Consider the following 63,647-nt stretch of genomic DNA (forward strand, 5'->3'; position numbering starts at 1 on the left):
AATTAGTGGAATTCCCATCAAACTTCACATTCCAACTGTTTATAAGATTCACTACTTTACTGCTGTTTGTCAATGTGACAGAAGAAACAGAACTTGATTTCTATTCTGACTGTGTCCATCATTATCAGCGGTATTGGAATTAGGAAAATCATAAAGTCGTTCATTGTTCCGTGGATTGGGATTTTCAGGATTTTCAGAGGTACGATTAGTTATTGGAGGAAATAATTCTCTTGGAAATTGTGGTTCAGAATTTATGTTCATCTCAAGTCTTTCTAATTTCTGAGATAAACTTTCAATAATTTTATATAAGTTTGTCAATTCATTTTGATTTAAGTTTTCTACAACTGTACGATTTTCTGAAACTTGTTCTTGACTAGAAACATCTGCATTTTCGTTAACATGAGCAGTTCTATTTGAGGATCGAGTACTTCGAGTAATTCTTTTAGGTATAGCACATTGAGGAGTAGAAGAACCTGAAGGTAATGTAAATTTAATAAGCGAAGAATTGTTAACCGAATTTTACATGTGGGACAAAATGGTGTACTTTCAATATATTTGGTCATACAATTCTGATGAAAAGTATGATGACATTTAGTGGAAACTAATGGTTCAGAAGTATTCATAGGATTTGAACATATCATACACTTAACTTGTTCCATTTTCAGTAATAATAGTTTTCATATAAGTTTAAAGTAGTAAAAGAGAAGCCAAACATAAGTAGTGATACAATTTAAAGGTGCAATTTGAATAAAATTTTTAAAGTTCTTAAATGGAAAATATCATTATTCTTCTTTCGTTTTAAATTTCGATTACTGGATTACTAATCTGTCAAAGAAGGGACAACGAAAAGTAATAATTCCAAGTGATCTGCAATTCTAAACAAAAAAAAAAAAAAAAATCGTAATATTAACCAGGTAGCTATTAATCCTGTACAAACTAGTGTGATGTTGAAATGGACTTTAAAAATAAGAATCATTTACGGTCAAGTGTAATATGCTTATTTATCGCAATAGAACTTGCATCTCCAGTAAACTAATCTTAAATTAATATCCTTTCCAATAAAAAATATATATTTTTTTTTGCAGAGCAGAACAAGATGATATTATAAAAGTTACTTCAGATTTTCAGACAGCCTCTTGCCCCACGTTGGGCGCCATCTGTAATGGTATCTTTAGGTAGATTTGTGTATAATGTTGAAGGTGGAATATTCAAGGAACAAAGTGACTACACGTTCTTTTAGTTGGGCTATAACTCGACGGATGGGGTGGGGTTTCTTTGTCACTATTATGTCCCATTCATACCAAAACAAAGTCGAACGTGTATTACGATTCAATAGTAAAAAAAACAGGTATAATTAGAAGTACCTTTAGTTTTCGGACGGACCACGGACCTCTATTTACCGGTCTTTAGTGATAAATATATTACCAAATTGCACGCTACATATGATCTCAGATGTATTCGATCATTGCCCTCACCAACCATAGTTCTCAATAAAGTCCATATTATTTGTTTGAGAACCCCTATACCTTACCTTCACTACATTAGTTTGGCTCTCTTTACTTTAAACAAATTAGTTAGAATTCATATTAAGGTTTATTAACAAACAAAAGAAATATAACAAAATATATATTTTAATTAAGAAGAACTTTAAACTATTTATAGGATATAATATTTAATTGTAATACATGAGTTAATGTGCATATTGTTCTTTAATCTTAGATTTGTTTTGTTACTCACTGTAGTTCCATTAAACGTTGCTCAGGCCTGTGCTGTTGTTGTAGATGAAACATCAGATGTTGTTGTATTTTTTTTTTTAAATTTTGATAATTATAAATACAAAATACTAATATACAATTTTAATATAATTTTAATAGAATCGCAGTTGTAATGAAGTTTAATAATGATCTTATTTAGAATATAAATTACAACAAAAATAAGTTTAACCAGTGATCACTAGAAGAGTGATACAATTTAAGAAAGAAACGATTATCATTAGGGGTATTAACTAATTACTATTTATATAAACTTAACAATAATAATTACAAAGAACAAATATTTATGCAAATTTAGAAATTTTAACAAGAATTAAAATTAATAATTTGAAAATTTACAAAATGACAAATATAACAAACAACGACAAATTTTAAAATGTGTAACAACAGTATATAACAATGTGAATATTTATAACAGTTTTAATTTTACATATATGATTGGGCGCTTAAATTAAATATATGTATTATATTTAATTATAATTCAAATCAGCTATTATTTTAATTTAATTATTTAGAATTTAATTTCACAAATTTGATTTATTAGTTTGCTAAGATAGTTTTTAAATTATATAATGATTAGTTTCCATATATTAAAATTCAGCCACGTTGTCCACAGCACGCGGTTTCGAATCGTCTCCAACAAATTTGTCTCCCAAATTATCCAAATTAGCAAATCTATTCTTTTTCCAATATAAATCTTTCCACTTTTTGTATAACTAAGCTTTTGTTCAATATTCCTTTTATTTTAATTATTTTTTTTTTTCTCTTCAATGTAATACTACTTATAATTTAAAATTTTATAATTAAATTAAAGCTTATTAATCATCGACTTAAACTTATCACGATCCATCTTCAATTGATTTTTGCGACATCATTTTTAGTTTCATTAAGTCAAGAACAATTTAAAGAGAATCGGTATAAATCTACCTTTCCCGTTTTCCCCTTCATAAATTGGGACTACCAACTTCCATTCAGGGAATCAAATCTCAATTATAATCCCAAAAGAAACAAAAAAATGTAACGGGATATTTTAAATTTATTGATAAGCTTAACTCAATTACAAATGCAATAAAGTGGAATTGAAACAATATGCAAATATGTAATAAACGAAAAGGAAAAAAAAAACAGTGATGGTAAAATGGGGATAAAAATTAAACAATAAGTACTTAATCAATATGTATGCACATTCTCAACAATTATTAAACCGTCACAACATGTACATGTTCTGTGTGAATTTAATACACTTGTGTGAGATAATTTATTTTAAGAAATTGATGTCTGATTAACTGATGAATGTACTGCTCAATATAACAATATATCATGAATTCCAGGAAAGAACACAGAAAAACTGACAATTTTTGACCTCATGTCTTCCAATATCCTTCATATTATCAATATATGTTCTTGAAGTAGAAAATAAAACAACTCCGTTGTTTATTTTTCAAAAAATCAAAAAGGTGTAAAACTTTGAACCTTTATATCTTTTAAAGTTTATATCGGATTTTTTTGATTTAGAACCCAATCTATTATTAATTTTTATATTAAAAAGTTTAAGATAGTGCATTATTTATGGAAATGCACTTTTTGAATGCATTTTTGAAATCGTTCTCCCTGTTTAAAATTTTTTAAAAGTGCATAAGTCGATTATTTGTAGAAATCTGAAGACCATCGGTCAATTCTTATTTGATTTCTCATGGAATTCATGATATAGTCTAATTTTTGTATAAATAAAATTTGTTGAATCGAAATTTATAAACTGCCTATTCTTTTATACCATGTACCGCTTCCAACGAAATTCAAAAGGCTTATTTTATGGACGGATAACATCGTTACTTCATGTAGGTGTTACTAACTTCAATACATATGCAAAATACCGTTCACTTTAATGTGGTGTAGGGTGTATTTAGATTACTTTGGGCTGCATTGAAATTAACAATAATCGTTTATATTAAGCGTTAATTTAAGTTTTAGTACAATTCTTTTGGCTCAATAGCCGCTGCTGCAGCAATAACCATTCGTTGGTTACCACAAAATTATTAAAAGCATTTTCAGGAAAAAATGAAATTTTCAATTGTTTTAATTTTTTTAATATTATTTTCAGTCTTTGTTTACCATAGAAAAATAAATAGAACTGTAACTGAGCGTAAGACTGAAGGGGCTGTAAAACAAAATTTGCTATTCTCTTCACACAGACGAGTTCTGAGAGAATAAAACACACTTGAGAGAACTAAACTCACTCACAAAACTTCAAATTTTCTTCGCGAAATGGCGAGGATATTAGCACTTAAGCGATTTTCTTATCACTTAAACTTAATATTTATTATTTTTTGCCACACTTTTAATGTATTTAAAACCCCGAAAATAATTTATATTTTACAAACGAAAAAAAAATATTTTTTATTTATTGACATTTCATTTTAATTAAAACTGAAAAAAGAAAAGTTGTAAGTTTTCGTATTGAAAATGAAAAAAGTGTTTCACATACATACTTTTTTCTTTTTCCATTGGTGCAGAAAAAAATAACAAAAAGACGTGTTTATAATATGTTTTAAAATGAAATATCTTCTGAAAAAAATTAATTAACTTATATTTTCATTCACTTGTATATGAAATCCCAGTAATAAGATACAAAAAATAACGTATCAAAAATACATTTATTATTTAGTACCTCTTGAACAACTATGTTTATTTTTGTGCTTCTACTAATATATTCTCATCAGTTAGGTTTTTGACAGGCGACTTAAGTCTTTGATAATCCCTTTCACCTATATGCTACTATATGCATATTACTCTCTCACATATACATGTTCTGTGTGAATTTAATACACTTGTGTGAGATAATTTATTTTTGTTTACATAAATTAACAACAATATGAAAATACAAAATGTATCCGAATATATCATACCCTACAACGTTGCGAGTAAACTGCAATAAGTTGTATAATAGTTTTTAATGTAGAAGTTATTTTTAAGAAATTGATGTCTGATTAACTGATGAATGTACTGCTCAATATAACAATATATCATGAATTCCAGGAAAGAACACAGAAAAACTGACAATTTTTGATCTCATGTCTTCCAATTTCCTTCATATTATCAATATATGTTCTTGAAGTAGAAAATAAAACAACTCCGTTGTTTATTTTTCAAAAAATCAAAAAGGTGTAAAACTTTGAACCTTTATATCTTTTAAAGTTTATATCGGATTTTTTTGATTTAGAACCCAATCTATTATTAATTTTTATATTAAAAAGTTTAAGATAGTGCATTATTTATGGAAATGCACTTTTTGAATGTATTTTTGAAATCGTTCTCCCTGTTTAAAATTTTTTAAAAGTGCATAAGTCGATTATTTGTAGAAATCTGAAGACCATCGGTCAATTCTTATTTGATTTCTCATGGAATTCATGATATAGTCTAATTTTTGTATAAATAAAATTTGTTGAATCGAAATTTATAAACTGCCTATTCTTTTATACCATGTACCGCTTCCAACGAAATTCAAAAGGCTTATTTTATGGACGGATAACATCGTTACTTCATGTAGGTGTTACTAACTTCAATACATATGCAAAATACCGTTCACTTTAATGTGGTGTAGGGTGTATTTAGATTACTTTGGGCTGCATTGAAATTAACAATAATCGTTTATATTAAGCGTTAATTTAAGTTTTAGTACAATTCTTTTGGCTCAATAGCCGCTGCTGCAGCAATAACCATTCGTTGGTTACCACAAAATTATTAAAAGCATTTTCAGGAAAAAATGAAATTTTCAATTGTTTTAATTTTTTTAATATTATTTTCAAGTGTCAATATTGGTCCAATCCAGCAAACACAAAGAGTTAATTTAAAATTGAGAATCATTTTCAATGAATTCTTATATTGGTCAACTGAAATTGAATAAAAATGGCTAATTAAAACGATTATTTTGGTCAACTGAAATTGAATAAAAATGGCTAATTAAAACGATTATTTTTGAAAATATCAAAATATAATATCAAACCAAAATATTAAAAGTTTTTAAACGATAGGGTTTGTGTTTGTTGGGTTATATATTTTTCAACTACTTAGGTTTTGTCATGCTCAGTTTCAGTTCTATGTTTAGAACCAAAGAAAAATAAATAGAACTGTTACTGAGAGTAAGAAATATTAGTACAGGTTCTGTGTGAATTTAATACTGTAATCGAAACGTCCGCTTTGAGGGTTTAAAAAATACTGATTTTATTTATTCTCTTTTTTCTTAAAGCTACCGTTCTTACTTAAATATAATAGAGTGTAATGGGTATACCTTATACACCGTGTGAATTACCTTGATCAGCATTTTTTAACGTGAGAACACAAAAATGCTGACCAAGCAGGGTAGGTAAAAATATCGCTCGCGATCGCTATTTTATTTATATCGCTCGTTTTAAAATTCAAAATCGCGAGTTTTATTTTTCAACACGCGAGCACAATTTTAATTAGAGTTTTATGTGTTTTGCATTCGCTTCGTAAGCGATATTTACATGTTTTTGTTTTTTCAACTCGCTTACGAGCGAGTGGAAAACGAGTTGAATTCGAGTTAAATTCGAGCCGAAAATCAGCAAAATGTGTGTGCAAGAAACAGGTTCTGTTGTGGTAGTAAAAAAGAACCAATAATATGGGAAATAATTATGTATGTGTGATTGTGTAGCCGTAGGTTTTATGACGGTCTGACAAAGCAAAAGTGGGAAAGTATAAGAAATATATTGTCTACCTTTTTATTTAAATGTGTATGTTTTTTATCTGTAGTTATGTATGTACATATGTATATTGATGGACATGCAAGTGATCTTTAAAAATTTGTTTTATTTATTACTGCCGGTTTATCTAAATGCGAAAGAACATTTTCTTTCTTACAAATATATTGAATACAACAAATTTAAAATTTTGTTTTTGTTTTCAATATATTTATAAGAAAGAAAATGTTGTTTCGATATTGTGAAACAGGCAGTTAGATTATTGATTGTGAATCATGTATGTATGTATGTATGTATGTATGTATGTATGTATGTATGTACGAAGTGTCTACTACTTTGCAGCAAATAATGTATATATGTATTTGCGTACATAATTTTAATGGGAAACTTATTTGGTTATGTCATATTTATATATAAATTGATTATGCCTTATAAATTTAAATTTATTCCATTTACAAAATTATAAAACTCGCGATTAACTCGTTTTGACTCGAATCGCGAGCGAGTTCTATTTTAAATCGCTCGAATTAAACTCGCTCGCGAGCGAATTGAATTCGATCGCTATCTGTACCCTGGTAATTTTTAAAAAGTAATATGGAATGTACAATAAAAACAAATTTTGTGTTGTTTGTGGTTTATTTGTACCTTTTAATAAAGGAAACAAGTAAGAAAGTATAGTCGGGCGTGACCGACCATATGATACCCTACACCAGTTATGAATATTACATGTGATTTATTTTTCATAATAAAGCATTTATCTTCTATTGCAATGTTCCGATACATTTAAGCAATTTATGGATGAAAAACTAATTTTCTGAAAGAGGCTTTATATGGGGACTAGGGTCAAATATGGACTAAGCCTGATAAAATTTTGTGAATATATTTATATTTACAAAATATTTTATTGTGCTTAATTTCATCGCTATATTTGTGTTTATAAGTTAATTTTGGACATTCAAGTAATTTTCTGAAGGGGACTTTGTATGGGAGCTAGAGTCAAATGAGGCCCGATCACTATGAAATTTGGCAAGGTCATCAAGGCATGTATAAAACTTAGTTGTGCCGCTTTTTATCAATATACAGGTATATTTAACATAATTATGAGCTCAGAGGCCCTTTTCGGGGGTTCTGTTGTATGGGGGCTAGGTGAAATAATGGACCGATTTTAACCATTTTCAATAGGCTTCGTCCCTGGGCTGAAAAAGGAGTGTGTTCCAAATTTCATCCAATTATCTTGAAAGTTGCGACCTGTACCTTGCGCACAAGGTTTACATGGACAGCCAGCCAGCCAGACGGACCAAAATATTAAAAGTTTTTAAACGATAGGGTTTGTGTTTGTTGGGTTATATATTTTTCAACTACTTAGGTTTTGTCATGCTCAGTTTCAGTTCTATGTTTAGAACCAAAGAAAAATAAATAGAACTGTTACTGAGAGTAAGAAATATTAGTACAGGTTCTGTGTGAATTTAATACTGTAATCGAAACGTCCGCTTTGAGGGTTTAAAAAATACTGATTTTATTTATTCTCTTTTTTCTTAAAGCTACCGTTCTTACTTAAATATAATAGAGTGTAATGGGTATACCTTATACACCGTGTGAATTACCTTGATCAGCATTTTTTAACGTGAGAACACAAAAATGCTGACCAAGCAGGGTAGGTAAAAATATCGCTCGCGATCGCTATTTTATTTATATCGCTCGTTTTAAAATTCAAAATCGCGAGTTTTATTTTTCAACACGCGAGCACAATTTTAATTAGAGTTTTATGTGTTTTGCATTCGCTTCGTAAGCGATATTTACATGTTTTTGTTTTTTCAACTCGCTTACGAGCGAGTGGAAAACGAGTTGAATTCGAGTTAAATTCGAGCCGAAAATCAGCAAAATGTGTGTGCAAGAAACAGGTTCTGTTGTGGTAGTAAAAAAGAACCAATAATATGGGAAATAATTATGTATGTGTGATTGTGTAGCCGTAGGTTTTATGACGGTCTGACAAAGCAAAAGTGGGAAAGTATAAGAAATATATTGTCTACCTTTTTATTTAAATGTGTATGTTTTTTATCTGTAGTTATGTATGTACATATGTATATTGATGGACATGCAAGTGATCTTTAAAAATTTGTTTTATTTATTACTGCCGGTTTATCTAAATGCGAAAGAACATTTTCTTTCTTACAAATATATTGAATACAACAAATTTAAAATTTTGTTTTTGTTTTCAATATATTTATAAGAAAGAAAATGTTGTTTCGATATTGTGAAACAGGCAGTTAGATTATTGATTGTGAATCATGTATGTATGTATGTATGTATGTATGTATGTATGTATGTACGAAGTGTCTACTACTTTGCAGCAAATAATGTATATATGTATTTGCGTACATAATTTTAATGGGAAACTTATTTGGTTATGTCATATTTATATATAAATTGATTATGCCTTATAAATTTAAATTTATTCCATTTACAAAATTATAAAACTCGCGATTAACTCGTTTTGACTCGAATCGCGAGCGAGTTCTATTTTAAATCGCTCGAATTAAACTCGCTCGCGAGCGAATTGAATTCGATCGCTATCTGTACCCTGGTAATTTTTAAAAAGTAATATGGAATGTACAATAAAAACAAATTTTGTGTTGTTTGTGGTTTATTTGTACCTTTTAATAAAGGAAACAAGTAAGAAAGTATAGTCGGGCGTGACCGACCATATGATACCCTACACCAGTTATGAATATTACATGTGATTTATTTTTCATAATAAAGCATTTATCTTCTATTGCAATGTTCCGATACATTTAAGCAATTTATGGATGAAAAACTAATTTTCTGAAAGAGGCTTTATATGGGGACTAGGGTCAAATATGGACTAAGCCTGATAAAATTTTGTGAATATATTTATATTTACAAAATATTTTATTGTGCTTAATTTCATCGCTATATTTGTGTTTATAAGTTAATTTTGGACATTCAAGTAATTTTCTGAAGGGGACTTTGTATGGGAGCTAGAGTCAAATGAGGCCCGATCACTATGAAATTTGGCAAGGTCATCAAGGCATGTATAAAACTTAGTTGTGCCGCTTTTTATCAATATACAGGTATATTTAACATAATTATGAGCTCAGAGGCCCTTTTCGGGGGTTCTGTTGTATGGGGGCTAGGTGAAATAATGGACCGATTTTAACCATTTTCAATAGGCTTCGTCCCTGGGCTGAAAAAGGAGTGTGTTCCAAATTTCATCCAATTATCTTGAAAGTTGCGACCTGTACCTTGCGCACAAGGTTTACATGGACAGCCAGCCAGCCAGACGGACGGACGGACAGACGGACATAGCTTAATCGACTCAGAAAACGATACTAAGCCGATTGGTATACTTTAAGGTGGGTATAGGACGAATATTTTTGTATGTTACAAACATTTGTGCTGATACCTAATATACCCTCCCCACTAAAGTGGTGTAGGGTATAAAAATGTAACAAAGGCTTTTGTGGATAAGTATGAACAATATTTTTTAATAAACATGGTTCCGAAGGCATGGTATATACCATAAGTTGTGTGTAATTATTGTTACAAGGGGTTACTACGATCTAAGCAGTTCCCAATAAAATATGTGTACCCGGTAATTTGGTTGAAGCGGAGTGAGCATTCGCGCGATTTGTATTACTTTTACCGAAATCAGCCGAATACCATCAGGCTGAAGAATCAAGATAGGGAGAAAATCGTTTACCATAAATGTGATTCAGTGCAGCCCGCGGTACTACGTTCAACATCAAATCCAAAGGCTCCATCGGAAGACGTTCGCACAATTCCATGTGATGATTTAGAATTACTGAGTATCGGCCCTAGATCAGAACATTATTCGGAATCTTTACCAATAGGAAAAATGCTAGCCGATCCATCGCCGCATTATATAACCCAAGCGGATTTTGATGATCTCGTGCGTGACTCAAATATCTCGCAAAGAAGTGCTGAAGTATTAGGTTCCCGATTACAACAGTAGAAATTGGTTTCTGAAGATTTTCGGGTAACATCAGTCCGAAAGCGTTCAAACGAGCAATCATTTGACGCATGTTTCAAAGTGGATGACCAAACTGGCATCACTTACGCAGATGATGTTGAAAAACTTTTCGAAACTATTGGCCATTCCTATGACCCAAATGTATGGCGCCTCTTTATAGATGGATCAACGAAGAACCTCAAAGGTGTGTTGCTTCACGTAGGTAATGTGTATCCATCAGTGCCAATTATTTATGGTACAGATGTTAAAGAAAAGTATGAAAATATAAGCGCTATTCTAAAATTAATAAATTGTGACCGACATTGTTGGATGATTTGTTCTGACCTGAAAATAGTTGCCATTTTAATGGGTTTAAAAAAGGGTTTGCCAAACACCAATGTTTTTTGTGTCTTTGGGAAGTTCGGCGCAATGATCTTCATTACACCGACCACAAATGGCAGCCTCGTATTATGCATCAGCTTGGACAGGATAGCTTTGAGAATATTCCGCTCGTGCCGTCATCAAAAATAATACTTCCACCGCTACACATTAAATTGGGACTTATAAGAAATTTTGTTCGTGCACTCGACGTGGACAGTGCAGCTATGGTGCACTTGAAAAAAAATTTCCCAAATTAAGCGAAGCAAAGATTGACGCCGGTAGGTTCGATTGCTAAATACTTATATTATTGTATTACCCTAAGTAATCTTTTATACTTTAAGGTGTTTTTAATGGACCCCAACAAAAAATATTGTTAAATTGTAAGGAATTTCCAAACCTTCTATCACCTATTGAGAAAAATAGTTGGAGGAGTTTAGATGCCATAATATAAAATTGCTTAGGTAATAGAAAATTTTAAAACTACGAAGAAATCGTCCGCAATCTCGTTCGCAACTTCGGTGAAATGGTTGTGAATATGTCACTGAAAATACACTTCTTAGATAGGCACCTAGATTTTTTCCCCGATAATTTGGGTCATTTTAGTGACGAACATGGGGAACGATTCCACCAGGACCTACCAATTATTGAAAATCGCTTTAGAGGAAGCAGCACTTGTCGCACGCTCGCTAAATACTGTTGGTCGATATGTCGAGATTCACATACTCCATACAAGCGGCAGAGTAAAAATTTTTTTTATAATAATTGTTCCTGCTGGTACTAATTGGGAATTTGTTAGAATTATACTAAAATATGAAAGAATAATATTTAAGCAACTCTTTTGTTTCATTTCCAATGATTGTCTTTTTTATTTGATACACATATTGGCACACATTTATAAAAATATTTATTTAATTTTTTATAAATTTGTACATCCTTGAAACTTTGAAGTCTTTTAAAAAGAAGAAAGGATCAGAAAATTAAAAACTGAGAACGCAGATTTACTAAATACGATCTCCAGTTTCATGTGTATGTGGACTTGTTCAAGTCCAAAAAGTACTATCTAATATTTTTGTAATCTTAATTACTGTATCGATAATAGTTTTTTTTAATGAACTTAATAATACGCTTTTTTCTGTTTAGGCTTAACTTATAAAGCTATAAGCTTAACTTATAAAGCTATAAGCTTAACTTATAAAGCTATAAGAAGAAATTTAAGCATGTGTTAAAGTATATGCATGGTTTCAACATATATATTTTTTAGAAAAATATATTGGAAATTCTCTAGGATATAAAAGGATACAAAGTAAAAATAAAAACAAGTAAGAATGGTATATTCGGCTGTGCCGAATCTTATATACCCTTCACCACAGTGTATTTAAAAACAAGTAAGAAATTATAGTCGGGCGAGGCCGACCATATGATACCCTACACCAATTGCGAATATTAAATGTGATTAATTTCAATAATGAAGCATGTGAATAGTATGTGAACCATTTTAACAAATCATATTCAAAATTGCGATCTGTTGCGTGCACACAAGGTTTACTCGGTCACAAAGACGGACATAGCTTAATAAGGACAAATATTTTTGAGTGTTACAAACATCATCACATTGTGCCGACTTTTGGATAGATAGTAGTATATTAGACGTAGTTAAAAGATAAACGGCCGAAATCGGAAGGTCCGGATATATGGAGGCTAAGGCAGAAATTGAGCCGATCCTTATAAAATGTATTATTGGGAATTATCTATATACATATATAAAAATGAATGTGTGTTTGTTTGTATGTTTATATGTTTGTATGTTTGTGTGTTTACATGTTTGTATGCACAGTGGGGCAGAATGGAAATTTTTTGGAAATAAATCTGGCATTTCTAAACGGCTGATCCGATCGGGATAAAATTTGGCGTGAGCGTAGCCAAGGAGTATTCGAGTTTAAGTTTTGAAGATGAACCCTGCAGATGCCCCAGGGACGGCGCTGTGGCGGCTCAAAGTAGGGTACCTACGACATGTAAAATTTTTAAACTCGTGCCATTTTTTTGTTTTTCACCCAAATACAAAGATTTTTATATTTTGTGAAAGCGCTCGACGAGATCTTGAAAAAACATGCTTGGACATACTACTTATCTCTTATAATATCCGAGTTATAGGCATTTAAAAATTTAGTGATACAAAATTTACCATATCTTGGTCCGCCTTTTTTTGAATACCGGGCGTAATTTTGGACCAAATGGACTCAATTTTTTCTTGTTAGTTAGACAACAAAATTTCCAATAATATACAAAAAATTTCAGATCAATATCGTTTACAGATCCAAAAATATACGTTTTTTAATTTAAAAATTCAAAAAATTTTAGATTTTTGGCGTTTTTTTGCCAAAAATGTGTCTTAACTCTTTTATTAATAAAATAAAATTTTTATTAAGAACATATAACAATTTTATAGTTTTCTAAAAGGTATCTTTACGCAGAACGCTTTGGCGTAAAAAACTTGTCCTATTTTTTGAAAATGTTGCCACTGCGTCCTTCCGAATATGACCTATTTTTTATCAAAACTTCAACTTTGGGCGACATGTTCTAAAATCCCAAAGCTGGGATCAGAAAACTGAAAGCAGTTTTGGAAACCTCAATATGTTTTCTATTTACTCCAAAAGTATTTTTCCAGCCCTGAAAGAAATGTGGACCCTATGGGCAAAAAAGTAAAAAATCCCATTTTTGGGATTTTCATTCCTATTTTTGGGAATTGCGGGATGCCCTTTGACCTTTTCAATTTTTTTTTGCATATTCTTATTTGAAATGACTAATTTAACAAGCGTTGAAAATTTCATTGAGTTTTGTTCATAAATAAAGATTTTGTCATATATTACATATTTGTTTAATTTCTAAAACTATGATTTATATCAAAATTTTAATAGGATCGCAGATAGCTACAACAATTTAGTTCATATTTATCCCTTAATATCATTTTTTAGTTAGATATGGAAATTCTCGACCCTTTACAAAAAATTTCAAGCCAATATCTCAATTACATTCAAAAATATGTTCATTTAAACCTGTGTCCTTTAATTTCATCTTTTTCATATTTTAGTATTAAGGATGACAGCACATATTTAAATCTTATATTTACCTATTTTCTATTTGTTTGCTTATCCTTATAATTGAAAGGTCCTATTATGCTTAAATTTTCAAAAATTTATAACTATTTTTTACCTACATTTTTTCGACAGATCATTTCGTTCTGTTTCGTTTATGATCATGTAGGTAAAAATGTACAGGTTGAACAAGACTGCTCTATTATATTGGTGCGTTCGGGGAGCTGGTGCTATTAGGATCTAATAGGGGATAGATGGTTGTTATAGTGGACTGTATATCGAATGGATGTAACACGCTACTCCGTTTTAATAGATGGATCTTGCTTAAAGGCTTTATAATTCCTCTCAAAAAAAGGAAATATAAAGGAATTAGACGTTTGGGTAGAAAATAAAAAGGGTTAGAGTTTGGCTTTTTATAGGTTCAATATATTTTCGGCTCACCGTTAACAATTTAGCTTATCTTAAGTAAGTGCTTAAGAGTAAATTTGAAGTTTATACAAAACTGTTTAAGCGAAAAGTTAACTACTGAACTTAGAGACAACTTGTTAAGTTGGTAGCAGACTAAAAAGTAAAGATTACAATATTCATTTTCCTATAATAAGACTTCAGTAAGACACAAAAGATTTGCAAGTCTCGATTTTAGGCATTATTTTATAATTTATAATTCACAATAGTTTTCTGTTAACGTTAGTTTATAAATAGTCGCTATATCAGCTTATAATGTCATGACATTGGATATAGATACAATTCATGGTAAAAGATTTAAGTAAAGATAGAATTCAATATAAAGAAATACGTAGTTATATTATTACATAAATAATATAAATGTTTGGTTTAAAATAATTGATTTTAAACATGCCGGCCATCTCGGAGTTGTGCACTCTTGGTGCCGGGTTGTACGCAAAGAACTTGCGCCAGGGATCGGATGGCCTCAGAAATTATTTGATGATTTGGAGTCAACGATGAATTTGAAACTCCGGCTGGCTGAATGTTGTTGGTTATGGTTTGTCTGTTGGTTTTACGTTCACTTTTTCTATACTCATGGCTGATTCGGACACGCAGGTCATTTTGTCTACCACCAAAAGGATGAAGAAGCGTGTGGTGGAGATGGTCACATTTGCGACAAGTAGCTAAAGATGTGCATGATCTGAGTTGATGGCTTCTAGCAAGACAATTTTTACAGTACCGGTATCGGTGTACCACTCTATTCCTCTCCGTGATACTCATTTTTAAGAATCGGCGACAAAACCTGAGAGCGTGGAACTGTCTGCACACCTTGCATTGGTGAATTTCGGGGTTCCGCCTGGATGGATTTGACCTAAAGACAATAAAATGAGAGAGAAAGAGAAAAACAAAAGGAAAAAAGTGTATGATTAGTTGATGATAATCATGAGAGTGAGCAAATGAAGTTGTTAATTGGTGACAAACGATAAATGATAAGTAGGAATTAGTTTGTAAGGGCATCATTTTCTTTGAGAAATGGCAAATAACATAGCTTTACAATGGGACGAGTTATAACTCCATTGACGATTTTTACATCAGCTACTCTAACGTTGTCATCAGAACCTTTGTAAGTATTTAATATACGCCCTAATCTCCATTCGGATGGAGGGAGTAAATCGTCGATGACTACAACTAGGTCGCCGGGTTTGAGATTAGATGAAGGATTCTTCCATTTGTACCTTTTGTGTAGAGCCTTCAAGTAGTCTTCCTTCCATCTTAGGAAAAATTGATGGTGAAGAGCTTTTAGTTGTTCCCATCTTTTAACTAGGGCTATTTGTTCGGTCATAGGTTCTGGGAACGCCATTATGGGTTTTCCAGTTAGAAAATGTCCTGGAGTCAGGGCTGTCAGATCTGATGGATCTTCTGACATTGCTGAGATTGGACGAGAGTTAAGTATTCCTTCTATACGTGCGAGAAGGGTGGAAAATTCTTCGAAATTAAATTTGTGGGCTCCTGCTGTGCGTTTGAAGTGAAATTTGAAACTTTTTACTGCGGCCTCCCAAAGGCCCCCCATATGAGGCGCATGTGGTGGGATAAAACTCCATTCGAAGCCTTGAGTAATATATTTTTGAGAAATATCCTCAGCTGCTGAGTTTATAAACGATGCAAATTCTCTGCTTAGTTCCCTACTAGCACCGAGAAAATTGCGACCGTTATCGGACACTATCCTGCGAGGGAGCCCCCGCCTCCCAATAAAGCGAGCGAATGCCGCGCGAAAAGCTGGAGTTGACAAGTCTGAGCACGCCTCGAGGTGTATGGCTTTTGTGCTAAAGCAAACAAAGACGGAGACATATCCTTTTATGCAGGAAGCATTTCGTAATTTCGATGTTTTGAGATCGAAAGGCCCAGCGAAATCAATCCCGGTAGTTTGGAATGGTACTGAGAGATTGCATCTATCAGGGGGTAGTGGAGCCATTATTTGTTTACAATTTTTTTGTCTGAATATTATGCAAATCTTACAGTGACGAATAATTTTCTTTATTCTCAGTTTGAGACGGGAAATATAGAATTCTGTCTGAACCATTCTGCACATGTGGTTGCATTCTGCGTGCGCTAATGTCGTATGTAAATGGTTTAAATATAATTGGCAGAGTCGGGAGTTGCCTGGTAATATTACAGGAAAGCGTTCGTTATAAGGTAATGATGATTGCGATAAACGACCATTTACTCGGAGAATTTTATTTGAGTCGAGAAATGGATTTAAAGTTTTGAGAGAACTTTTTTCGTGGATTGGTTGTGAATTAGATAATAATGTATATTCCGATTCATAAAAAGATTTTTGAGCTAGGATAATGAGTTTATTTTTAACCGCTGTAACTTCGGAGTGGGTTAGATTGAGAGAATCGAGATTTTGATGTGGTCTATTTATAGATAGACATTTATTAATGAATCGAAAAGCGTAGCATAAAACTCGTAAAGCTCGGTGATAAGAAGAAAAATTTTCCAATATATCAATAATTTGAACTGGGATAATGGATGTAGCTAACGAGTGCTGTGACGTTGGGATATCTACTCTAGATGGCCATGAAGACTTAGGGTTAACCAGCCAAGAAGGTCCATGCCACCATAACGGGTTAATTACTAAATCTTGCGGCCTACAACCACGTGTACCCAAATCGGCAGGGTTGTCATGAGTGGGAACATGACGCCATATAGCTTTTGGTACTAATTGGTGGATCTGAGATATACGGTTGGCAACATATGTTTCCCATGTCGTTGGGGGTTTAGATAGCCAACTTAACACTATAGTTGAGTCAGTCCACAATATGAGTTCGGATTCATTTAAGTTGAGAAATTTTAGCACATGATTGACTAATTTGGCTAACAAAAGAGCTCCGTTAAGTTCAAGCCGAGGTAAACAAACAGTTTGTAGAGGAGCTACTTTACTTTTCGCTACTAATAAATTAGAGTATGAGACATTACTTTTAGTTTGACATCTTATATAAACAGCGGCACAATATGCTTGTTTTGAGGCATCTGAGAACCCATGTATATGTATGATGTCAAGGGGTGCGAATTGTATCCACCGTGGGATAACAATGTTTTCAATATAGGGCAGATCGGAGATAAGATTGTTCCATAATTCGAGCGATTCGGAACTGACGTTTTGGTCCCAATCTAGACCTTCTAGCCACAGTTGCTGCATAAGCATTTTGGCTCTGATAACTATCGGGTTTATCCACCCAGCAGGGTCGAACAATTTGGCTACTGCAGAGAGTATAGCGCGTTTTGTAACGTTGGATGATTGGGGAATTGGGAAAAATGAGTAGGAGAATGAATCAGTGAGGGCATTCCACTTGATTCCTAATGTTTTTGTTGTGCTTGTTTCTTGAAAGCGAAGGAATTCTGAATCATAGAGATCTTCAGAAGCAATATTAGTGAGCAATTCGGAAGTATTAGCGGTAATTTTCTTTAATGGAAATCCCGCTGATTGTAGAGTGAGAATTAATTCAGTTTGAGCGTTTAATGCTTCTTCAATTGTGTGACCTCCCGACAATATGTCATCAACATACGTCTCATTTCGTAAAATGGAAGCCGCTCTGGGAAACTTTGCTTCTGAATCTGTAGCTAATTGAAGAAGTGTACGGATTGCTAAAAATGGAGCGCAATTTACTCCAAATGTAACAGTTTTGAGCTGATAGTCTTTAAAAGGGGCAGAGTGCTCTTCTTGAAACAGAATTCTTTGGAAAGATCTATCTTCTGGGTGTACCAATATCTGGCGATACATTTTTTGAATGTCGCCACTGAAAACGTAACGATATGTACGCCAATTAAGAATTACATTCATGAGATCTTGCTGCAGGGTTGGACCAGTATAAAGAACGTCATTCAAAGAATATCCTGATTTTGTTTTTCGTGACGCATTAAAAACTACTCTAACCTTGGTTGTTTTGTGCTCAGGACGAACTACTGCATGGTGTGGCAAGTAGAAGGAAAAATATTTGTCATCGATACACACTTCACGAAATGTGGTTTTTTCCATGTGTTGAAGAGATAAATATTCGTTCAAAACAGCGTTGTATTGGGTTTGGAGTTCAGGGTCTTTCGATAACGATATTTTCATACGGGAATATTGACCAAGAGCTAGTATTCGAGACGTGCTGAGAAATAAAGAACATGGGAATTCTTTTTTGAAAGGTAAACGAACGACATATCTACCGTCCTGTTGCCGCGTTGTCGTGTTCTTGTAAAATGTTTCGCAATACTGGTCCTCTTCGGATATAAGTTTAGGGGATAGCAATTCCTCCTGTTCCCAGAACTTTCGCAGGAGATCATTTAGAATAGAGGTTTCAGAGGGAACTATAGACGTTGTGAAAGACTGAATTGGCCGTCCTTTAATTGGTCCACTGAGAACCCATCCAAATATTGTGTTATAAGCAGATACGTGACCACATATATTTTTCTTGATTCCATCAATATTTATGAAACGCTCTGAATCATTCCCGAGAATGAGGTCAATCTGAGAAGATTGATTGAATGTTGGGTCAGCTAAATCGAGATTTTCCGTTTTAAACTTGGGAAATTCAAATGATACTGAGGGAATGTGGTTTGTGACTTTTGGTAATATGATAGCACTGATTGAGACTTTAATGTTTGACTTTTGGGCAAAAAGAACAAGATCGCATTCTTTAGTCGCAGTTTGCACTTGACCTCCAATACCAATTACATCAACATGGGATTTTCGGGTTGGGAGCAGAAGTCTATTTCTGACTTTTTCTGATAAAAATGTTCTTTGAGATCCTGAATCAATCAGGGCTCTCACTTTGAAAAGCTCTCCCATATGTAGAATATGAACTAGTGCTGTTCTGAGCAATATGAACTCACTATTAACTGAAATATTAGCTTGAACTTGAGTTCTTGAATTCTGTGCTTGTTCCGATGTGGAAGGGGAATCGTTTTGCGAAATAGCTATCTGTTTGACATTTGTTGAGGTGCCTTGGTTACGACTATCAGATACATATCTTGGAGGATTAGAGGAAATAGGCTGAATCTCAGAATTGTTGGGTTTTGCTAGATGAAGAGAGGTGTGATGATTTGATTTACATATGAAGCACGTATTCTTGCTAGGACATTTTGCTTTTAAGTGATTTGGAGAAAGACAATTTGTGCAAATTTTGTTGGCTGAAACGAAATCTATTCTTTGCTGTATAGTGAATCTTTTGAATTTTTTACATGTTCTTAGATTATGGACTTCGTTACAAAGTTTACATGTAGTGTTAAGTTTCTCTTGTGAAGAGTAAGATTGGATTGTAGATTGAGAAAAATCTGGTAAACTTAGACGCTCTTTAGTAATTTTCATATTAGAAATTCTTTCGACTGCTTCGTATCTGTCGATTAGGAATTCCTCTAATTGCGACCATTTTAATAATTCACGATGGGACTTAAGCGATTGTTCCCATAGAGCGAGAGTCTTATTAGGAAGTTTGGAGCAAACTAGATGAACTATGAAAAAATCACAATTTTCTGTGTTTACATTTAGAGTATGAAGGGTTTGAAGAACGTCAGCGACAGTTGAATGGATTTTCTGAAGTGTCTTACTATCTTCAGAGGTGGCTATGGGGATGTTAAAAAGGATTTGGAGTTGATGATCTACTAAAACTCTTTTGTTTTCATAACGAGCTTTGAGTGCATTCCAAGCGAGATCAAAGCTGTCATCGCAAAGTGGGTAGCGTTTTACAATTGCGCCTGCCTCATTTCTGGTTTTATTTCGCAAATGAAACAATTTAACCACAGGTGGACAATTTGTGCCGTTTATATAGATCGCTGTGAACATGTCACGAAACGATGGCCAATTTTCATAACTTCCTGCAAAAACTTCAGTGTCGCAAGGCGGAAGTTTGATATTTACACTTGAGTTTTGAGGTGGGTAAGCTTGAAGTGGTAAGCTCATTCGAGACGTAATGTTATGAGAAGTGGGAGTTATTCTATTGATCTTTAGCATGTCCATTATATTAGATCGACATGTGTGAAAAGTTTCAGAGCATGCATTAAAATTGACTTTAGCACTATCTTTTAAATCTTTGCTTGCAATGGATATTGGTGCGAGCATGAGTCTCTCATACGAGATTTCCAATTTTTTCCATCTATTTTCCAAGTCTTCTAGTTTTGTTTCAAGCATAGAATCTGTTTGATCTTGAATTTCACTATTACTGAAGTTGGAGCAAAATGACAGAAGGTGATCACTGTCAAACATAAATTTATCTTGGATTAAAGATTGGGTGTGGTCTACAGTGTCTAAATTTGGATTGGACATGGTTTCAACTTACGAGATTTTAGAAGGGAAGTATATATGTATTTTAGATATGAGTTTTGAGTTAAAATTTTAATCTTAAATATTTCCTATTCTCCTGTTCAAATTTTAATTTGATTTGGGTATTCTGATTCCCTAAGAGTATCAGTGCGAAATTATTCAATAATTTTATCACGAAATTAATAGCGGACTTATTTATTGAGAAAATGCAATAAAGAAACTGCAGTTTTAATTTCCTTTATTAGAACCTTAGTAGTTCCTATCTTTAGAATGTTCTTTTTCTCCTTTTTTTCGGAAATTGGAGTATTCAGAAATTCTATTAAAATATTACAGTTTTCTTTTGTAGAAAATATTAGAATTTTCAGTGTAGAAAATGTTAGAATTTTCAATGTAGAAAATTTTGGATTTTAAAAATGTTATAAAAACATTAGCATTTTCTGTTGTAGAAAATGCTAGAATTTTCAGTGTAGAAAATGTTAGAATTTTCAGTGTAGAAAATGTTAGAATTTTCAGTGTAGAAAATGTTAGAATTTTCAGTGTAGAAAATGTTAGAATTTTCAATGTAGAAAATTTTGGATTTTAAAAATGTTATAAAAACATTAGCATTTTCTGTTGAAAATTTTAGACTTTAGGAATGTTATAAAACCATTAACATTTTCTGTTGTACTTTGAAAATGTTCGAATTTTCAAATGTAGAAAATGTTAGACTAGAAACCGAGATTTTATGGAAATTTATTCAGGAATTAAGAATTTCGTTACGACAATACATATACCGAATTAAATAAAAATTAAATTTGAGAAAAAGGGGGATTTATCCTTTGGGTTATGTTTTAAATTTCGATACTAATTTTTATTAATTATTGTACTGAATGATGTTTGATCAGACTGTTATCTTCATCATTTGTAATATAGTGCAAATGCAAAGAACTATTTTTCACAACTAGGATCTTTCTTTCAAAATTAGTAAATTTTTGCCATTTAAATGTGTTTGATTAGGTTAAGAAATGTAGATTGTGTTACCATATACGAAACTTAATGAACTTATGGTCGAAATTGTATCGATTTTCCTTTCTTTTGACATGAGATTTAAATTTAATATTTGTGCGAATATGACAATACAATGACCATGTTTATTTTCTTTTTGTTTTTTGTGTTTTTCAAATGTTTGTATATTTTTTACAAAATTAAAAAATAAATTTTAAAAACTTTATGAATTTTTTAGGATTAAATTTAAACTTTTTGTTTGTTCGCTTGTTTTTTTTCCTAAATGCACTTAAAATTTTTAGTTCGAATTAATTTCTGATAATTCCGAAATTTGAGAATTTTGAATTAATTGTTTGTATAATATTTTAAAAACAAATAAATTTAGAGCAAATGCAATAAACTTGTATGCATTTGTTTTAAACCGCTTTACACTTTATTAAACGCTGCAACTTTTCACTGAATTTGAAAAACACAAACTATTATTTACTTTAAATTCGATTTTAACATAAGAAGGATTTGTTCACCAATTAACATGAGAAAATAATAATATTTGGCATAATATATTTATGTAACAAATTTTATGTACTACCTTAACCTTATGTTCCACTTTTGTTCAAACAGATCAACTTGTTCGATGTTTGATCGAGCGCAAAGTTACGGACTGAGCTTAAAGATTCTCTCGTACGCGTTTGACCGCGAGCTTTAAGAGTGAAAGGTTGTAGTTGAAAGTTGGGTTTCTTTATTTCTTTTAAATCGAACTTTCTGTTGACAAACTTAACAATGAGCTTTTTCGTTGGTTATCTTTTCTTATTAATTTTAACACTGACTGAGAAATAGAGAGATATATAAAGAATTTCACCACGATTTTTTTATGTATACCACTTTTTTGTTTGCTCCTTTTTTTTTCTCTTCGTATGATTTTCACAAATGCAGAAATTAAGGAAAGACAAATGAAACCAAGAAATGATAATAAAAAATTACAAAAGTTGATGAACTTGAAAAAAAAAATGTTTTTACAAAGTATTAACGGACACTATAACGGACTTTTCTAACTGTTTTTTATGATTCTTTTTTTTTAATTTTTGGTGTACAGATTTTTTTAATTTTTAGATTTTTTTTTTTCGTAAATTTGACAATGATAATATTCCGACGTGGTTGTTGTAATTCAAGCTATTTTCTCAATTTTCTTGTTTTACCGAGAAATTTTTTTTTTAGCAAACCACCGTTTTTTCGCTTTTTGTATTATTTTTTTGTTTTTTTTAAGATTTTTCCATAAATTTGACACAGTTTTATCACGATTTTTAGAATTTTTTTTTAAGAGTTTTTTTTTTTTCGACTTTATGGATTCTACGTAGTTTTTTTCCTTATACTTTGTTGGTAGTTTTTTTTCTTTAAATTTCCTTACTTCGATTTCATACGTACGCTTTGATCGCCCGAAAGAAACTGAATACATTAAAATATATAAATGTACTTTACCTCATTCTGTTATGGTAGGAGTGCTATTTCCAGCGATGTTAGAACTTCAAAGTTTTAATTATGTTAGAATGGAAAAATTTATGTAGACTTCTTGACTCTCTGGTTGTTTGTTTTTTGGACTCTCAGCGGTTCGATTGAACAATAAGATTCCAATGAACAGGGAGATATTTACTTCTGATACTCGACGGTTCGAGTGGACCATGAACAAGACTGCTCTATTATATTGGTGCGTTCGGGGAGCTGGTGCTATTAGGATCTAATAGGGGATAGATGGTTGTTATAGTGGACTGTATATCGAATGGATGTAACACGCTACTCCGTTTTAATAGATGGATCTTGCTTAAAGGCTTTATAATTCCTCTCAAAAAAAGGAAATATAAAGGAATTAGACGTTTGGGTAGAAAATAAAAAGGGTTAGAGTTTGGCTTTTTATAGGTTCAATATATTTTCGGCTCACCGTTAACAATTTAGCTTATCTTAAGTAAGTGCTTAAGAGTAAATTTGAAGTTTATACAAAACTGTTTAAGCGAAAAGTTAACTACTGAACTTAGAGACAACTTGTTAAGTTGGTAGCAGACTAAAAAGTAAAGATTACAATATTCATTTTCCTATAATAAGACTTCAGTAAGACACAAAAGATTTGCAAGTCTCGATTTTAGGCATTATTTTATAATTTATAATTCACAATAGTTTTCTGTTAACGTTAGTTTATAAATAGTCGCTATATCAGCTTATAATGTCATGACATTGGATATAGATACAATTCATGGTAAAAGATTTAAGTAAAGATAGAATTCAATATAAAGAAATACGTAGTTATATTATTACATAAATAATATAAATGTTTGGTTTAAAATAATTGATTTTAAACACAGGTAAAGATAATTTCGATTCATTCACTAATAAGAAATATCAATGACTGAATTACAGGTTATAGTAATATAGTCCTAAATGTTAATAGGTAGACAATTCGTAATTTTTTACTTTGGAATACCTGTATCGGAAATGACAAGAATTGGTATATAAGTAAACTTCTCAGATTTTAAGTACCATATTTAATAAATCTACAATGAAGATTACATTAAAGTACGAAGAGTTGTGTTCCGTTTTATGGGGTATATCTTCAAAAGGGCCAGAAAGAATTGAAGACATTTCAAATTATATAAAAACTACATATAGTAGAAAAGTAGACAAAACAGGCATATCAACAATTGAAAACTTTTTGATGTAAAAAGTAAGTCTGTGGATGGAAATCAAAAGAAATTTCGATTAAAATTTTGTAGTTGGATGGAAACTACTACGGAAATCTCAACTTACAACACATCAATAGGAGCGCCTTGCAAGTCATACGAAGACTTATGTTCAAGGTAAAAAAAAGAGGGTCACACAAAAACTTTTTTCAATCTCAAATGAGGAAATTGCTGATACATTTAACAAAATGTTGAAAAAGGAAAACCAACATATGGATGTCGTACATATTGCAACTATTCTTCCTAATGCATCACCAAAACGACTTAAGCGAAATGTGTAAAGTATACCAACTCCAACATCATAATCAAATTTTACTGAAGAGGAAGCAATAGCGCTTATGTTGGAACTGGGTCTCAGTCGAAATAAGTACCAAATATTAAGGAAAGCTCTGCATGAAAAAGGACACAATATATTACCATCATACAAGGCGATCCAGAAAAAAAAACAAACTATCCTACTAAATCAACAAAAAATAATGAAGAATTGAAAGAACTGAGAGCTGCGGAAAAAAGCAGAATCCAAGAAGAATTTAAAGTTCAGATGGGATTAAACATCGACAAACCACTTTCAAGTTGAGGTAGTACAAATGACGGTAATACGTCGAGAAGGTTTTTTCGTGATTTTGAAATTACTTCAAAAATAACTGGAAGCGACAAGGAGTTGCTTCGAAGAGTTAAAACTATTTTAATGGCACTGAATAGTAAACATAAAATTAATGAAAATCGATTTGGGGAATACACATCTGAAATTTCTAAATTACTTGTATCTCTGTATCCATGGAGGGAACTAACACCAACAGTACACAAAGTATTGTGTCATGGTCAAATAATAATTGAATCGAATATTCTTCCACTTGGAGAGTTAACAGAAGAAGCCCAGGAAGCGAGGAATCGAGATTTTAAGCATGTTCAACTATTCAGCTCAAGAAAATGCTACAGGCAATCACAGAATGAAGATATTTTTAATAGTTTACTTCTATCTTCTGATCCTGTTCTTTCAACTATGCGAAAAAGATGGATTTGTTATGAAACTCTATCATCTCAAAACAAGAAAGATTTAAAGGACTTATATTACCTTCTGGATATGTATACCGATATGACAGATTATTTTATAGAAAATAAGTAGTGTTAGGAATTAACTATATAAGTAGGTTGTAAGAATTAATTGTATTATGTTTAAGATAAACAGTTCAAATAAAAAAAGCTATTATACTAACTAATGATATTGTATTAAATTGTGTTTTATATTTCGGTGGGCGGGAAAGGTAATTTGTGTGGGGTGATTTAGGTGTTGTTGTGCGTGGCTCATAATAAAATTATAATTTTTTTTATTTTATATACAATATTATAATAAAATAATTAACTAAATAATTTTTAAAAATTGTCCAAATATTTTATTCAACACCAAATGTATGTTCTGTCATACTTAATACTAAAATATGAAAAAGATGAAATTAAAGGACACAGGTTTAAATGAACATATTTTTGAATGTAATTGAGATATTGGCTTGAAATTTTTTGTAAAGGGTCGAGAACTTCCATATCTAACTAAAAAATGATATTAAGGGATAAATATGGACTAAATTGTTGTAGCTATCTGCGATCCTATTAAAATTTTGATATAAATCATAGTTTTAGAAATTAAACAAATATGTAATATATGACAAAATCTTTATTTATGAACAAAACTCAATGAAATTTTCAACGCTTGTTAAATTTGTCATTTCAAATAAGAATATGCAAAAAAAAAATTGAAAAGGTCAAAGGGCATCCCGCAATTCCCAAAAATAGGAATGAAAATCCCAAAAATGGGATTTTTTACTTTTTTGCCCATAGGGTCCACATTTCTTTCAGGGCTGGGAAAATACTTTTGGAGTAAATAGAAAACATATTGAGGTTTCCAAAACTGCTTTCAGTTTTCTGATCCCAGCTTTGGGATTTTAGAACATGTCGCCCAAAGATGAAGTTTTGATAAAAAATAGGTCATATTCGGAAGGACGCAGTGGCAACATTTTCAAAAAATAGGACAAGTTTTTTACGCCAAAGCGTTCTGCGTAAAGATACCTTTTAGAAAACTATAAAATTGTTATATGTTCTTAATAAAAATTTTATTTTATTAATAAAAGAGTTAAGACACATTTTTGGCAAAAAAACGCCAAAAATCTAAAATTTTTGGAATTTTTAAATTAAAAAACGTATATTTTTGGATCTGTAAACGATATTGATCTGAAATTTTTTTATATTATTGGAAATTTTGTTGTCTAACTAACAAGAAAAAATTGAGTCCATTTGGTGCAAAATTACGCCCGGTATTCAAAAAAAGGCGGACCAAGGTATGGTAAATTTTGTATCACTAAATTTTTAAATGCCTATAACTCGGATATTATAAGAGATAAGTAGTATGTCCAAGCATGTTTTTTCAAGATCTCGTCGAGCGCTTTCACAATATATAAAAATCTTTGTATTTGGGTGAAAAACAAAAAAATGGCACGAGTTTAAAAATTTTACATATCGTAGGTACCCTACTTTGAGCCGCCACAGCGCCGTCCCTGGGGCATCTGCATGGTTCATCTTTAAAACTTAAACTCAAATACTCCTTGGCTACGCTCACGCCAAATTTTATCCCGATCGGATCAGCCGTTTAGAAATGCCAGATTTATTTCCAAAAAATTTCCATTCTGCCCCACTGTGGTATGTTTGAACGTTATAGACTACTAAACGGCTAAACCGATTTTCTTTAAATTTTCACAGCACATTCCTGTATGTCTGGCAATAGGCTACTTTTTATTTCCGATCATGGCGAAAAATGACAGTGTTATTTATAATTATATCAAACTTAGTTGTGCCAATTTTTAGGAAGATAGTAGCATATATATCGTCGTTATGAGCTAAAAGGCCCAAATCGGTAGGTCCGGTTGTATGGGGGCTAGGGTAAAAATTGGTCCGATCCTTATAAAATTTAATGTCGACATTTATGTTTATATAAAATCTATTTGTGGCAAATTTCATCGTGATATTAGTGTTTAAGTGAATTGTGGACATTCAAGTCATTTTCTGAAGGGGATTTTGTATGGGGGATAGGGTCAAATAATGCCCGATCATTATAAAAATCGACAGTGTTATTTATAATTATATCAAACTTAGTTGTGCCGATTTTTGGAGAGATAGTAGTATATTTGACAAAGTTATGAGCTAAAAGGCCCAAATCGGAAGGTCCGCTTATATGGGGGCTAGGGTAAAACTTGGTCCGATCATTATAAAATTTATTGTTGGGAATTATATTTATATAAAACTCATTTGTGCCAAATTTCATCGTGATACTAGTGTTTATAAGTGAATTGGGGACATTCAAGTAATTTTCTGAGGGGGACTTTGTATGGGTCTAGGGTCAAATAATGCCCGATCTTTACGAAAATCACTAGCATTATTAAGATATATATAAAACTAAATTTTTCAAATTTTTGTAGAGATAGTAGATCATTTAACATAATTATGAGGTCAAAAGCCCTATTCGGGGGGTCCGGTTGTATGGGGGATAGGTGAAATAATGGACCGATTTCAACCATTTTCAATAGCGTTCGTCCTTGGACCAATAGAAGTGTATGTTCCAAATTTCATCAAATTATCTCCAAATTTCAAAATTATCCTGTAGAGTGCGCACAAGGTTTACATGGACACACAGACAGACAGACGGACAAGCTCAATCGACTCAGGAAGCGATTCTGAGCCGATTGGTATACTTTAAGGTGGGTGTAGGACCAATATTTTTGGGTGTTACAAACATCAGCACAAACGCATAATACCCTCCCCACTATAGTGGTGTAGGGTATAAATATCAATTCTTTAAAATTTTAATTTATTTCATTTTCCCGTTTATATCATTATTATAGCAATAGCAAAACGAACAACAACGCTAAACGACATAAACACACAAAAAAACAAATACTTACACATGGCAGTAAAACCAACAGACATCCAAACATACGAAACTGAATACACCAAAAAAAACAAAAACAATATACAGAAGGCAATGAAACATATGAAACGAAATACTCAAAAAAAAGCAAAAACAAAATACATGAAACCAACAGACATCCAAACATACGAAACTGAATACACCAAGAAACAAAAACAATATACACAAGGCAATGAAACACACAGCCATCCAAACATATGAAACGAAATACTCAATGAATAAGCAGTGTTGTTGTTGTTGCTTATATCAAAGCATGAAAAAAATTGTCTTTTTTATGAAATTTTCAGAGGTTGTCTCGGATTTTTGCTCATATCTCCGGTATTTATGGACCGATTTTGCTGATTTTAAATAGCGATCTTCCCGAAAGCATGTCTAACAGAATTATTGAAGATTCGGATCTCGCCGATATCTGGGGTCCTCTAAAAACTGATTTCAACAAACATAGACAGACAGACGCACATGGCTTAATCGACTCCGCTATCTATAAGGATCCAGAATATATATACTTTATAGGGTAGAAAAATTATATTATAGAAATTACAAACGGAATGACAAACTTATATATACCCTTCTCACGAAGGTGAAGGGTATAAAAATTATCTACTTCTATAAATTGATATCCATATAAAGAAAAACTAATGAGCAGAACTATTTAAATAAATTTTAAGAAATTTCTATATCCTTACAACTTTGAAGTCCTTTAAAAAGGAGAAAAGATTACAAAATGAAAAACTAAAAACGCAGTTCTACTATATATGACATAAGGTTTTATATGTATATGGTCCCGTTCAAGTCCAATAATTGCTGTCGCACGGTGTTATAAGCACTCCACAAGCGGCCTTGTACATCATTCTATACCCATTCCCCGACGAAGTATGTCTACTTGATCAGGGTAATTACCTCATGGAATTACGGATTACGACTCTGGACTTCGGGGAAACACCTGATAGAATTTCCAACTAGGCTTGTATCCGATAGACTTTGGTGGGTGTGCAGTTTTCACTGATGGGTCCAAGATGTATAACGGCACGGGTGCCATTACCATGCAATATTGCGGATGAACTGGATAGATTAGGTTCGAACCTTGATATAGATGACAAAGAAGAACCACCCATTTGTCACTATTATAGGTTGATATTCAAAAGAGTCCGTGACATCATAAACCAGTCCTGAAATAGCAGATTGGATGGCAAACTATCAAAGGCCCTATGGCCAAAACTTGATATGGGGACTACCAAAATACTTAGACTGGGTAAACGCAGTCTAAGGATTCTGATAGGGATGATAACGGGACATTGCTCAGTTAGGGCCTTTGTCAGTAAGTTTGACAGAATTATACCGGAGTATTGCAGGTTATGCGAAGATGAGGAGGAAATAGAGTCGATGGGGGATATTGCGGGTAGGGTTTTGTCAAGGGAATTAGTCACTTCTTTGACTGGGCTTTATAGGGGGAAAAATATTTTCTCTCTCATCTCTTTACTCATTAGGGTTCTGACTTGTGTTTTTGTTTCTCTATTTTTAAATCTTCACTCTTTGAAGGGAATCACAATGGACCTTATGGTCTCCGAGTGGATATGCAGCTTTTTAAACCTAAACCTATTGATGAGAGCTACATAATATCAAAAAACCCACACATTATGCTCAAACATATGTATATGTTCGGCCGCAACGTAAGTACCTTGCATTAAACAGTGCATATAAATATCAAATAAAAAACACATATATAATTTGTTGTAAAATCACCTTGCGCTACATTTCCCGAGAATACAAGCTGTTGAAATTTGCTATAGAATTGTTACGCTGGAAATATAGCACAGTGGGAATATTACCATTTATTTTTTACATATTTAAGTCGATAAAAAACTCTTAAGTTCATTATAATTAATCAACATATTAAGTCTTACTTTGTTTTGATTTCTAAACAATTCTTGTTTTTTAGAATATAATTTGTACCCAACAGTATTTGTGTAAAACGGGGGCATATTTGTCTTGTTTAAAACTATTTTATTTCCCAAAACATACTGTGTAAAATTCGTTACTTCATCTTTGGTTATACTGTCTTGTTTTCTGCAAATATCTGGACTAGCTACAATATGTGGTATTTCTTCTTGCTCTTTTCTGAATTCGACCAAATGCATTTTTTTTTCATCAGCTATTTGTTTGTGGGATTTTTGTTTTAAAATTCCTATAAAAAATGCTTTTACTATATGTTGCAAATTAGTAGAACCTTCTATTTTTGCATGTATATCACGTATACCAATAACTTTACAAATTGTTTGAATTGCTCGATGACAAACCAATCCATACCCCTCTGGTTTCTTTGAGACGAATATTTTCGTTTTTCCGAAAGCACAATAGAAATCATGAAATACCGTTCGGTTATCACATAGTTCTATTCTCATTAATTTTTGGCCAGCTCTATTTTTTGATTTCCTTAGTGCGGTACGAGCTTCGGATGCTTTTGCAGTGGCAAATCCAGCTAATCCCTTTCCATTTCCGGTAACACTCATAACTGAAAATCTTCGTTTTCTTCCCATATTACCCTTCATAATGAAAACGATTTTATTTTCTAAGACTCGAGTGTCGAAACCATTAAAAGTATCATCGCCTATGGCATCAGGTGCTCCAATGCTTCGGCCTGGCATTTTAGAACCAGACCAACCACGATCAACAGGACTTACTTTTATGACACGAAATCCTCCAATTGCATCACGTATTTTTAAAATATTTTTTTCCCTTTCTGAATCTTCAGCTAACAGTTGTTGTTGTACTATTTCTTTGCCTCTTATAATAGGTGAATTTAATCCAGGCCATAAGATATTTTTTTTTCCAACTCCAATTATTTGACCCTTATTTAGATCTTTAGCGATTTTTTTCCCCGTACCTTTACCTCTTCCTCGTTTCTTACCAGCATTACTTACAGCAGTGACTCCCTTCCATAAATCAGTAGCAGGAACTGAAAATAATATAAATAAAAAAACACTTCTTTTAACTCATTTGAATTTTATTGGTATTAAAATAACATATCGTCGTTGTTCCGACCAATGCCAACTGTGGGCTATAAACCAATTATCAAGACAAGTTTATATGCCATTTACACCAATCAAAAACTAGAAGTTTGGTTTATTTGGTTTTTGTTTGAAAAACTACTAAAATTTCTTTGGTTTTTCCATACAAATTAAAAACTACTTTTAACTGGTTTTTGATAAAAAAAAAAATATTTAAATAATTCAAAAATTTAAACAAATTTTGATGAAAAAATATTAATTTAATGATAATTTCACTAAAAACAAGTGAGAGTTCTATATTCGGCTGTGTCGAATCTTATATACCCTTCACCATGATGTGTCAGTACGAATTTTATTACATAAAATCAAAAAATACCAATTGTAAAACGGTAAGGTACCAAAAAGTCCCCTTTTATGTGTTTTCACTTAATCCGGGCTCTACATGCATAATTTAATATTTCTAGGTTCAATATTATAGAAAATTCAAAAGTACCCTTTGAAGAACGACATAGTAGCAAAAAGTACCCTTTTATAGGTTCATAATCCAAGATCTACATGCAATTTTATGTTTCTGGCTTCAATATTATAGAAATTTCAAAAAGTATCTTTTGAAAAACGAAAAAGTACCAAAAAGTTCCTCTTTATGGGTTCTCACTTAATCCAGATTCTACATACTTAATTTCATGTTTCTAGGTTCAATATTATAGAAATTTCAAAAAGTACCTTTTGAAGAACAAAAAAGTACCATTTTATGTGTTCTCGCCTAATCCGGGCTCTACATTCTTAATTTCATGTTTCTAGGTTCAATATTATAGAAAATTCAAAAAGTACCTTTTGTAGAACGACAAAGTACCAAAAAGTCATTTTATGTGTTCTCGCCTAATCCGGGCTCTACAAACTTTATTTTATGTTTCTAGGTTCAATATTACAGAAAATTCAAAAAGTACCTTTTGTAGAACGAAAAAGTACCAAAAAGTCACCTTTAATAGGTTCTAACCTAGTCAAGGTCCTACACGCTATATTTCATGTATCTAGGTTCAATATTATAGAAAAATCAAAAAGTACCTTTTGTAGAACGAAAAAGTACCAAAAAGTCCCCTTTTATGTGTTCTGGCCTAATCCGGGCTCTACATACTTAATTTCATTTATTTATTGACCGATTGGGCTGATTTTAAATAGCGTTCTATTCGATCGTATTTCCGATAGAATCATTGAAAATTCGGATCTCGCAGATATCTGGGGTCTTCTGAAAACTGATTTCAACATACACACAGACATACAGACGGACATGGCTAAATCGACTCCGCTATCTATAAGGATCCAGAATATATATACTTTATAGGGTCGGAAAATTATATTATAGAAATTACAAACGGAATGACAAACTTGTATATACCCTTCTCACGAAGGTGAAGGGTATAAATATTATTAGAGTGGTTCCCAAAATAAAAAAGTGGGTTTTGTGGCAAAGATGTTGGTATAAACGTATTGGTTTTTGAAATTTAGTTTTTCAAAAGCCAACTGGTTTTTGATTTGGTCTAAACGGCATATTCCATATGTTTTGACGCATGTATTTTTTACTCCCATGATATTTTTTGAAAAAAATTAAATTGATTTTTCCTATGATTTAAGAAATGTAGCTCAAAATCAGTGGTTTATACAGCTGTGGTCAGCTAATTGCAAACGCTCTCTTTATATTACTGCCTGACGTGATTTGTATAAAATTATGAAAATATTACGTTAGATTTTCAGTTCCAAACACCATTAGTTCTAGACTTATACTTATACAGTTTGATACTACCCAGCTAGCATTTACATGATTCATTGGCGAGCGCGATGATTTTGCGACTATTTTTTTAATCGTCCACACGATTGTCCTCATTTTGTGAATCTTTTTTCAATCTTCCAGACGATTGTTTCATTTTGTGACTCGTTTTATAATCGTCCTGACGATTATTTAAAAAAATATATATTTTAATGAACCAAAAGATGCTTTTGCGAGTAATTTTGGCGATTGTTGAACGAATTAATCGTCGCTTATGTATTTTAGCGATCATCGGAGGATTGTTGTTAGTCAACGATCATATTTTACTCTTCCAAATGATGCATATATTATTGTCAAACCGGTTTATTTATATTACGCAACAATCGCCGATTACGGATTCTGGAGATAGTTGGGCGAATTTTACCGTTATACGTATAAACGTTTAGCAAAAACAAATTATTTTGTCTTCTTTTCAACTCAGTTTATAATCAGTGTCGAGACAAGTAAGAATAAAAAGTGGTTTTTGAAGTTTATTAAATTAAAAATTTAATTTTTAACAAAGTTTCTAATAAATACTAAGTGTATTAACTAAAAAGTGTTTTATTAGAAATCAAAAATTAAATTTATAATATAAAATAATTTATAATGCTATCAAATAAAGCAATAAGATTAAAAAGCAAACGAGAAGCAAAAAATATGATGGAGTCTGCTTATAATGAAGTGGGATCATCCAAAAAACAAGTTAAAGGCAGGGAAACATCTGATTGCGATGATGTCCCAATGAAAGTCAGTTCTTTCGAAAAATTGGTTGAATCGGATTTCACTGAAACATCATCCGTTTGCGATAATTTTCCAGTTGAATATATAGAAGAAGTGAATTGCAACAAATACAAAACAAACCGCCAGATAATCAGACAGGTATAAGAACATTATAAATGTCATAATTTCATTCATTATACTTTATATTACATTAATTCTTTCAGATAGTAAACAAAATATGTTGACGGAGATTTTAGGAGAAGTGCGCACGCTAAAACAGCAAATCGACAGACTAACAGAGGAAGTGATAACCGTAAGAAATGAAGTGCGTCAGTTAAAATTAATTTATTCTGAGGAAATTAAAACCAATTTAGTGCCACCTTTACCCATAAAAACTGTAAAACAGTTGGAAGAATTACATAAACAAATAGAAGAGAACGTGGATATTGTAGCTCAATTGGTATGTATATAATTATCCGTCTATATACATATTTTTTAATATAAACATACATATATACATATATTCATATCAAAATTTTTACAGAAATACGTTATTGGTAAAGTGGGTGGCGACAGCTCCAACTCGTTTGTCAGGAATGCAATTAAAAAAATGCTGAGCGATGATGTGGCTGCAAAATTGAGTTGGCGTGGAACGAACAGTAAGCCCAGTATTCAGGAATTCAATATAACGAAAATTATAACAAGTAAGTATTTTTTATAACATGATTTTACTGAATTCTAATTATTTTCTTTTTAAAGGTGTCTGCCATTCAAAATTTCCGAAAGCTGATGATGCAGGTATAAATAAGGTATTACAACAACATTTTGTTCATGCTGGTGACCGTCTCAGAAAGAGTGACCGAACCAAAAAGATTGATGAAGCCAAGAAAATTGACGATTTGGCTGAAAAATAACTTTATTTTTTAATAATTTTTCTATTGCATAATTATTTCCATTATTCATATGTATGTATTTATTTTCATAATTGAATTCAAATTTATAAAAATAACTTTATTTTTTAATAATTTTTCTATTGCATAATTATTTCTATTATTCATATGTATGTATTTATTTTCATCATTGAATTCAAATTTATATTTAATTTTTTTTTTATTTAAAGTTGACAAAAAATGCCAATGCAATAAACAGTATAAAACGAATATCAATACTTTTTATTTTTAGCATATTTTTAGGCATTTTAGGATCAATTAAAATCTTCTTTACGATCGTTCCAAGACTCTTCTATAATTCTTTTTATCGCATCGTAGAAGATTCATTAAGACGATTTTGTAAAGATTCTGTTTATCGCATCGTAGAAGATTCATTAAGACGATTGTGTAAAGATTCTGTTTATCGCATCGTAGAAGATTCATTAAGACGATTGTGTCAAGACTCTTTTTAACACATCGTAGACGATTCATAGAGAAGAGTCGCGGCTGTGACACAGTTACTCCCGTTGCGTTGAACTTTCGTAATTGGAATACGATATCGTGGAAGATTAATTTAATCGCCACCTCCAATCGCGGAAGACCCTTTATTGAAAGAAAATGCTAGCTGGGTAGTTCTAATATTCATAAAAAGTCGCCATAATTGGTGGTTTTGCTCTTTTGCAATCCTACTGCACAATTCCAAGTAAAAATTACTACACAACTACTTTTTTTATACGGTTTTATTTTTAAAGATAGCAACAAAAATAATATATTCAAAAATGTTGTAAATACATTTACCTAACAATTCAATATGCTAGTGTGAAGAAGTTCTGGTTCTTTCCGTATCACCATTGATTTTATTGTGTCTAAAAATTCCATTCAGGTACATATCTCAATTTCGTTATAAAAACATTTGCCGTACGATAAAACAAATACTAAACTTATTGCAGTTTTTAAATTTAATAGACGTACTTATGTAGAGATTTGCTTGCAACCGGACCTAAATTTGCATGCACTATTTATTCTCTCATTTGAAGAGATATGTTTGAAAATATCGTTTTTTATGCAAAATGTTTCAAAATTATACTTTAATAATTTAAAAAATTAATTTTTTCCAACACATGTCAAACAAAAATCAGTCTAGAAGTGGCGCCATTCAACTACTCCTAGTACTATTATTTTTCTATATAAACTCTAACCCAATTTGTACTAGTGTCTGTTGTTCTAGTAATAGTATTAGTGGCATTAAGACATTAAATGCATTAAATATTTCTTTCGTTTAATATTTTAAAAATTAAGTGATGACGAATTTTTATTCACAAGACTTGAAAGAATACGTCCATAAAATTTTGTGGTCGAGAGTAGTTCCATGTTGGAGAAACAAACACTCTAAAGTTAAAATTTCTAAAAAATGTGATTGAAACCAAGTACCCCACAGAAAATTTTCAGAGTACTCGGAATTGTAACCAATGTTGTGTGCCTTACTTTGTGTTACTTATAATTTAATTTACTTATATATAAAATCTGGATATGAAATTTCAGTTTTACCAAAATTTTTTTGCATTACATCTTAATATACTTGTGATTAACATTGTATATGAGAACAGAAAATTAAAATATAAAAAATCAAGTGTGCTGTAATTTAATCAACAAAAAATTTTTCATTTATTGAAAAATATTTTTTGGAACAACATTTTTTCAATGTTCAGATGAATTTTAAGCAAAATTTATTGCTTAAAATTAGGATCATGATCTAGCGATAATTGGAATGGCCTTATACTTATGAATTAATTTATATTACTGCCTGACGTGATTTGTATAAAATTATGAAAATATTACGTTAGATTTTCAGTTCCAAACACCATTAGTTCTAGACTTATACTTATACAGTTTGATACTAGTTCTAATATTCATAAAAAGTCGCCATAATTGGTGGTTTTGCTCTTTTGCAATCCTACTGCACAATTCCAAGTAAAAATTACTACACAACTACTTTTTTTATACGGTTTTATTTTTAAAGATAGCAACAAAAATAATATATTCAAAAATGTTGTAAATACATTTACCTAACAATTCAATATGCTAGTGTGAAGAAGTTCTGGTTCTTTCCGTATCACCATTGATTTTATTGTGTCTAAAAATTCCATTCAGGTACATATCTCAATTTCGTTATAAAAACATTTGCCGTACGATAAAACAAATACTAAACTTATTGCAGTTTTTAAATTTAATAGACGTACTTATGTAGAGATTTGCTTGCAACCGGACCTAAATTTGCATGCACTATTTATTCTCTCATTTGAAGAGATATGTTTGAAAATATCGTTTTTTATGCAAAATGTTTCAAAATTATACTTTAATAATTTAAAAAATTAATTTTTTCCAACACATGTCAAACAAAAATCAGTCTAGAAGTGGCGCCATTCAACTACTCCTAGTACTATTATTTTTCTATATAAACTCTAACCCAATTTGTACTAGTGTCTGTTGTTCTAGTAATAGTATTAGTGGCATTAAGACATTAAATGCATTAAATATTTCTTTCGTTTAATATTTTAAAAATTAAGTGATGACGAATTTTTATTCACAAGACTTGAAAGAATACGTCCATAAAATTTTGTGGTCGAGAGTAGTTCCATGTTGGAGAAACAAACACTCTAAAGTTAAAATTTCTAAAAAATGTGATTGAAACCAAGTACCCCACAGAAAATTTTCAGAGTACTCGGAATTGTAACCAATGTTGTGTGCCTTACTTTGTGTTACTTATAATTTAATTTACTTATATATAAAATCTGGATATGAAATTTCAGTTTTACCAAAATTTTTTTGCATTACATCTTAATATACTTGTGATTAACATTGTATATGAGAACAGAAAATTAAAATATAAAAAATCAAGTGTGCTGTAATTTAATCAACAAAAAATTTTTCATTTATTGAAAAATATTTTTTGGAACAACATTTTTTCAATGTTCAGATGAATTTTAAGCAAAATTTATTGCTTAAAATTAGGATCATGATCTAGCGATAATTGGAATGGCCTTATACTTATGAATTAATTTGTAGATACATGTATTTGGGTAGCATTTTTTAAAAAATATACATTTTTAGATACTTCTTAATACACATGTATTTAACCTAGAAAGTTGTTGTAGATACTTTTTGATACACTTGTGTTCCAGCTAAAAAGGTTCTGTAGAAACAATTTTACTTACTAGGTATATCGGTAAGAATGTAGGAATAGCTACTTTTCCACACACAAGTATATTATAAAAAAAGTATAATCTACACACAATATCGCAAACCAAGTATATCAGTTAGTGTGTCATTTTCAAGCGGCCATACCCTGTATAAAGTAACCCAGAATGTAAGTTTGTAAGCACTTTCGAATACAAAATAAGCAACACAATATCAATGTAGTAAGCTATAAATTTTCTGTGGGGTAGTTTTTTTTACAACTTTTTGTTATTATGAGGGCGGCTTACAACTTAGAAAGTCAATTTTGCTAATGTAAGCTGTATGCACTTGTTGAATGACTATAATCCATATTTAATTATTCAGTCATTTATAAGTAAAGAATTACGTGGTCGCAATGTTTTGAAACCAAATTTATACAATTTTACAAAATTTGCAGGTTTTTGGATAGAATATTTGCGGCTCTTCGGTTATGCAAAATGTATAAATGAGATAAAGTAGACATTTTAATTACGCGTCGTTTGATGTATATCTCCAAAATGTGCTCTAGAAGGTATCACTGAGGGAGAAGCTTAAATATTGGAAAAACAAACGTGAAAGTTTTAAAAAATGGCTTTTTCGCAAAGCACACTAACAGCGTAACTTCAATATACCCAAAATATCGCGTGATCGAAATACTTTTAAATTTTACATGTTGAAATCATAAAGCCGCTATAAAATATTAGCATGCAAAGATGTTAGAGTGAATACAAAAAAATGCGAATTTTTAATTTTTTACTTTAGCGAATTTTCGCATTATAAACAAATTTTAAATTCTGAATTTTATCAATAATCAATCTTTATATAGAAAGAATTGGTTTGCGTCAAAAAAATGTAATCAAGCCCTTTTGTGGGCTTGATTACATTTTAAATCGATGAAGCACACCTAAGCCGCTAATTTAAATTGGGGACATTATACATCAACTGGTAGCTGACAATGATGCTAATACGAAAATCAAAAACCGTTCGAAAAAAACTGCGTTTTTGCATTAAAAAAGTGTAAAAAAGTTCATTCATGTAAATATATAAATTCTTTACAAAATTTAAATTAACCGAACAGATTTTCATTTTAACGGTTTAAAAATGATAAAAGCAGTTAATTGTAGAGAAGCTGGGATATGTTAACTGCAAAAGAAATTTTATCAAAATTTCTCATTCGCTGAAAATGCGGTGTTTCTTGTGTTATAAGACAATTCGACGAAGCACATCTAAACCGCTAATTAAAATTGGTAACACTTAACATTAATCGGTAGCTTGATGCCGTTAGAAAAAAGTACGATTTTGCATTAAATGCATTGAAAAAAGTTCGGTCATGTGTATGAAATAGGGATGCCAAACGGGAATTCCCGATTCCCGAAAATCCCGGGATTTTCGGGATTTGAAAGTACCGAAAACCGGGATTTTAAAAAATGAAATCCCGGGAAATTTCGGGATTTTAAAATCCCGAATTTTTAAGTATTTTTCCGCTATTTTATACATTATAAAGTACTAAATAAGAGAATTTTAAAAGTTTTTGGACTTAAGATGACTCTACTAACTTACAAGCTGAAATATCAAAAAAAAAAAAAAAGTAAGAGTGCTATATTCGGCTATGCCGAATATGCTTTTCTATAAACATCAGGGTGATATTACTCATCAAATTTACTGATAGGATCTTATATGAGAGGTAGGGTGAATCATTGACCGTTTTTATAAAATTTTTCATAATTTTTTTAGACCAATTTTGGTTCATACACTTTCCGGTAGGAAGTGTATGAACCAAAAAGTTTCTTAGCTTTTGGCGAGTAAGAAATTTACTTATCTCAAATTTCATCTCTACACTCGTACTTGTAAGCCAGTAATGAGCGTTAAAGTATTTATCTGGATGGGACCTTATGTAGGGTCAATTATGGACCGAAACACATAAAACTTGTTAGAGAGATTTTGACTCGCATGAAACATATGTGTATCGAATTTCATCGCTATACTTTTTTAAGCCAGTAATGAGCGTTAAAGTCATTTTTTTAACGGGACCTTATATGGGGGTAGGGTCAATTATGAACCGACCCACATACAATTTGGTAGAGAGGTTTTGGCTCGTCAGGGATTTACTAATATCAAATTTCAATGCTATACTAAATAGGCATAGATACTATCGGACATATAAAAATAACAAGTACGAAATTATAGGCGGGCGAGGCCGACCATATAACCCCATACACCAGTTATGAGAGTAAAATGTAATTTAGTTTTCATAATAAATGTATACCTCGCCTCCGATATATTCTAGCACTTTATTGTTAAAAAACTATTTTTCTGAAATATGCTTGGGGGAAGGACGCCATCATATGAGTCGATCCTCATAAAATTTGGAGGGCGAATTACATAAAATGTTTTATGCTGAATTTCATTGCGACAGTTCTCTTTTTAAGCGAATTGTGGACACTAATTCTTTTTTAAAGCTGTGTTTTGTATGGGGGCTCGGATCAAAAGCCCGATCATTTCAAATTTCATCAGCGTATTTTAGGACAGTATAAAACAAAAGCACTACTCCGGAGAAACCCAATATACCATCCCTACTAAGGGTATAAAAAGGGCAATAAATAGGCATTGATACTATCGGATATCTATAATGGAAGTCAACCTGTCAATAAGATGGCGAGAAGATAATTCCCTTGGTTAGTGAACACGGAATATAAGGTGGAGGAGATATAGGTGCAGTACAGGTGCTCTATGTAGCCTCGTATGGATCCCCATTACACATACTATTTAAATATTATTTGGAAACCATTGTAAATTTGGATATCATGGGTATTATTTTAGGTTTTTATTCTACTATTCAGTGCCTGGGATGGAAAGATTTTTATTCTAAGTATGTACTTTGAATTAATTTGTTTTTCTTTTCACAAAATGCTTATTGGAAAGTAAACACCTACTAAGAGTATTCATATTGCAATATGAAATAAAACATTTTATTTTTGTCGGTAAATTATTAAGATTTTCTGAATTTTTTTTATATTTTTCGGGATTTAGAAATCCCGAAAATCCCGGGATCCCGATATCGGGATTCCGGGATTTATTTAAAAATCCCGAATCCCGGGATTTCTAAAAACCAGTCCCGATTGGCATCCCTAGTATGAAATTTATTTCCGAACTTTACATAGATTTTCATTTTAACGGATTTATATTATATACTCATTTTAATTCAGAAATGGAAGCAAAAGATAATTATAAACAAGCAGTTATTGGCTAACCACAAAAATATTTGCATAAAAGTTGCTCATGTGCAGAAATCGCAGTGTTTTTCTTTTGAGAAAAACTTGTGAAGCACACCCTTCCCGCTAATTAAAATTAATAAAATTATATTCTTTTGGTTGTGGATATTTTAATAAGTAAAATTATTTGGGTAACTTTTTTATATGTCTAACGATATTTGATCTTTAAACCTTTATTTCTTCGGATTTAATAAGTGGTGTCTAAATCCATCCAAAACTTTAGTGTGGATGCATAAAAGCTAATGAATAAAATAATATTTTTAAACATACTTTTTTATAAATGGATGTATTTTTGAGAAACAAAGACGAAAAAACGGTGTTTTACTCTTTAATGAACAACTCAAAATTGTTTGTCAAATTAAAAGTAGTTTTGTTTTCTCTGTCAATATTCAAGGATTCTTCATATTTTCCTAGGGCAGAAAAAAACGTAATTTTTTTTCTTTAAAGGAATTTGAAATCAATGAGCCCAATTTTTTCATGATTTTGTGCAGAATTTCTCATAATCGTTTCAGAGTTTCTTCAATTCCATGTACTTTTTCAAACAGCAAAAAAAAAAATCGCTTGAAATTTTATATAAAATGCCCCGAAGACTTTTGCCTCTTTACACCAGGGGTACTACAATTCAAAGTACGGTGTGTGGAAAAAATAAAACAAATCATTTGAAAGTGTCCTTAGTTCCCTAGCAGTGATTGAAAATGCTGATTTCAGTATAATTTCTCAAAACAAGTTTTTTAAATTTTTCTACAAATTTCCTACCCCACAGAGTACTCGGAATTGTAACCAATGTTGTGTGCTTTACTTTGTGTTACTTATAATTTGATTTACTTGTCTATAAAATCTGGATATGAAGTTTAAATTTTTAATAATTTTTTTTGTATTACTTGTGATTAACATTGTATATGAGAACAGAAAATTAAAATATAAAAAAATCAAGTGTGCTGTAATTTAATCAACAAAAAATTTTTCATTTGGATCAACATTTTTTCAATGTTTAGATTAATTTTAAGCAAAATTTGTTGCTTAAAATTAGGATCATGATCTAGTGATGATTGGTATGGCCTTATACTTATGAATGAATTTGTAGATACTTGTATTTGGGTAGCATTTTTTAAAAAAACATACATATTTAGATACTTCTTAATACACATGTATTTTAACTAGAAAGTTGTTGTAGATACTTTTTGATACACTTGTGTTCCAGCTAGGAAGGTGCTGTAGAAACAATTTTACTTACTAGGTATATCGGTAAGAATGTAGGAATAGCTACTTTTCCACACAAAAGTATATTATAAAAAAGTATAATCTACACACAATATCGCAAACCAATATCAGTTAGTGTGTCATTTTTAAGCGGCCATACCCTGTGTAAAGTAAGCCAGAGTGTGTGTAAGTTTGTAAGCACTTTCGAATACAAAATAAGCAACACAATATCAATGTAGTAAGCTATAAATTTTCTGTTAGGTAATAAAATAACTATTTTATCGTTATAAGATAAATTTTGATATATATTTCAAAAAAGTCATTACCAGGGAAACCAAATATGAAAATGCATGTTTTTTGTGGTGCGTCGTATGTACTCATGGATAAGATTTACACGTTTCAGACCAATGTAAGAATTTGGCAGCGATTGGTGTTGTAGATCATTGAATCATAATCATAATAATTAAAGGAACCGAAGAAGAAGCAGAAAGAAGTAAGAAGAAGAAGAGAAGAAGCAGAAGAAGAAGAAGAACTGAAGCAAGAGGAAGAAGAAGTAAAGAAGAAAGAAGACGAAGACAGAAGAAGAAGAAGAAGAAGGAAGCATGAAAAAAAGAAGCAAGAGAAGAAGAAGAAGAAGAAGAAGAAGAAGAAGAAGAAGAAGAAGAAGAATAAGAAGAGAAGAAGGAAGAAGAAGAAGAAGAAGAAGAAGAAGAAGAAGAAGAAGAAGAAGAAGAAGAAGAAGAAGAAGAAGAAGAAGAAGAAGAAGAAGAAGAAGAAGAAGAAGAAGAAGAAGAAGAAGAAGAAGAAGAAGAAGAAGAAGAAGAAGAAGAAGAAGAAGAAGAAGAAGAAGAAGAAGAAGAAGAAGAAGAAGAAGAAGAAGAAGAAGAAGAAGAAGAAGAAGAAGAAGAAGAAGAAGAAGAAGAAGAAGAAGAAGAAGAAGAAGAAGAAGAAGAAGAAGAAGAAGAAGAAGAAGAAGAAGAAGAAGAAGAAGAAGAAGAAGAAGAAGAAGAAGAAGAAGAAGAAGAAGAAGAAGAAGAAGAAGAAGAAGAAGAAGAAGAAGAAGAAGAAGAAGAAGAAGAAGAAGAAGAAGAGAAGAAGAAGAAGAAGAAGAAGAAGAAGAAGAAGAAGAAGAAGAAGAAGAAGAAGAAGAAGAAGAAGAAGAAGAAGAAGAAGAAGAAGAAGAAGAAGAAGAAGAAGAAGAAGAAGAAGAAGAAGAGAAGAAGAAGAAGAAGAAGAAGAAGAAGAAGAAGAAGAAGAAGAAGAAGAAGAAGAAGAAGAAGAAGAAGAAGAAGAAGAAGAAGAAGAAGAAGAAGAAGAAGAAGAAGAAGAAGAAGAAGAAGAAGAAGAAGAAGAAGAAGAAGAAGAAGAAGAAGAAGAAGAAGAAGAAGAAGAAGAAGAAGAAGAAGAAGAAGAAGAAGAAGAAGAAGAAGAAGAAGAAGAAGAAGAAGAAGAAGAAGAAGAAGAAGAAGAAGAAGAAGAAGAAGAAGAAGAAGAAGAAGAAGAAGAAGAAGAAGAAGAAGAAGAAGAAGAAGAAGAAGAAGAAGAAGAAGAAGAAGAAGAAGAAGAAGAAGAAGAAGAAGAAGAAGAAGAAGAAGAAGAATAAGAAGAAGAAGAAGAAGAAGAAGAAGAAGAAGAAGAAGAAGAAGAAGAAGAAGAAGAAGAAGAAGAAGAAGAAGAAGAAGAAGAAGAAGAAGAAGAAGAAGAAGAAGAAGAAGAAGAAGAAGAAGAAGAAGAAGAAGAAGAGAAGAAGAAGAAGAATAATAATAAAAATAATAAAAAATAGAAGAATAATAATATAATAAGAATAAGAATAAGAAGAATAAGAATAATAATAAATAATAATAATAATAATAAAATAAGAAGAATAAATAATAATAATAATAATAATAATAATAGAATAATAAGAATAATAATAATAATAAAATAATAATAAAATAATAATAATAATAAGAATAATAATATAATAATAATAAGAATAAGAATAAAATAATAATAATCATAATAATAATAATAATAATAATAATAATAATAATAATAATAATAATAAAAAATAATAATAATAATATAATAATAATAATATAATAATAATAATAATAATAATAATAAAAAATAATAATAATAATAATAATAATAATAATAATAATGTCACCCTGTGAAAATACAACTCTGCATAGTTGTTAACAGTCGAGAAGCATCCATTGTTTTTTTCTTATTCTTTATTTATTTTTAAAGCGTATTTATACGGAAAATTAATTAATAAAACTATGAATTAATAAAAACTTTGTTTAAAATTAAAGTATCGTTGAACGATTGTTTTTATTCCCTATCTTTGATGTCCACGTTAGTGACATTATTTCAGAAGTGGGATCGTGGATCCAACAAGTCTAAATACGAACGCTAATTGAAAATCTAATTAGACAACGAACCTAAACGAAACGCACGATCATGGAAAACTTACATGGTATGACGGTTAAGAATCTACAAGCGAAGTGTAGAGAAATCGGTGTGTCGTGCTCGGGGAATAAGAGACAATTAATTGTACGACTGGAGGATATTGGTGAAATGCGTAATTTACCTACTATGACGGAACGAGTTAAACAGTTGGAAAAGACATTAGCAGATATGCGTGCAACGTCAATGCGGTTCCAACCATCGCAAGCGTCATCGCCTATGCAGACATTCGCTTCAATAGAAGGTTCTCCAGTGCGCAGTACAAATGTTGCTATTTCACACGGAAATAGCCCCCCTATTGTTACGTCGGGCAACTCGTTTAGCGGTGTCGATATAATAGCCCCAGCCGCAAATGGATGTAATATGGACAAATTGCCAATGATTCGAACGCCAATACAACACGTTATTTCTCCAAGCTCCACATGTTATCAGCCTGAAATATTGCCTCCATTAACACAAAACGTCATTTCTAACTCCGCCAGACAGCTACTTCACAACATGTTACGGAAGGTGGTAATACATACCAGCCGCCAGTTTATGTTTCGACCACAATACCACGTATCGATCAACAATATACTATTTCTGCAAACAACATACAGATTCCACAACAAACTTCGTGCTATGTAACAGGTGCTCATGCTACAGGCCCATCGTCAAACTGCGCACAAATGCACTACGGTAGTCAACGACAGTTCCCGACATCAACGTTCAACGTCTGTGAACAACAACAACAACAATATTTACAGCCTAACAACTGTTTTATTTCCAGCCCGTATAATGATGTAAGGGAGATGATAGCAATTCTACCGGAATTTAACCCATCAATAGAGAAATCAGTAAATTCTTCTCAGTTCGTTAGACGTGTTAACGTATTAAAGGCAGCATACGGGTGGAATGACCACAATCTAATATTTGCGGTACAGCAGAAGATGCATGGCCCCGCAAAGTATTGGGTGGATTCGTTGCAAATTGTTTTTGGTTCTTGGCAACAGTTTGTGGACAAATTTTTGAGAGATTTTCCCTATGTCGATAATTCAGCTGATATTCATATAAAAATGTGCCACACGAAACGACGTTTTGACGAACCACCGCATGAATACTATTTCAAGATGTACGCTCTAGGTACTAGAGGTGGTTTACCCGAATCTGCCATAGCTAGACACGTCATAAATGGTATTAACGAACCAAAATTAAAGAAGAAGAGAATGAGTATGATTCGTGTAATCAGCTACTTAAGGACATTATTAGTTACTGCAACTACAACGATGTCATGAACTCAACAGTACAAAGGCAGGCCAAATCATCGGCGTCAAATGAGAACAGAGTAAACAGTACAAAATGTATTAAAGGTGACAACAATACTACTTCTTCATCGAGCAAGATAAAATGTTACAACTGTTCGCAACTAGGACACTTTTCCGTAAATTGTCCTGAGCCATCTAGGAAACCCAGATGTACCAACTGTAAACGTACTACACACACTGTAGATAAATGCCCCGAGAAATCAACGCAGAGAACATCCGTGAATCAAATTGACTCAACATCAGTACCGCCAGTTGAAAATGATATCGTGAAAGTGGTCAATATCAACGGACATGAATCAAATCCGTTTGTAGATCCTGGTAGTAACCGGTCGCTGATCCGTAGATCATATGCTCATACAGTCGGTAAGGTTAATGATACGAATGTTTCTTTGGAAGGTTTTGGTGGTGGACAATACAAGTGTACAGGTAAAGTACATGCTGTCTTGGTGATTGATGACAATTCGTTTGGTGTTGATTTACTGGTCGTCGAAGATGATTTTCATTTCATTTATTTATTTTCATAACATGTAATATAAGCCTAAGAGGCCAAAATAAAAATATTACATAGCAGTAACAATAATACCTGAATACTTAAAACTATGTATATTAATACAGTAAATAATAACATTACTATAATTCATTCAATAGCTAAAATTAAATTTACCAAATTGATCAAATTGGCTCCCCAGCCAGGAAAAAAAAAAATTATATAAAAAGGTACAAAGGTCCAATTCAGTAGCAAAAGAGTATATGAGCCAATTTAGGTATTGATTAGTAAAATATCAGTGATTTGAAAAGAGCCTTAAAAGTTTCAGTCGAAAAGCATTATTTGAATGCGAAAATATTCTTAAATCAAAAGGTAAGTGATTCCACCAACATGCAACCCTTATAAGAAACGATTTTTCAAAAAAAATTCGAAGATATTCTCGGTATATAAAGCTGCGGGTTTCTTATAGATCGCAAAAATATAAAGGAACTATATAAAGGCAACGGTCTACGTACCTTAATTACTTTGTAAAACAAGACTAAATTTCGATACATAACAAGTTCATCAAAAGTGCAGCCAAGAAATCGAATAAAATATTGAGAAATATGGTCACGACCAAAGTATAACAAGTAGTCCGACTCTTTGACAGCAGTACCTAACTCTAAGCATGTGTTAGTGAAAAAGTACCTAACTCTAAATATGTGTTAGTAACAAAAATGTATTTGTATTGGTGCATTCTAAATACACAGAGTTTTATAAAAAATTACAATTTTAAATTTGTTTGAATTTTCAATACCAAAAATTGAAACTCTGTTTGTAAAATAAAATTCAACAACAACAAAAATGAAATGTCAATAATTAAACAAAAAATTTTTTTCCAGTTCAAGAAAATTAAACAAAATTCCAAATCAAAAGCGCTCTAAAACTATTTAAAAAAATTGCAGTTTTTTGTGGATAACTGCAATTTCGCGTACGATCCTTGAAAGTGGCCAAAAAGTAAGTTAAACATTTGAGTGTTTTGACAAGTTTAAATTTCTCACAAGAGAGTCGAATTCACACGGCTCTTGTAGATGTGAGAGAGTAATTTCCTATATGTGAGAGTCGGACTACTTGTTATACTTTGGTCACGACCAAAGTATAACAAGTAGTCCGACTCTCACCTATATGAAATTACTATCTCACATGTATATGTTCTGTGTGAATTCAACACACCTGTGAGAAATGTAAACAAACTAAGGTACTCAAATTTTTAACTTCAAATTTGCGATAAATTTATTACAGAATATTTACGTTTTTATTTTTTTCACACACTTTTAACACATTTTTATTACCAAATAATGTTCAGTTTGCACAAATTTAAATATTTTTTTTTTAATATAAAATGTTGACATTTTATTTTTGTGAGGTGAAATTAAACTAATCGAACACATATGTATTTTTTTGTATTGAAAATAGTACTAAAAAAAATTTAAGGGATGTAAAGGAAGACTACATATTTATTATATAAATAAAATCTTGACCATGTATTTATCGAGTAGTGGGTATTTATAAATATAGTTCTAAATAAAGCATATGGAGTCCTATGGACTCAAATCTTGGCTTAATGCACCTATAATAACTTTTTTTGTGAAAATTAGCAAATTCGATTATAAATTTCTAAGATATGACAAAAAAGTGAATGCTTGATTATTGAAATATATCAAAAACTACGTTTGGTACATACATACATATGTTGCATGTAAGTATATCGAATGGGATACTTGCCTTTTCTTATTTTTACTACTGAAATTACAATCCCTTGCAAAAAAATGTGTGATGTGTCGTATGACAGATCATTTCTAAATTAAATTTTTAGAAAATATTTTATTGAATAATTTTAAATTACAACAGTTGAAATCAATTTATTAATTAACAACATATAAACATATTGATTTAAATAAAAATATTTAAAACTAATTAACAACTCTTAAGAAAACGAACAAAGAATTAAAAAGTACTTTGATATTAAGAAATTATGTATATAATTTAGCTTTTTAATTTAGGTAAAATCATTTTCTTATTTCCCTTTTCAAAAACTTGGCACATTTTACTTTAGGAAAACTGATTTATAACTTAATAGGGATTAGATAGATACAAATGGAAGTAGGCAAAAAATTATCAGGCCTATTCTGAATAATAAATTCCCATGCTAAGGGGAATAAACTCCCGAGGTAATAAAAAAGAAATTTGATAAATACAATTATAAAAACAGGTATCAAACAAAAAATATGCACATTTATACATTAAACATGCGAAAGTTTTAAAACCTTCTTTCGCAAATTTGGATTTGCTGAATCCTTATTAAAAAATTTTAATACAAAATATATCCGTACTCTAATAAAAAAATATATAAAATCTTCGTGATTAATATTTTCACAACAATAAAATTTTGGATCACATTTCGAAAGTATTTCATGTAAAATTTGAGATAAATTATTTTTATGACAAACACTATCAAATACTTTAAGAAATGTTTCATTTAAGTTTTTTACATAAATTTGGAATTCTTCTGGAGCCTTTACTAAAGTATTTGTGCCAAATTGTTTTTCACAAGTAAAACTGTATTTATCAAAATATGTTGGTTCTGTAAATGTTGGTAAAGATTCTGTACACTGGTCCAATTTATGTAATTTACGATATAAGTAGCCACAAATGTATGTCAAAGCATTTTCTTCCAAAAATGTCATTTCCTCAGAATGTTCTGGAGGAATAATATCTTCTAAAAAGTCCTCGGTAGGGGTGAAATTTTGAATTTCATCTAGAATATCTAAACTATTAGGGTTTGAAAAGGATTCTTCTAATATAAAGTTTGATGTCAAGTGATGGATATCATTTAAATTGTCTTCATTGAAAATTTCGCAATTACCATTTGACACAAAGTTTATATAATCTAAACCCCAACTTTTTTGGAAGAGACCACAGAACATTGTACTTGTAATGCTATCAGCATTACCAGCTCCACGTCGAATATGTCCAAAAAAATGCTCCAAATTGTCCTGAGTTAAGCGTCTAGTAGATAAAAAAGAAAATCCATTGTTTTGGAGCATTGGCCACATTTGATATAAACTGTTAATATTTAAAATCCAACCATTCTTAAAGGAGAATTTATTTGTAATATTATTACCATTTACACTAAAAATTTTTATTGTTTTTACTGAATCCTCCGCACTTTTTAGATGGTTAAGTTGATCATTTGATCCAACAAATACTGATTTGCCATATTGTGTGTTTGCTGTTGAACTATTAAATAAATCAAATAAGTCGTTAAAAAATATAAGGTATCGAGAAGTATTTGGCATTGTAACCGATTTTGTTGGATCAACAAGTCCTGAGGAATATAAAACATTTAAGCCAGAAGATAATGTGTTACTAAAAATTTGAGTTGCATATTTCACTTTCATGCTTTGTAATTTATGTGGTTTTATGTGTATATCTGTAATTTTGGGAGCACATTTATCTGATAATTTTGAATCTATTTCATAAAAATATTCAATGTCTTTCCAAGATACTAAGCTATTTTCAAAAGTTACAGTGTTTTTTGTATTACACAGAGAATTTCGAACGTTTTTTATTAAATGGGGAGTATCGTGAAAAGTAAAAATTTTCTGAGAATTTACAATAAAGTAGGGCCTATCAAAAGAAACGTTAAGAATTTTGTATAAATACGAAAAATGTTTTCCTTGGTCACATACAAAGTGGACTGGTTTAAGTCCAATGTTCTGTAGTCCTTCTACTACCTCAAAAAGAAATGTTTTTATGTCATCTGCATTGCAGCCGTTATGTACGAAGTAGTAGCATAACGGCTGTTTCCAAAATTCCCCCCCAATACCTTGGACCATAAAAACTAATACATTTGTGGCTACTTTAGATGACCTATTTCCATTTCCTAAATCTTCTAAACCAATTATTTTATCCGTTTTCCTGTCATAGCTGAGATGAATTTTTAATGACATTTCATCACACGATATTGAAACATACTTTTGTTCATCACTAAAATTTAGAGTTCTCAATTTCAAGACATTTAACTGTTTAACTTTAAGGCCAGGTTCTTTTGGCCATTCACTTACAAATTCTAATAATGTAGATTTACTTGGCCAAAGGAAATCGTCTTTTAAATACTTATATGTCATAGGGGGAATAAAATATACACCCAATGCAATAGCCTTAATTTCATCTGTATATCTTCTACCATTTAATTCTTTGTTTACATTATCTAAAGCATTTTTTACGCAAATTTTCATTTTTTTTGACAAATTATCAAAAGTAGAGTTTTTTAAATTATTTTCTAATTTTAAATTTTGTTGCAATAATTTGTTATTTTCATCTTCTAATTTTTGAATTCTTTCTTCTAACTGTTTTATATATATCAAATATTTAGAACAGTTGCAATTATTATTTATTTCGGAAGAAATATAATTATTAGTTTGCTTGCATATTTTTTTTTCAGGAGGACCAGCAATATATTCCAAATTTTGGTTGGGTATTGCATTTCTGTTTAAATTTTGATTTGAATACATGATGTCCGAAAAGTGATTTGAACAAGCGTATAAATTTTTATTTTCTGTGACATTGAATATTTCGAGCCAAGTTGCTCTTCTATTAAAGATTAAAAATGTAGTTGTTAATATTTTTGAGGCATTTGTTGGAAGGAAGTTTAAAAGCAAAACCTGATGATGTATGAGGTCACAGATGATAAAAGCGTTATGCGGTTACCGATTGTGATTACAGATATGTGTGAAGTTAATATTTTATTAAATAAACAACAACCAAGAAAACCTTTAATTTTTGGATGCTTATATTATTTCTGCAATTTAAATATTCATTTAACCCATTAATGCTCACGGCGATCTACGTAAGGTAGAAATATGAAATTTTGATATAAAAGTTTACTTGTGTATATGAACGATTTTAATTAAAAAAGTTTGTCTATCTTGCCTGGTTTGGATTTTAGAAGACGTTACATATACGTAACAGTGGACATTACGCACGAATTTGTCGAGTCCAAATTCGAATTAAGTTACGTTACGTATATGCAACTATGGGCATTAATGGGTTAAATAAATTCACATAACGCTCATTTAAACTACAACTGTGTTAAAGTAAAACTATTTAAAATTTCAAGTTACGGCTCTATTAAGGTAACACATAAAAAGAGCCCAGTCTTGGGATAGGTCATAAAAGACCAGTCCCTCACGGTCCCTATTAATATAAGGTGTTCGTTGTAGGTTTAGCAGAAATGCATAACACCAACCCCAGTGTAGAGGAGGAGGTTACAATTTCGTCAAGCTATTATTTTTTAATTAATATTAAATTATAATTTTAGACTTATGACTGTTGGAGGTAATGCAATCCTCCTAACTGCAATTGGAATCTATACCTTAATGCATCAGTGTCCTTGTTTGGGAAATTGAATAATTTGTTATAATTTTTACAATTGTAGACACACTATGTAAGGCGTCACACAGTTCACTTTCATTAACACAGCGAAAAGAAAAGGAGTTAATCAAATCACCAAATTCAACGAAATCGTGAGAAGTAGTTGAATTTACAGATACAAAAAAATCATTTAATTGATTAGCATCTCCCTCATATGTGCTTAAATTATCACCAATACAACCAGACCCTCTTAAAACTCTCCATAAACCTGCTGAGTCCAACCCCTCAAATAATCTTGAAAAATGTTTCCTTTTAGCCTTTCGAATTACACTTTTAGCCCTATTGCGAAGTCGACAAAACGTTTTCCAATTCAAAACAGAACGATTAGAAATACGCACGATAAGACAAATCACGAAGAGAAAGAACAAGCCTAATATTACTGGAATTCATCCAATCAACATCATCATACCTAATTATCTTTCTAACAATAGGAACACAAGAAAAGAGCAAATTAGTGAGATTAGATATAGAGGAACATTGGTAGTCGACATCGCCAGAAAAGAATTGTGAGAAATCGAAATTAGACAACCGCAAATGTAATTCATCCCAATTAATAAGGTTAAAGTCGCGATATTCATAATACTCATTAACACGTTCAGCCCTAATATAAAAAGAACAAAATAGTAATACATGATGAGAAATTGATGGGCATAGCATTTGATCAGAGAGATATATAGAAGAAATATCACTTACTAACCAAAAGTCAATTAATGAAGTGGAACCGTGCGCAATATCAAAGTGCGAGGGTCGAGAATTATGAACTAATGACAAATTACATCTATGGCATAGCGAACGCATGGCACAAGACTTTGCAATGTCAAACATATTACAGTTGAAGTCACCAACAACAATGATTTTTTAAGTGAAAATATTTTATTGGGTAGGGACGTTCTATGTGGTAAAGGAAAACGATTAATTATCGAAGACGATGATTGTCGTTTGGAGAAGCTCGATAGTATCCAAGCCTCAGAAGTGCTAGCGCCTTCCGAGCGAGACCAATTGAAGGAATTACTTCTGAGACATCGTAGTTGTTTTGCGGAAAATACTTCTGACCTTGGAAAGTGTAATGTCGCTAAAATGGAGATTCGTCTTACCTCCGATAAACCTATCCAGGCGAAAGCGTATCGGGTTCCATTCGCAAAGCGCTCAATATTAACAAACATTTCTAATGATCTGCTTGAACACGAAATCATCCGTCCATCCGATTCGACCAACGCATCGGCTGTAGTTTTGGTCAACAAAAGCAATGGTGAACATCGTATGTGCGTTGACTACCGTGGGCTAAACGCTATTACAGAGAAGACACCCTACCCAATGCCGATTATGGAAGAACAATTTGCTCAACTTGCCAACAACCAATATTATACGACGTTAGATCTTCACATGGGATATCATCAGATAGAAGTTGACGAAGAGTCCAAAAAGTACACCGCTTTTTTTACTCACGATGGACATTTTGAATATAACCGAATGCCTTTCGGTCTTGTGAATGCCCCAGCCGTTTTTCAATCTGTCATGAATAAGCTTGTATCCAGAATGAAACCCGGTGAGATTCTAGCATACTTGGATGATATTGTGCTACCAAGTAAAACTATTGAGGAAGGTTTATTACGTCTTGATATATTTTTGGAGAACTTGACCAAAAGTGGTCTTACCTTACGACTCGACAAATGTTCTTTTCTTTCAACAACAATTTCCTACCTGGGGCATATAATTGATGGCAATGGTATACGGCCGGGTAACGAAAAGACAAGTGCCATTAGAAATTTAAGTCCACCGATGAACATAACCGAGGTAAGAAGATTCCTAGGCTTAACGGGGTTTTTTAGGAAATTCGTGCAGGATTATTCAATGATCTCGAGACCGATCACGATGATGTTACGAAAGGATGATGTTTTTGTTTGGGGTGAAGATCAACAAAAATCTTTTGAAAAACTTATCGAAGTTCTCACCGAAAAACTTATTAATATTATGGCTGTGCTGAAAGGTGAATTAAAGTCAGACCAAGAGAAGCAAATAAGATCTGAGTACTCCTTACGTAATCACCGACTTTATCACAAGGACAAAGAGGGTCTAAAATTAGTTATTCCAAAGGACATCCGATGGAGAATCGTCAAATACTCTCACGACGACATGGGTCATTTTGGTTTAGATAAGACGATTCAGCGGAGTCAACAAAAATTCTGGTTTTCGAAAATCCGTAAATATACGAAGGACTACATCGCCAGCTGTATCGCCTGTTGCTACCATAAGAACCGTAGTGGTAAATCCGAGGCACAATTACATTATAGTGACGTCCAGCCAATACCATTTCAGAAGGTTCATATTGACCACCTCGGCCCTTTTACGCGAAGCAAGAGGGGACAGTGCTACATTTTGGCTATTTCCGATTCATTTAGCAAATACTTGATTGTGAAACCAGTACGTAATACAAAAGCAGCTCCGGTCATCAACGCACTTAATGAAATGACAAACTACTTTGGTCTTCCTGAATGTATTGTTAGCGATCGGGGAACAGCTTATACTTCGAAAGCGTTTGAAGACTATTGCAACCACAATACAATAAGGCATATTAAAACTGCGGTCCGCACTCCAAGAGCGAACGGTCAGGTCGAACGACGTTCGAACTACAGTTGCAGACCCAAAGGACTGGGATTTAACATTACGTGACCTTCAATGGTCCGTAAATTCTCAAAAGAACTCGACAACTGGCTTTACGCCCAACGAACTTATATTCGATTTTAAACTACGTGATGTGACAACTAACCATTTAGTAGCAGCCATCCATGATGATATTGTTGAGAACGAAATCCCAATGGCCGACAAGCGTAGCCTTGCAGTAGAGAATGTTCAAAAGGAACGAGAGATATGGCAAAAGCGTTTTAACTCCAGACACACAACGCCCAGGAAATATGATGAAAACGACTTGGTGGTAATTGAAAATGAAGCTCCTGCTACGGGCGATTCGAGAAAACTCGAGCCAAAATTTCGAGGCCCTTACATTATTACCAAAGCGCTGGGAAATGACAGGTATCTTGTTGAAGACAAAAGTTTTCTTCAGTCTACACAGCTGAGAAGATCAAACCCTGGTGCAGCAGTTGCCCCACTCTTGACGAGCCATCTTGCGAAATCGAGGACGATTCAGAGTCAGAAGAGGCCGAGCTGTCACCCTGTGACAACTCTGCATAGTTGTTAACTTTTCCTTTTTAAACTTTTATACTTATTGAAGAAAAATAATGTTTATGTAGTAGTGAAGACGCGCGCGATACGAACATTCGATTGTTTTTTTCTTATTCTTTATTTATTTTTTAAAGCGAATTTATACGGAAAATGAATTAATAAAACTATGAATTAATAAAAACTTTGTTTAAAATTAAAGTATCGTTGAACGATTGTTTTTATTCCCAATCTTTGATGTCCACGTTAGTGACAATAATAATAATGAAAGAATATTGTGATTATTTTCAAAATACAAAGAGAACTGGAATTGTTTGTCAACAAAATTACTCGAAAATATTCAGAATTTTACATGGGAGTTAAATACGTAATTTGCTCATTTTAATAAAGAAACAATTTATTTATCATTTAACTAAAATAAATTTATTTCTTAATATTTAAATTTAGTTTGTTTATAATTTTATGAAAACTAATGATTACAATCTTCATGAGCGCATTAAAAATAATAATAAACAAAGTATGAAATTATAGTCGGGTGAGGCGACCATATAATACCCTACACCTGTTACAAAAATAAAATGTGATTTAGTTTTCATACCCCACAGAAAATTTTCAGATTACTCGGAATTGTAACAAATGTTGTGTGCCTTACTTTGTGTTACTTATAATTTAATTTACTTGTATATAAAATCTGGATATGAAGTTTCAGTTTTTAATAAAAATTTTTTGCATTACATCTTAATATACTTGTGATTAACATTGTATATGAGAACAGAAAATTAAAATATAAAAAATCAAGTGTGCTGTAATTTAATCAACAAAAAATGTTTCATTTATTGAAAAATATTTTTTGGATCAACATTTTTTTAATGTTTAGATGAATTTTAAGCAAAATTTATTGCTTAAAATTAGGATCAAGATCTAGCGATAATTGGAATGGCCTTATACTTATGAATGAATTTGTAGATACATGTATTTGGGTAGTATTTTTTAAAAAATAAAAAAATATTTGACATAGAAAGTTGTTGTAGATACTTTTTGATACACTTGTGTTCCACCAAAAAAGGTTCTGTAGAAACAATTTTACTTTCTAGGTATATCGGTAAGAATGTAGGAATAGCTACTTTTCCACACACAAGTATATTATAAAAAAAAAGTATAATCTACACACAATATCGCAAACCAAGTTAGTGTGTCATTTTCAAGCGGCCATACCCTGTGTAAAGTAAGCCAGAATGTGTGTAAGTTTGTAAGCACTTTCGAATACAAAATAAGCAACACAATATCAATGTTGTAAGCTATAAATTTTCTGTGGGGTAATAAAGCATTTAAGTTGAATTGTATCTTGTCTCAGATATACTTAAGACATTTATTGTAGAATGAAATTGTGGATATTTAAGTCAAATTTTGAAGGGGTCCTTTTGTAGGGGCTAGGGTCAAATGAGGCTCTATAATTATAAAATTCATGAGGGTAATTAAGGCTAGTATAGAACTTGGTTTTACAGCTTTTTGTCGAGATAGGAGTATATTAAACATAATTAAGAACTTAAGAGGCCTATTCGGTGGTTTCAGTTGTATGGGGCTAAGTGAAATAATGGACCGATGTAAACCATTTTCAATAGGCTTCGTTTCCGGTACCATAGAAGATCATGGAGCAAATTTCTTTGAATTATCTCCAAAATTGCGACCTGTAGTTTGATTACGAAGTTTACAAGCCCTATTCAGGGGTTTAGTTGTATGGGGACTAGGTAAAATAATGGACCGATCTTAACCTTTTTCAATAGGCATCGTTGGGACAACAGAAGATCATGCACCAAATTTCATTGAATTATCTTCAAAATTGCGACCTGTAGTTTGATTACAAGGTTTACATGGACGGACGGACGGACAGAGGGACGGACATAGCTAAATCGACTCAGAAAATGATTCTAAGCCGATTGGTATACTTTATACACAGAATATACTTATGTCGAATTTTATCCGGATATAATAATTTAATAACGAATTAAGTGGTATTAAGTGATTTTCAACAGTTAACCTTATATGGGAGCTAAGACAACATATGGACAGGCCCGGAAAAATTCTGTATAATGATTTATATACATATATACAAAATACACATTTATGTAAAATTTTATACCTACATGTGTATAAAATGTGCGTTTAAGTAATTTTCAGAAATGGCCCTTATATGGGAGTTGTGACCAAATATGGACCGATCCAGAAAAAATTGTATACCTATGTATAAAATGTGCGTTCAAGTAATTTTCAAAAATGGTCCTTATATGGGAGTTGTGACCAATTATGCACCGATCAGGAAGCAATTTCGTATAATACAGAAAAAGATCAGGTATAATTTTACTCCAATAGGTGCGTTTAGGTGATTTTAGGAAGTGGATCTTATATAGGAGCTATGAGCAATTAAGGGCCTATCCGGAAAAAATTTCGTAGAGTGATTTATGTAAAGACAAAACATATAAGTGTCGAATTTTCTCAAGATAAATTTATTTGACAATGAAATCTGTGCGTTTAAGTGATTCTCAGAAGTGGACCTTATATGGGAGCTATGACCAACAATGGACCGATCCGAGAAAAAAGTGGTAAAATGATTTGTATGTACACAAAACTTATTCAAGTCAAATTTTATTTCTATAGCTTAAGAATTCAATGAAATATATGCGTGTAAGTGATTTTCGGAAGTGGACCTTATATGGGAACTATGACCAATTATGGGCCTATTCGGAAAAAAATTTCGCAGAGTGATTTATATTTGGGCAAAACATGTTTGTGTCGAATTTTATCAAGATGGCCTTATTTGATAATGAAATATGTGCTTTTAAGTGATTTTCGTAAGAGGGCCTTATATGGGAGTTATGACCAATAATGGACCGATCCGTAAAAAAATTTTGTAAAATGATTTGTACGTACACAAAACATGTTCAAGTCGAATTTTATCCCGATAGCTTTAGAATTCAATGAAATATATGCGTTTAAGTGATTTTCGGAAGTGGACCTTATATGGGAGCTATGACCAATTATGGGCCTACCCAGAAAAAATTTCGTAGAGTGATTCATGTTTAGGCAAAACATATTTGTGTCAAATTTTATCAAGATAGCTTTACTAGTCATTGAAATATAAGCTTTTAAGTGATTTTCGGAAGTGGGCCTTATATGGGATCTATGACCAATAATGAACCGATCCGTAAAAATTTTTGTAAAAAGATTTGTATGTATACAAAACAGATTTGTGCCGAATTTTATCCGGATAGCTTTATAATTCAATGAAATATATGCGTTTAAGTGATTTTCGGAAGTCGACCTTATATGGGAGCTATGACCAATTATGGGCCTATCCGGAAAAAAATTCGTATAGTGATTTATATTTAGACTAAACATATTTGTGTCGAATTTTGTCAAAATAGCTTTATTCATCAATGAAATATGTGCGTTTAGGTGATTTTCGGAAGTGGACCTTATATGGGAGCTATGACCAATTGTGGACCGACTGAGATCTACGTTGGTAGTATGATTTCTGTTCATATTATATTTGTATGTACAAAATTTGGTGTTGATACCAATATATTTGATTGAGTTATTAACGATAAACTAATTTCCGGGAATATATACCTTTGTATGGGGGCTTCAAAAGAATTATGAAAAAAACGTAATTTTTTCGAGGTAGTCTGAAATTTTTACTCATAACTTTTTACGTTGTGAACCGATTTTGCTGATTTTCAATACCAAACTGCTTAGGATAATAATAAATATTTTGGGTGAATTTGGTTGATTTCCTTTGCTTAGTTTTAACGTGAGCGTGTTTTACACAGACAGACAGACGGACATAGCTAAATCGACTCAGAATTTCATAAGGACCCAGAATATATATACTTTGTTGGGTCTTAGATGAATATTTCTTGGTGTTACACACGGAACGACATACTTATATATACCATCTATCACCACTGATGGTGGTGGAGGGTATAAAAAGTAATGAAAACGAAATGAAATAAATGTGTATTTAATTTTACAATAGGATAGGAATAATATTAGTATTAAATTTATTTATTTTGTATCATGATACCTTGTTTTGGATGTGTTTTAATTTTTAATAACCTGCGGACTATAGGACGTATCCCAAATCTCTTTCAAATGAACGAACGGTTCATGAAGAGAGAAGATATTACATATATACACTTTAAGGTCTAAGTATAACTCCAAAATTTATATGCCCAAGGCTTATATCACAAATTATAGAACGTATTAAAGGCTTTATAAGTGGTACAAATTTCAAAATTAGAGAGTTATATACATATATTGTAAATATAAGCGAAAATTTTACGCGAATTTTTTGTTCACGTGGGCTAGACATAACAGCGTATACTTTGAGCACCACTTTTTGTGTGTGCTCCTAACGTACATACAACATATTTAGTGAAGGCAGTGTTCGAGACACACAACATGAGAAAGTTCCAGTGTCTATCCAGTCCAAAATAAGAGACATATTTACAGACTGTTGAGATGAGGATTGTGATATATTGCAAATATGTAAGTAATGACGATTTCCATATTATAACACAAGTAATACCAAATAATAACTTACGCTTGTTGAAAAAACTAGTGTAGCGTACAGTATTACTTAAAACCGTATTTTTAAGTATATTATTATAGTTAACACTTTTACTGATATTATTATATAGATATATAAATTTAAAGGACATTTTGGAAAGCGAAATATGTGAATGCCTTATATTGGTTGTTATTTAACAATTCTGGCATGTCAAGAAACCAAAAGAAATTATTATATCAATTTAATTTATTTCGATAGTCGACTTTTGCAAAGTCGACTATTTTGTACGAAAAGCCTATAAAACGACTTCATTACAAGAAACAAGTAGAAAACACGCACATAAAGAAAACAAACCGAAGAAAAATAAAACAAACCAAATAAAACATCATGCAGTGGTGTTATTCAATCAGCTGGTAATTTTTTTCTTAATTCGCCTGGTTTACGTAGCTGTCAAAGTTTGTTATTGTTTACTTTTTTATATTTAAAAATGTCCGTTAAACGGAGAAAAACTTCGTTAATATTTTGAATTATTTATGTACTCACTTAAATTTTGCAAATTAATCTGCCGGAATAGAATTTTTCGTTTGAAACAAACATTATTCTATTCAGAATATATTTTCCTCACAAATTTTAATATCTTTATCTTTATTTTTAATAAAATATAGACTTTTTACAAAAAATGTTCATCAAATGAATTCGTAGTACTCACAAATTTTAATATCTTTTTTTTTATTTTTTAATAAAATATAAACTTTTTAAAAAATTTTTCGTCAAATGAATTCGCCGTACTTATGGTTTTTGACATCTACGTAAACCAAATGCAAAAACAAAATACATGTAAAATGTTGTTGTTGCAGAACTGCCACCACCTTATCTGAATTCGCCTTGGTGGTGGCAGTTCTGCAACAATAACATTTTAGATGTATTTTGTTTTTGCATTTGGTTTACGTAGATGTCATGTACGGCGAATTCATTTGATGAAAAATTTTTGTAAAATGTTTATATTATATTAAAAAATAAGATAAAGATATTAAAATTTGTGAGGAAAATATATTCTGAATTGAATAATGATTGTTTCAAACGAAAAATTCTATTCCGGCAGATTAATTTGCAAAATTTAAGTGAGTGCCTGAATATTAAACTTAATTTTTGTGAAAAATAAACATAAAAAAGTACCTATTCATGAAAATATTATATAACGAATGAATGAATATTTGTTGCGAATGGATAATTCTACTCCGGCGGGGTAATTTCAATATTTGGCCATAATGTAGCAGCCTCCGGACGGGTAAATACCTCATATGGATTTTGTTATATAAAGAGTTCTGGAACAGACTTTTTTAGTTAATCTCTTTATCTACATAGTGTATATATAAAACAATATTGTTTAATTTGTTAACATTTAATAGATTTCAAATTTAATCCATAACGTAGAAGTCAGCTGTCGCCAGCCGGGTAGATACTTCATATGCGTTTCTTAATATTAAGTGTTCCGGAAGAGATTTTTTTAGTTAATCACGTTATCTACACAATTTTAATACAAAATATAAAACAATATTGTGTAATATGTTAACATTTAATAGAAAAAATATTTTTCTTAAATATCATATTTGTATACATACCAATTATGCCATTATTTAAATAAAATAATATTTGTTTACGAGATGCTTGGTATTTTCAGATTTTTAACATAAATAATTCAAAATATTAACGAAGTTTTTCTCCGTTTAACGGACATTTTTATACCCACCATCAAAAAAGATGGGGGGTATATTGATTTTGTCATTCCGTTTGTAACACATCGAAATATTGCTCATAGACCCATAAAAGTATATATATTCCGGGTCCTTATTAAATTCTAAGACGATCTAGCCATGTCCGTCCGTCTGTCCGTCCGTCCGTCCGTCCGTCTGTCTGTTGAAATCACGATAGGGACCACACGAGAAGAGCTAGACAGTTGAAATTTTGCATAAATATTCTCTATTGTTAAGGTTTGTTTGGTATTGAAAATGGGCAATATCGGTCCACTTTTTCGGATAGCCCCCATACAAGTGGACCTCCAAAAAACAGCTTCAACGGGCATAACTGCTTCAGAAGTACAAGTATAGCGATGAAATTCGACATAATTAAGTTCCATATGAGCCAAAATCTTTGTACCAATTTTTTTCAGGATCGGCCCATAAATGACCCTAGCCCCCATATAAGGTCCCTTTCAGAAAATGACTTTAACACTCATTACTGGCCTAAAAATTCGGGTATAGCGATAAAATTCAGTATAAGTCAGTTTCTTGCGAACCAAAACCTTTTAACCAATTTTTTTTAGGATCGGCCCATAAATGACCCTACCCCCCATATAAGGTCCCCTTCTGAAAATGACTTTAACACTCATTACTGGCCCCAAAATGCAAGTATAGCGATGAAATTCGACATAAATAAGTTTCATGTGAGCCAAAATCTTTTTACCAAGTTTTTTGAGGATCGGTCCATAATTGACCCTACCCCTCATATAAGGTCCCCTTTAGAAAATTACTTTAACACTCATTCCTGGTCCAAAAATGCGAGTATAGCGATGAAATTCGGTATAAGTAAGTTTCTTACGAACCGAAATCGCTCTACGAATGTTTTTTAAGATCGGCCCATAAATGACCCTACCCCCCATATAAGGTCCCCTTCTGAAAATGACTTTAACGCTCATTACTGGCTAAAAAATACGAATATAGCAATAAAATTTTACACAATTAAGTTCCTCGCGAGCCAAAATCTTTTTAATAACTTTTATTATGGATAGGTCCATAATTGGCCCTTCTCCCCCTATTGGGTCCAGTTCAGGAAATAGCATTAACGCTCATTACTGTCTTAAAAATAAGAGTAAAGCGATGAAATGCTACACACGCAAGTTTCTTACGAGCCAAAATCTCTGTACCAATTTTTTTTTTTTTTTGGATCGGCCCATAAATGACCCTTCCCCCATATAAGGCCCCCCTCTGCAAATAACTATACTGCTCATTACTGGCTTAAAAATATGAATGTAGTGACGAAAATTGACGCACATAAGTTTAATGCGTGCCAAAATCTCACCACTAAATTTAGGGAGGATCGGTCCATAATTTACCCTACCGCCCATACAAGGTCCCCTTTAGAAAATTTCTTAAACGATCATTACTGGCTTAAAAATATGAGTTATGAAATACGGTTATGAAATTCGCTCCGAATTTCATGGGGAATGTGTCGGTAATTCACCCTACCCCCCATATAAGCCCCTTTATAAAATTACATGAACGCTAATTGCTGGCATAAAAATGCGAGAACAGCGAATGTAAACAAGTTTTATATGAACCAAAATCAGTCTACAAAAAGTTATGAGGATAGGTCAACAATTGACCATACACCACATATGAGATCCTCTTTAGAAAATTTGATGAAGAAAACTCTGATAATTACAAGTAAAGTACAAAATATTAAAAATTAATATTTTGTTAGTTCAAAAGAGCTCGATCCATAATTGTCTTATGCCAAACATCACCCTGATGTTTATATGGGAGCATTCCTTTTACGGCATACGGTTTGATGGTGGGTATATGAGATTCGGCACAGCCGAATATAACACTCTTACTTGTTAAATATACAGCTACATAAACCAGCT

At 31.7% G+C, this 63,647-nt stretch overlaps 2 protein-coding genes across 3 annotated transcripts; one reads left to right on the forward strand and one right to left on the reverse strand.

Annotated features, from left to right (window-relative positions):
• Positions 1-30,116: 30,116 nt before the first annotated feature.
• Positions 30,117-60,238, reverse strand: LOC119604104 (28S ribosomal protein S5, mitochondrial). Its single transcript, XM_037956556.1, has 2 exons — positions 60,038-60,238; positions 30,117-31,350 (listed from the first exon to the last, which is right to left on the reverse strand). The coding sequence occupies exons 1-2, from the start codon at positions 60,153-60,155 to the stop codon at positions 30,242-30,244; spliced, it is 1,227 nt and encodes a 408-aa protein (XP_037812484.1). The 5' UTR covers positions 60,156-60,238; the 3' UTR covers positions 30,117-30,241.
• On the forward strand, positions 33,776-35,105 carry LOC119604105. 2 transcript variants are annotated; one of them, XM_037956558.1, is made up of 4 exons: positions 33,776-34,085; positions 34,151-34,386; positions 34,471-34,630; positions 34,686-35,105. In XM_037956558.1, exons 2-4 carry the CDS (start codon positions 34,165-34,167, stop codon positions 34,838-34,840), a joined length of 537 nt encoding a protein of 178 aa, XP_037812486.1. In that variant the 5' UTR covers positions 33,776-34,085; positions 34,151-34,164; the 3' UTR covers positions 34,841-35,105. The 2 variants fall into 2 exon arrangements, with proteins under 2 accessions (XP_037812486.1, XP_037812485.1); XM_037956557.1 differs by having other exon boundaries at positions 33,776-34,386.
• Positions 60,239-63,647: the final 3,409 nt, after the last annotated feature.

Source organism: Lucilia sericata, unplaced genomic scaffold (assembly GCF_015586225.1).
Source record: "Lucilia sericata isolate MDLA Ls3-8-SP2 unplaced genomic scaffold, ASM1558622v1 Contig000362F_arrow, whole genome shotgun sequence".
NCBI classification, from domain to species: Eukaryota; Metazoa; Arthropoda; class Insecta; order Diptera; family Calliphoridae; genus Lucilia; species Lucilia sericata.

Excerpts from the sequence above, each read along its gene's own strand:
- LOC119604105 (XM_037956557.1), top strand. The coding sequence starts at position 34,165 with ATGTTGACGGAGATTTTAGGAGAAGTGCGCACGCTAAAACAGCAAATC. Across the intron at positions 34,387-34,470 it reads TGGATATTGTAGCTCAATTG|AAATACGTTATTGGTAAAGT; the intron begins GTATGTATATAA and ends AAATTTTTACAG. Across the intron at positions 34,631-34,685 it reads TATAACGAAAATTATAACAA|GTGTCTGCCATTCAAAATTT; the intron begins GTAAGTATTTTT and ends TTCTTTTTAAAG.
- LOC119604104 (XM_037956556.1), bottom strand. The coding sequence starts at position 60,155 with ATGTCCTTTAAATTTATATATCTATATAATAATATCAGTAAAAGTGTT. Across the intron at positions 31,351-60,037 it reads CACTAGTTTTTTCAACAAGC|TTCCTGCTACTGATTTATGG; the intron begins GTAAGTTATTAT and ends TATTATTTTCAG.